At 45.7% G+C, this 68,722-nt stretch overlaps 1 protein-coding gene across 1 annotated transcript; it reads right to left on the reverse strand.

Moving 5' to 3' along the window:
* Positions 1-8,912: 8,912 nt before the first annotated feature.
* Positions 8,913-43,336, reverse strand: CA7 (carbonic anhydrase 7). The gene is made up of 7 exons (XM_082270903.1): positions 43,209-43,336; positions 33,833-34,030; positions 26,430-26,548; positions 21,972-22,067; positions 21,821-21,883; positions 15,173-15,328; positions 8,913-9,237 (listed from the first exon to the last, which is right to left on the reverse strand). The coding sequence occupies exons 1-7, from the start codon at positions 43,246-43,248 to the stop codon at positions 9,109-9,111; spliced, it is 801 nt and encodes a 266-aa protein (XP_082127029.1). The 5' UTR covers positions 43,249-43,336; the 3' UTR covers positions 8,913-9,108.
* Between the last annotated feature and the right edge of the window lie 25,386 nt (positions 43,337-68,722).

Consider the following 68,722-nt stretch of genomic DNA (forward strand, 5'->3'; position numbering starts at 1 on the left):
GGTATATTTCTGCCTGTTAGTGCACGTTTAACGTAGTATATTTCAGTGTGTTACTGCACGGTTAATGCAGTATCATTCTGTGCGTTACTACACGTTTAATGCAGTATATTTCAGTGCCTTACGTGCCATTTAACGCAGCTATATTTCTGTCCGTTAGTGCACGTTTAACGTAGTATATTTCAGTGTGTTACTGCACATTTAATGCAGTATTGTTCTGTGCGTTACTACACGTTTAACGCAGTAAATTTCTGTGTCTTACGCACCGTTAAATGCAGGTATATTTCTGTCCGTTAGTGCAAGTTTAACGTAGTATATTTCAATGTGTTACTGTACGTTTAATGCAGTATTGTTCTGTGCGTTATTACACGTTTAATGCAGTATATTTCAGTGTCTTACGTGCTGTTAAACTTAGGTATATTTCTGCCTGTTAGTGCACGTTTAACGTAGTATATTTCAGTGTGTTACTGCACGGTTAATGCAGTATCATTCTGTGCGTTACTACACGTTTAATGCAGTATATTTCAGTGCCTTACGTGCCATTTAACGCAGGTATATTTCTGTCCGTTAGTGCACGTTTAACGTAGTATATTTCAGTGTGTTACTGCACATTTAATGCAGTATTGTTCTGTGCGTTACTACACGTTTAACGCAGTAAATTTCTGTGTGTTAGGCACGTAAAGTGTCAAAAATGTCAGTTAGGGGCCCGATCTGTCCACCGCAATGTTGCAGTCCCGCTAAAAAATCGCAGATCGCCGCCATTACTAGTAAAAAATTAATAAATAATTAAAAATGACATAAATCATTCGCCTAGTTTGTAGACGAAATAACTTTTGCACAAACCAATCAAAATATGCTTATTGCGATTTTTTTTTTAACCAAAAATATGTAGGAGAGTACAAATTGGCCTAAAAGGATGAAAATGTTTACATTTTAAATTTTTTTGGGGAGAATGTTATATAGCAGAATGTGAAAAATATTGTTTTTTTTTTTTTTTTCAGACTTGTCGCGCTTTTTTTGTTTATAGCGCAAAAAATAAAAATCACACAGGGGATCAAATACTACCAAAAGAAAGCTCTGTTTGTGGGGGGAAAAATCATCAATTTTCATTCAGTAGAATGTCCCACGACCGCGCAATCTTCCGTTAAAGTAACGCAGCGCCAAATCGCAAAAGAATGCCCTGGTCATTAAGAGGGCAAATCCTTCGGGTGTAGAACTGGTTAATGTATTCGCACAGCTTTTTTTTTTTGGGTATTATTAGTTGCATGTAGCAGTCATGATTCTCAGCGATTAGCGTATTCTGCATAATACTAAAGCTTCCACCTAAAGGAACTTTCACTACAGGAGCTTCCATGTCTGTATTCCTGCTCCAGTATCTCCTATCACCCAAGCTGGCCATACACGCAGCAGTTTGATTTGTTGATTGCTTTTGCAGAAACTTATGTAAATTTTACCGGTTTTTAATTTGACATTTTTATGAACTGGTTTAATACTGTCGATTTATTGGGCAGTTTTCAGTTCTGATGGTTAAAGAACCTTATTTGCAGCAAACTGCTAAAGTCTGGTGATTTCTGCGATTGTAAGTTGGCATCCCGCTGGGTAGAAGGTGTGTATGGCCAGTGATGCTTCCCTGTACAACATTGTCTGGTGACAGGTTCACTTTACGTAAGCCAGTCTGTTCTATATACAATCAGACAGATCCCACATATCCAAAGTATGTGAAGCTAGCATTGCTACAAACAAGTCTAAAATAATACTTACTTGGGTCCTGGAGCCTGGAGGCTTCATAAAGCCTTAGGAGGAATGAATCCTCCAATCCTGGGTCCTTGTTATGCCCACAATCCAGGGCCAGTGCTAGACTATTTTACGCGCTAGGCAAAACCAGCTACTTGCGCCCCCCCCCCCCAAAAAACGGAAGGGGTTAAAAACTCCTCTATGTCATACCCAGTAACTCTGATCTGATGGTTCCTCCATGTTATGCTGTCATACCCAGTGACCCCCCATATTCCTCCATGTCACACCCGGGGACCCTAATGTCCCTCCATGTCACACCCAGGGACTTTGATGTTTTTCCATGTCACACCCGGGGGCCCCAATATTCCTCCGTGTCATGCTGTCATACCCACTGACCCTGATGTTCCACCATGTCACACTCAGGGACTCCCGTGTTCCTCAATGTCATGCTGTCATACCCAGTAACCCCAATGTTCCTCTATGTCAGACCCTGATGTTTTTCCATGTCACACTTGGAGACCCTGATGTTCCTCCATGTCACACCTGGGGACCCTGATGTTACTCCGTGTCACACTTTGGGACCCCAATCCCCCATGGCACACCCAGGGACCCCAATTCCTCATGGCACACCTGGTGACCCCGAACCCATGTTACACCCGGTGACCCCTATCCCCCATGGCACACCTGGTTACCCTGATTCCCTTTCATACCAGTGATGCTCCATGTAACACCCAGGGACCCCAATCCCCTGTTCTGGGGACACTCACTGGACGGTATGAAGAGAGTGGCCCGTACTCTGCCCTCCCTCACTGTGATCCTGCTGATTCCTTCTCCCAGGACGCTCCTCTCCTGGACCAAAGTGCTCACCACAGCTCCAACCGGCTCCTGGTGGAGGGAGAAGCAGCAGTCAGAGAGCTCCGCATGTCCTTCATCCTCAGACCATTCCAGTGCCTCGTTGCTTCTGCACCAGTAAAGGTTCCACTCTACAGTGCCGAGCTCCGGTTCAGGTTCAGCTTTCCTCTGCTCCCTGCTTAATACCGACCCAGGGAAATGAACGGCTGCCTACCAACTCAGTGCAGAGAGTCACTTCCTGCCTGGGGTTAAGGCCGCTCAGCTCCAGCCAAAGAGGATCATCATGCAGGCAGCACTCTAGTGGGCTCCTTTCTGCCTCTTGGGGCCCCTCCAACAGTAGTGGAAAGCCAGGACCTGGTAGTTCCGCCACTGCCCAAGACACCTGGCATCTTCCTCTGTCCCTTCTTCCTCCCCCACCACCACCCCTCCCCTCAGCTCACAATAATCATTCATGATGGAGAGAGAGTGCCGACTCGTGGCTGCGCCCCTAAGTGGCAATGCGCCCTAGGCGGCTGCCTAGTTTGCCTAGTGGAAGCACCGGCCCTGCCACAATCAGCACCCTAATTGGTCCTATAAGATGGGTACTGATGATGGTTCAGTTCCCCCCTCCCAGGAGTTTGTGTAACTGGTCGGTTTACTGTCCTTCAGACTTTAAAGGGGCCCAACTGAGGCCAATAGGGGTAAAACATGCCCCAGTGTCAGTAGAAGCTAAACAAAAAAAAAATTACACAGTGCCTGTGGTCAGTAGGAGGAGGGATAGTGCTCCGTCATTGGTGTCACTGGGGAATAGTGCCCCATCATTGGTGTCACTGGGGGAATAGTGCCCTATCATTGGTGTCACTGGGGGAATAGTGCCCCATCATTGGTGTCAGTGGGGGGAATAGTGCCCCATCATTGGTGTCACTGGGGGAATAGTGCCCTATCATTGGTGTCAGTGGGAGAATAGTGCCCCATCATTGGTGTCACTGGGGGAAATAGTGCCCCATCATTGGTGTCAGTGAGGGAATAGTGCCCCATCATTGGTGCCAGTGGGGAAATAGTGTCCAATCATTGGTGTCACTGGGGGAATAGTGCCCCAACATTGGTGTCAGTGGGGGAATAGTGCCCCATCATTGGTGTCAGTGGGGAAATAGTGTCCCAACATTGGTGTCAGTGGGGGAATAGTGTCCAATCGTTGGTGTCACTGGGGGAATAGTGCCCCAACATTGGTGTCAGTGGGGGAATAGTGTCCAATCGTTGGTGTCACTGGGGGAATAGTGCCCCAACATTGGTGTCAGTGGGGAAATAGTGCCCCATCATTGGTGTCAGTGGGAATAATAGTGCTTCATCATTGGTGTCAGTGGGAGTAATAGTGCTTCATCATTGATGTTAGTGGGAGAAAAGTGCCACTAACATGGGGGCAGTGGAGGAATAGTGCCCCATCATTTTTTTGTCAGTGGAGGAATAGTGCCCCATCATTGATGTCAGTGGAAGAAGAAGTACCCCATCATTGGTAAAGAAATTATTCTTCCACTCTACAAGACTCTGGTCCGGCCACATCTGGAGTATTCTGTCCAGTTCTGGGCACCGGTCCTCTGGAAGGATGTGTTGGAACTGTAGAAAGTCCAGAGAAGGGCAACAAAAATAATTAGGGGAATGGAGGACATCAGCTATGAGGAAAGACTACAAGCACTGAACTTATTCTCTCTGGAGAAGAGTCGATTGAGGGGGGATATGATATCAATGTACAAATACTGTACTGGCGACCCTAGCATAAGGAACAAACTATTCAGAGAAAGGTAATACAATAAGACACGTGGCCACTCACTAAAACTAGAGGAAAGGTGGTTTAAGCTTTAAAATACGTAAGGGGTTCTTCACTGTCAGAGCAGTAAGGATGTGGAATTCTCTTCCACAAGCAGTGGCATCAGCAGCGAGCATCGATAATTTCAAAAAACTATTAGATGGGGACCTTAAAGACCACAACATACAGGGGTATACAATGTACGGTTAACAGAAAACACACACATCATAGGTTGAACTGGAGGGACTGGTGTCTTTCTTCAGCCTCACAAACTATGTAACTATATTGGTGTCAGTGGGGGGGAAAAGTGGTGTCAGTGGAAGGAATTGCCCCATCACTGGTGTCACATATACACATAAATATACACATATCACACAGAGATCATATACACACAACATTTAAATATACAAAAAAAAAAACACAATTTATTTTCTGCATAAACACATTGGCGACAGATTGAAGGAAGCCGCGAGCGAATCATTCAGGTAGAGCCGGCAATTGTCAGCGACTGAAATATTACAATGCATCAAAGGAAAGCAAGACTTAAAGGGAATCTCCAGACATGGGACACATTTATAAATCAGTGAATGTGACATTCACCAAACATTCTCTGGTGAAAAATCAATCACTTTCATATAACACACATGGACCTGGAAGATTCACTTGCAGAGAATGTTGTGTGAATGTCTGATTTTTCTCCTTCCGGTAATCATCATGTTATATAATCTTATATGGTATTGAAGTTTTGCCATGGTCAGTTACCGAGGGCTCCCCAGATGTTGGGTGTAAAGGGTGATCCCATGAATGCATTGCTGAGGAGAAGACCAGAGCCCCGGGCAGGGGACTCCACCTCTATGTGCATTTCCAAGGTGGAGTTCACTGACTGACTGAAGTTTACCCTTTAAGTGTCTTTTTAGATTCAGAATTAGCAGAAATCATCGTATCACACCATCAATCCCTCGTAGATCAAAGAGAAATATAAATCTGGTTCTAGCTATATCATTCCTATATATAAATATAATATAACATGCTATATAGGCAGTAAAAACAGTAACTGTGGCAGTGATCCAAGTGTCTGCAAGAAGGACTGTCTCTGCTGCAGGTGGGAAGATAAAGGATTGGGTTGGGTAGGACGAGATGTGCCTGTTGGGTGGTCCAGTCTGTGGTGCACTGGATGGTAATGCAGGGTGTACACCCCTTATCAAGTCTGTGGTGTATTGGGTGGTGCGAAGTGTACACCCCTCATCTAGTCTGTGGTGTATTGGGTGGTGGTGCAAAGTGTACACCCCTCATCCAGCCTGTGGTGCATTGGATGGTAATGCAGGGTGTACACCCCTTATCCAGCCTGTGGTGCATTGGGTAGTGGTGGGGAGTGTACACCCCTCATCGAGCCTGTGGTGCATTAGGTGGTGGTGCAGAGTGTACACCCCTCATCCAGCCTGTGGTGCATTGAGAAGTGGTGGGGAGTGTACACCCCTCATCCAGCCTGTGGTGCATTGGGTGGTGGTGCGGAGTGTACACCCCTCATCCAGCCTGAGGTGCATTGGGTGGTGGTGCAGAGTGTACACCCCTCATCCAGCCTGTGGTGCATTGGGTGTTAATGCTGGTTGTTCACCCCTCATCCAGCCTGTGGTGCATTGGGTGGTAATGCAGGGTGTTCACCCCTCATCCAGTCTGTGGTGCATTGGGTGGTGGCGCAGGGTGTACACCCCTCATCCAGTCTGTGGTGCACTGGGTGGTAATGCAGGGTGTACATCCCTCATCCAGCCTGTGGTGCATTGGGTGGTGGGGTGAGTTTACACCTCTCATCCAGTATGTGGTGCATTGGGTGGTGGTGCAGAGTGTCCACCCCTCATCCAGCCTGTGGTGCATTGGGTGGTGACGTGGAGTGTCCACCCCTCATCCAGTCTGTGCTCCATTGGATGGTAATGCAGGTTGCACACTCCTTATACAGTCTGGGTTTGAGGACCATGCAGCACACATTATGAGATTACATACAATTTTCCATTTTTTTTAAATAAAAGGGGGGACTGTAATAAATAAGAAGAACTCTGTCCTAACCCATATATATATATATATATATATATATATATATACAGTCAGGTCCATAAATATTGGGACACCGACACAATTCTAATCTTTTTGGCTCTATACACCACCACAATGGATTTGAAATGAAACAAACAAGATGTGCTTTAACTGCAGACTTTCAGCTTTAATTTGAGGGTATTTACATCCAAATAAGGTGAACGGTGTAGGAATTACAACAGTTTGTATATGTGCCTTCCACTTTTTAAGGGACCAAAAGTAATGGGACAGATTAACAATCATAACTCAAACTTTCACTTTTTAATACTTGTTTGCAAATCCTTTTCAGTCAATTACACCCTGAAGTCTGGAACACATAGACATCACCAGACGCTGGGTTTCATCCCTGGTGATGCTCTGCCAGGCCTCTACTGCAACTGTCTTCAGTTCCTGCTTGTTCATGGGGCATTTTCCCTTCAGTTTTGTCTTCAGCAAGTGAAATGCATGCTCAATCGGATTCAGGTCAGGTGATTGACTTGGCCATTGCATAACATTCCACTTCTTTCCCTTAAAAAACTCTTTGGTTGCTTTCGCAGTATGCTTCGGGTCATTGTCCATCTGCACTGTGAAGCGCCGTCCAATGAGTTCTGAAGCATTTGACTGAATATGAGCAGATAATATTGCCCAAAACACTTCAGAATTCATCCTGCTGCTTTTGTCAGCAGTCACATCATCAATAAATACAAGAGAACCAGTTCCATTGGCAGCCATACATGCCCACGCCATGACACTACCACCACCATGCTTCACTGATGAGGTGGTATGCTTTGGATCATGAGCAGTTCCTTTCCTTCTCCATACTCTTCTCTTCCCATCACTCTGGTACAAGTTGATCTTCTTCTCATCTGTCCATAGGATGTTGTTCCAGAACTGTGAAGGCTTTTTTAGATGTTGTTTGGCAAACTCTAATCTGGTCTTCCTGTTTTTGAGGCTCACCAATGGTTTACATCTTGTGGTGAACCCTCTGTATTCACTCTGGTGAAGTCTTCTCTTGATTGTTGACTTTCACACACATACACCTACCTCCTGGAGAGTGTTCTTGATCTGGCCAACTGTTGTGAAGGGTGTTTTCTTCATCAGGGAAAGAATTCTTCGGTCATCCACCACAGTTGTTTTCCATGGTCTTCCGGGTCTTTTGGTGTTGCTGAGCTCACCGATGCCTTCTTTCTTTTTAAGGATGTTCCAAACAGTTGATTTGGCCACACCTAATGTTTTTGCTATCTCTCTGATGGGTTTGTTTTGTTTTTTCAGCATAATGATGGCTTTCTTCACTGAAAGTGATAGCTCTTTGGATCTCATATTGAGAGTTGACCGCAACAGATTCCAAATGCAAATAGCACACTTGAAATTAACTCTGGACCTTTTATCTGCTCCTTGTAAATGGGATAATGAGGGAATAACACACACCTGGCCATGGAACAGCTGAGCAGCCAATTGTCCCATTACTTTTGGTCCCTTAAAAAGTGGGAGGCACATATACAAACTGTTGTAATTCCTACACCTTTTACCTGATTTGGATGTAAATACCCTCAAATTAAAGCTGAAAGTCTGCAGTTAAAGCACATCATGTTTGTTTCATTTCATATCCATTGTGGTGGTGTATAGAGCCAAAAAGATTAGAATTGTGTCGATGTCCCAATATTTATGGACCTGACTGTATATATATATATATATATATATATATATATATTTTTTTTTTTTTCTTCTGCACAGAGTAGAGGAGGGTTTGATCCCTTTTCCAGGTCTCCACTGTTAAACATGACCATAGTGAGGAGATTTCCTCCCCCAACGCACACATATGACATTGAGGGCTGGCACACCTGCCTCTTTGATTTAGTGTATTCCCACATATTCTTATAAAGCAACCACTAGAGGGTGGTGTCACTATCCTACCAGTGCAAGAACTGTGTTATCAGAGGCCCCCTGGTGGATGTTCTATATATTGGGATGCCCTACAAAAAGAGCGACAAGAGAATCCAACCCACGGCACCAACCTTGGATGTCATGACAGTACATTTCATAGACTGTAATAGAGACCCAGCAGGCATCAAGCTCCAAGCTGACCGACGCTTAAAAAACAATAGGAGTTTCACTTCAATACACATGTATAGCCAATTTTGTCTTATTACTGCTGTCAGTGTCCCCATAGGGGTGATTCACCTCCCTTCCTATCCTGGTGACACACACAGGAAGTAAAGGGTAAATCTCCCCAAAGGGGACACGCACAGCTGAAGTTGAGTTAAAGTCAGTTCTTTGAGAATCAAACAGATTGGGTAAATCTCGATCCTCCTGAATATATATCCCATCGGCTGCAAATTCGCTGACATATTTTAGGAAGAAATGTGAGTGGGGCGGAGGATCTGCAACCACACCCTCATGCATAAAATCATAGATGGATGGCCTGTGTCGAGGGGCTTGTGTTATTGTCAGTCTATAAAAATGCAAGTCCTGATTGCAGCAGGTCAGAAGGAGGTCAGCTGTACCTGTCAATGAATTCTGAATGATCTCAGAGGAGTCCCAAAATGATATCAAACTGATGCCATTGACACAAGCTGAAAGCCCTTCAGCACAGGCGCTAAGGCAGGTTGTGGCCCCTGGGGGCCCGGCACAGTGGTGAGTATGGTCTGTTCTGCTCCTGAAAGTTCTCCATGACATCAGCACTTGAAGGACGCCTGCACTTTCCTGCCGTTCAGCGGCTGCGGTGGGCGGAAATTGTTCACCATGTGGATCCGTTCGTCTTCCTCTTCTGCGTTAAAAAGCAGCGTTTTCCGAAATCGTTCCATCTGCCAAAATAAAGGAGAGACCTTCATCCATTGGGATTTTATACAAAACATTCTGCCGTTTTGGGGTGTTGCAGAGGCTCTGAGGAAGAGGCTAGGCCTCGAAACGCGTTAGCCTTCAAGAATCTAAGGGACTTCTCATCCTCGGATACCTTTACTGAGGACTGCGTTCCTTTTGTGACATGCTTTTAACAAGAACTCGTTTGTGAGTATTTTTAATCCTTATTTTTTAAATAAACCATCCAAATGATAATGCACTAGGCCGGTGCGTCCTTGTGTTTGTTTGTTGTTATAATAAATTATAATATTGCAAAACAATGCATTGTCAGTGAATATAACGAAAACATACCAAAAAAAAAAAACAAATAGGTAAACAGGTTTCTATATACCAAACGTGAAGTCTCTCTTGAATCAAATTTTTTATATACTCAGATAAAAAAGATCTTCCACTGTCCAGCAGATCCTTGTAGTGTAACGAAAAGTACCATCACTTTATACAAGTGCACACTCACCAGACTATGAGCTGTAACAGGTACACCAGACACAGCTGTATCTGCTGTACCTGTTACAGCTTATGGTCTGGTGTAGGCTACAGCCTCTGGTTGTTCTGCCCCGTCTGCTATCACTATGTGACTTCACCATTATACTTACATAGCTAGGTTGAAATGAGATGTGTCCAAAAAAGTTTACCCAAAAGACAAAAAGATATGCTTTCACAGAATCCTACAGTGTTATCCAACTTGCTCTACCAGGAAAAGAAAAACCATTCGAAACAACAAAAGGCAACACGATCCTTCCTGGATCAGCAAACTGTTACTATAAAATGCTAGAGCTGAAGTGATAACATTTACATACTGACCTAGAAGACCTCAGTCTCAGTGGCCATCTAGCTTACCTACCAAACACAGACCTGAGACTGTTGCCTAATTTGGTCAAAAATATCTGGATCGGATAACTGCCAGTTTTTTGTCTTTAGAAACCTTAAAATCGGTCATGCCTAGTCTTTTTTTATTTATTATTTATTTAGGCGATTATGTATATATAACCCATATTCTAATATCCAATGACATAAACTTCAGTAGACTACAATAATTATACATCTCTAGTACAGGGATCTTTAACGAGACCACAGAGTCTAAGTGACATGTCAACTTCCTGACATGGAAAGTATACCTAGCCGGTATACACTGCATTTAGCCCCTCTGTATTGAAGACATCGGCCTCGGCTTGATTGTGCAATAAATGGTAATTTCACCATAACGCACGAGTGTTTTCTCCTATTATTCCCAGCATACGTAAAGCTGGAAGGGGTATCAGGGGAATAGGGTGTGGTGCAGCGTGGTGCACTGGTGGCAAAGAGTCCACTCAGAGGCCAAGGTGGGTGAGAACAGTATATTAAAAAAGTTGCGACAATGTACAACCAGGCCTGGAGGGTAGGTACAGACAAACCAGAGCCACTTACAAACAGTAGTAGAGGATTGGAATCTTTAAATGATCCCAACAGGTTCTGTGGCAAGGAACAGGAATGGGGCCTGGCAGATCTACCACACCCAAAAGGGAGGCTTCCTAAGTGGAGATAACCTAGTCCCTGCACTTTCTCTCCTCCTCAGGAATCTTTCCCTGCCACTATGCACTGTCCCTGCCAGATGGGGAACCTTTCCTTATGCTAGCCAATAGTACAAAGTGCCAAACCCAGGAGCTAGAGTCCTAAATAGACTCTGCCGTGACCCAAGATTGGGGCCATGGTCACGTGGGGTGCCGGTGTCCAGTAAGGCAGCTATGCCTCTAGTGACCGCAAATAGAGTTCCTCACAACTTCCTTCCCTGTCTACATTGCTGCTTTAGTCGAGCACCACCCTACACAGGCTGCACCTGCCTACACAGGGATTGGAGATCCCATATATAAGTGGGACCAATGGGTAGAATACTATCAGTAAAGGGCCATAGAGAAAAAAGTACTGAAAAAATAAATGGAAGGGGGGATGAAGGGGATGGAGCTGGGGCAGAAAAAAAGAAGGGTACAAGGTGAAGAGGGAGACGAAGATAGAGGTGAGAAGGAGGGATGAGGGAGAATTTCCCCCATTCCAACATCTCTCACTCCTTCCCCTCATGGTACCAGGAAAAAGAAAGTGGGAGAGAAGTCAAGTCCCAATAGGACATATCTAGTTTCTAATAATGCAAACCACACCAACCCTTAGACTGTGAAAAGCAGATGCTCAACAATCCATTGACTATGCCATGGTCATCACTTAGAGCCTCTGATATGGCTGAGCAGTGGCTCAATGGCCATGTGACCAAGATGAAGTAGGGGCTCCTCCTAATATGGTTGGCATCAGACTAAGCATAAACTCAATGGCTCATTGACCATGCCATGGACATTACTTGAGCCTCTAATATGGCTGATTAGTGGCTTTGTGGCCATCTGACCAACTTGACTGTGTCTTGGTTACTTCCTGTATAATGGTATGGTTGAAAATTGGAAGTGGCATACTGACCAAGGTGAAGAAGACACTTTGAATATCTGGTGGAAATGGTCAGCATCACATCTGTAGCTGAAGAGAAGACCATTGGCCAGATGGTGGAAGGTATCTTTGGTATACTGAATGCCATCCAAGCCTTAGCGTGTGAAAAGCATGGGCTCGGTGGTTCATTGTCCATTCCATGGGCATTATTTCAGGTATTTGATATGGCTGAGCAGTTGGCTCAGTGGCCATCTGACCAAAATGACTGTTTCTTGGTGACTTCTTGTCTGATGGTATGGTTAAAAGTGGCATACTGACCACGGCGAAAAAGACACTTTGAACATCTGGGAACAGTCAGTATCACATCTGTAGCTGAACAGAAAACCATTGGCAAGATGGTAGAAGGTATCTTTGGTAAACTGAATGTCATCCAAGCCTTAGAAGGTGAAAAGCATGGGCTCAATGACTCATTGACCATGCCATGCCAAGGGCAATATTTTGAGTCACTGATATGGCTGAGCAGTGGCTCAGTGGCCATCTGCCCAAAATGAAGCAAGGGCTTTCACCCTCTTGATTTGGTTGACACTAAACTGTGTCTTGGTGACTTTATACCTGAAGTTTGGATGATAGCAAGAAGTGGCCAACTGACCAAAATAAACTTCAAAATCTGTAGCTGAAAAGGAGACCACTGGCCAGATGGTAGAATGTATCTTTGGTACCTTGAGTATGCAGTAATAATTTGGCATCTTCTTTCAAGCCAAATAGAGGAGAAGCATTTTAACCTCATGCAACGTGGGGGGTTCTTTACTGTTAGGGCTACAAGATTGTGTAATTCTCTACCACAAGAGGTGGTTTCTGCAGGAAGTATGGCTACTTTCAAAAGACTCTTAGACGTACATCTCAAGGATCAGAACATTCAGGGCTATGTGAGATGATTACAGCCACACACACCTACACAGGTTGAACTGGATGGACTATTGTCTTTATTCAACCTCACCTACTATGTAACTATGTCAAATATCAAATTTATATGTTCAAAGCTTGAGGTCAGAAGAGACCAAAAATGCAAAACTGGTGACCTTGTATACAAATCTCACTAACACCAAGACCTTGAGTCCACGAAAACAATGGAGATTATTTGGGTACATTTTGCAAGGCTTTTCATAATCGTCTATCAGCTAAAATTTCTGACATGGGCTGCTGGAGGAATCTTTCCTTTCTGAAGATTCCCATCCGAGTTTTTAATATTTTCTGTCCATAAAAAAGGTCAAAAATTTGGGCACAGAAAATCATCCTTGTAAAGGTTACAATTCTGTGGTGGAATTATGTTCCTCTAGCCTTTAATCTATACAGGGGAAGATTATTCTTGCTGTAGGTAAGCAAGCCTCAATGACTTCAATAGATTCAGATATGGGAGGAGCTACAGTACATTTTTGGCTAAGTTAGATCCCAGTTGTGGAGGAGGAATGGGAAAATTGAAATGTACACTTAGCAATAATTATTTTTCTAGAAATCCTTTCCTATATTGTATCATATTATATACATTTTCTTTTTGTAGACATGTCTTTTTCTCCAGATGACATTGTGGAGGTGTAGCACCCCGGGACTTCTGAACTCCACCCCCTCTTCTAAGTGTGGAAAAGGTCATGGTGGTGCTATCATGGAACGTTCCCATTAACGCCCTGGACACAACATCATTGGGACAGAGGTCTGAGATGTGCATTACCAGTATCTATAACTTTCACTCCCACTGACTAATCTCCACCCCTCCTCCACCACCACCACCGCCCATACTGTACACGGCAGTGCCCAGCACACCATTTACACAGTAAGCGCAGATAATCGTTTGTTCCTTTCACCTCATCACCTCCTCAATCTGAAGGTAAACAAACCATTGCACATTAATTCAGTCATCAAATCACAATCTGGTACAAAGTTTATTCTTCTCAAAGCTGAGAAGGGAAGGTGCTGAAGGGTTCAGGAGGAGCATTTTATAACTATGACTGGGGGAAGCAGCTCAGCATTGGGGGTCCCCAATAGGGCTTGACCGATTATTGGCAATGCCGATATATCGGGGGCTGATATGCACTTTCCCGGATATATTGGAATCGGCCCCTGAGGTTACCAATATTGCCGATATTTCGGGAAAGTGATGCCTGCAGCTAGAGGCATCACCCCGGTACCGGCGTCATTAGCCGATGGTCGGCTGTCTTGTAATGACAACCGATGCAGCTGAGAAGCCGCTTGGCTGTCATTACAAGCAGCGGGAGGGGACGTCCCCCCCCCCCTCCCGAGGCCTTCCATGGCTCGCCCGGATCTCCCGTCCCACCGGGATAACCGGGCATCCTACCTGCATGGCCGTCGAAGAGAAGACCCGATCAAAGCCGTATTCGGCTCTGATCGGGTCTCCATGTAAAAAACCCAGACATCACTTCCGGGTATTCGGTGGCAAATTCAAAAAAATGCAAGCATTCAAAACTGCCAAACTTGGCGTTCTGAATGCTTTTAAGTGCGGAGGAGGGGTTTGGGGTTTTTTGGACCCCCAGATCCCTCCACCAGAGTACCTGTGAAAAAAAATAAAATAAACATTTTTTTTTTAAATGTCTGAAAATATCCGCCGATACCGATATCTGATGACCAAAATATCGGTATCGGCAATAAAAAGACGATATCGGCCGATCACTAGTCCCCAATGCCCAATAACCCAACTGCTACCGGTATCTCTGGTGCCTTCAGATTCCAGTCCTATGTTTACAGTACAGCAGGGAAGAGCCACCTCTAGATCATATGAACCCAAGAGAGTAATCAAGCCATAGCACACCATGTGACTGCTAAGGGGCCCAGAGCTGACTTCACAGCCATTTAGAAACAGTGCTTGGCAAATACATTTGGATAAAATTAAAGTATATAAAGTTTAGGAAGTTGTATATGTTTGCCATGAAAGTAGTTGGTATTCTGTTGCAAAGGAATTGGATTTAAGATAGAGATTATAAAGGTGGGGGCCCCTTGATATGAACCATCACATTCTCCAAATTTTTTAGTGTTGTGATTCTCCTGTAGCTGGCACTTCCCATCAGTTGGGGGCCCTACCTGACCCACAAACCTATAGCCCTGTCATGGGCAAGAAGAGGGGTAGGGCAAATCTGTCTCCAGTTTTTGCTTATGACCACAGGGTGGATGTTGCTAAGTGGGCTCAATCTGTAGGTCTGCAAGTAGGTCTCAAGTCAAAGTCTTGGCCACCCTGCAGCTGCCATCACTGTGTCTCCATTCTCTCCCATAATCCCCTGAGACCAGAACTGCTCCTGTGCAGTTACATGACAATCCTGCAGGAGAATAAAGTTGCTGAACCACAATAGCCACCCCCCCTCCCCTATCTCTCACAATCCTGCTACTGGAAACACTGGGCTCTATAACTGTCTGCCAGCTCCCATTGTCACTCTGTGGTGGCCAATCCTGGAAAGGGATGGTCACTCTCACCTGTTTTTCTGATAAACTGATGGGCTCTTTAAGAACAATCCAGATCACGCTCTCGTTGAGCGGCGGGGTGGTCAGGGAGCCGGGGTAGGTCCAGTAGTCCAGGCTCTGTGGCAGGAGGCACTTGGGGTTGAAGTTGTCGAACTGTGCTTTGGTCCCCTGCAAAAGAACCAAATGTTAAATGAAACAACATCAAAATGCGTGGGAACAATGTAGAGTAGAACAATGGTTGTAAACTCACCTACTATGGGGGCCTCAAGTGTGGCCCTCACCAAAGGTGTGTACATAATGTTCAGTGTATGCATACATGCCAACTGTCTTAGATTTGCTGGTACAAACTCGCATCTCAGACCTCTGTCCCAGTGATGTTGTGTCCTGGGCTGTGTCCAGGGATCAGAGTATCACTCGTATTTGAGTAACTGAGAATGTGCAGCGACACAAAAAGAACAAGCTACCAAGAGCGTGCCATAATCCAAAAATTGGACAAAAGAAGAAAAAAGCCCGGTTGTAGAAACCAACTAGGCACAAAAGTGGACTTTAAAGGCACATCATAGGATCATAGGATAGCCTTAGACACAAGAAATTTTATAAAAGAAACATTTATTAAATTCTATTAAAAGCATTGATACATAAAAGGGGATGAGCCTGACCAAACAAAAGGTTCTAATTCATCCAACATATAGGTACATGTTTATGACCAAAAAGGATTGGTGGTCATATGTAAAATTAGAATTACGTATCAAACATGGTGTGAATATGAGAATATAGGTCTGCTCCAAAGTCAACGGGTTTCGCAGTGGGCTTCGTCAGGACCACATACAGACAACAGTATTCTTCGAATAAGCAGAAAAAAACAATATTAGTAAATGACACCATGTATACATGTAGGAATCCATATCACAATTGCACACAATAATAAGCACACGTGTGACCAAAATATTGGACCAACAACGCAAGACAAGGAATTGGCTTTGGGCGGACACAGGGAGTGAGTAAGGCCTTGAGTTGTATTGAGAAGGTTGGCCCAATATTTTGGTCACACCTGTGCTTATTATTTTGTGCAATTGTGATATGGATTCCTACATGTATACATGGTGTCATTTACTAATATTGTTTTTTCTGCTTATTGGAAGAATACTGTTGTCTGCATCTGGTCCTGACGAAGCCCACTGCGAAACACGTTGACTTTGGAGCAGACGTATATTCTCATATTCACGCCATGTTTGATACGTAATTCTGCTTTTAACCGAATTTAATAAATGTTTCTTTTATACAATTTCTTGTGTCTAGGTCTATCCTATGATGCGCCTTTAAAGTCCACTTTTGTGCCTAGTTGGTTTCTACAACCAGACTTTTTTCTCCCTTTGAGAATTTGCAGCATTGGCAGTGTCAAGCATAGTCTATAGGCAGGGGTGACAGTGTCCCAGGGACTGTTAGTAAATATAGTGTGGGCAGTGCACAAGAAACTACTAGAGATCACCACCATTATAGTTCCTTTACAAGCTGGCGCCCCCTGCTGCTCCCATACTAAAATTACTGGCACTACAAGATTCATTATAATAGGTCAGCGAACAAAATTCCCAAAAAAAGAGAAAAAAGAAAGGGCAACACAGAAAAAGTTAAAACATTCAAAGGAAGTAAAACAAAGCATTCAACTAGTTCCATATTTTCTTCCGTTCCAAGAACCTAGGCAAGGAAAATACTGACTGCTGGCTGCCAGTGCCTGAGGGCCGAACCTTCAGTACCAAATAGTCACGTGTGGCCCTCGGGCCACAGCTGAGATCTCAGGAGGATAGAAGCTCTGTCATGTTTTTAGTGCTGTCAAGGAAATTCCTCTAACTTTCTACTAGACTCCATGCAGACTTGTAAAGGTACTGACAGGTCCACTTTACATATCAGTGTCTGTGCCCCGCCCCCTCCACTATGTCATCATACAGAAATAACACCTGGAATAGAGGACATCCCTCTACATTCTTCTAAATAGAACTTGGATCAGAACATTTCAGCTATGATGTGCTAAGCAGGAGGTGTGGACAGGTTCTAGCTTTAAATACTTCTGCATGTTCCTGACTGTTAGAGAACTGTTTGTTGTTTTTATATCTGAATAATTTTAGAGCTGAATTTCACATATTGATGATCTGAGGATTTCATTGGAATGGAGTTCCCCTTTAATCGATGGAGAACAGTGAGAATATCTCACAGACCTCTGCTGTAATGCTTCCGCCCGCACCTTCAAAAGAAAGAAAATCTATGATGGCCGCAATTAACCTGCGATTAGTGCAAGGTCCTGGCAATTAGGCCGCGCTGTCGTCACAGTAGCAGCTGATAAGAGTTCCATCAATCCAAGGAAATTTCTTCTGTATCGCTCAACAAGGTGAAAGAGGAAATTTAATCTGCTCATGTTTTTGCTTCCATGTCACCCCCCCTCCAATCAACATGCTAATTAAATTAGTAAATAAAATCTTTCTATTTTAGACCCTGTCTCTGTGCTTCTCTATACAATGCGGGCAGATTATGGCTGGTGGGGTGCTGACAGGCTGCTGTAAATGGATCCCTAAAAACACCACATCACCCTTCCAGGCAGGGTGTAAATGCATGCAGACCACCCACATGTGATGCTGAGCTTCCAAGAACTAAAATCAAATGAATGAAAGGAGGTTAGTCCCCATTATGAGGGGTTCATACAATTGTGCTAAGTGCCCGGGTCTGTATACCTGCAGTGCCCATTATGAGGAGTTCCCACCATTCCTGTGCTGAATGTCCTTGTTTGTACTGTACACCTGCTGTGCCCATTATGAGGGGTCCCCACCATCCCTGTGCTGAGTTCCTGGGTCTTTACACCTGCTGTGCCCATTATGAGGGGTTCCCACCATCCATGTGCTGAGTTCCCGGGTCTGTACACCTGCTGTGCCAATTATGAGGGGTTCCCACCATCCCTGTGCCAAGTTCCTGGGTCTGTACACCTGCTGTGCCCATTAAGAGAGTTTCCCACCATCCCTGTGCTGAGTTCCTGAGTCTGTACACCTGCTGTGCCCATTAAGAGGGTTTCCTACCATCCCTGTGCTGAGTTCCTGGGATTGTACATCTGCTGTGCCCATTATGAGGGGTTCCCACCATCCCTGTGCTGAGTTTCTGGGTCTATACACCCGCTGTGCCCATTATGAGGGGTTCCCACCATCCCTGTGCTGAGTTCCTGGATCTGTACACCTGCTGTGCCCATTATGAAGGGTTCTCCCCATCCCTATGCTGAGTTCCTGGGTCTGTACATCTTCTGTGCCCATTATGAGAGGTTCCTACCATCCCTGTGCTGAGTTCCTGGGTCTCTAAACCTGCTGTGCCAATTATGAGGAGTTCCCACCATCCCTGTGCCGAGTTCCCAGGTCTGTACACCTGTTGAGCCCTATAGTGCCAGGACAGAGTCCTTTAGCACCCAAGCACAAAAAGGCCATATTGTGCTCCCCATGTTCCTGCACTTTTTATTCCTGTGTCCTATTGAAGCGCCCAAGGCAGATGCCTCTTTTGCCTGTCCCTCAGCCCCCTTATGACCGTTCCTATCCTAGCAGAGCCGCCACGCTCAGCTGATGACAATACGGAGAACAATGTATACATTGAATATAAATCTCGCTCCTTCTCCCTATGACCACCCCATTGTATTCCTCTATATGCGTCACCTGAGACGCATGGGAGTCATGTTGCTCCGCACACACAATGTCTTTCACAGAAAATGACAAAGAATGGATTTTCCGAGTGGAAGACAATTCTCTGTAATGTTAGCAAACCATCAGAACAAAAACTCCCATTTATCGCAAATACAGTCCATGGAGAGCACAATGCGGCGCGCACAAAGACCCTGACATCATCTGATTGTTCAGGATGGGGATAAATATCCAAAGGAAGGAATATTGTGAACTCTCTTCTATATGTTTCTATAGACAGAGCAGTATAGAAAACACGGCTCACATATCCACTCTACCTATAGCTGAACCTGGAAGGCTGGAAGTGGCGGAAGGTTTACAATAGGCGGATTACATGTATAGTGACTCAGTGCTGCTATCACTGGCGGCTCCCAGTGTAAATTTCACTGACCCCGCTGAGATTAGAAGGTTTACCTTTCCTGAAGAGATATGATAGGGTGACAGCTCACAGCCAGGTGTACCGGCGGCCATTGTCCACTCTCTGCCCACCTGACCCAACTGTTCCTGGAATTCAGTTTTATATAAAAGTTTTGTTTTATTTTTAAATTTGACCCCTGGCCTTCCCTTCAGTCTTGCACAGTTGTAGCGGCTCCTCTTCTGTACTCAAGTGGCTTACTCTGATTTCACTGCACACTGTGAGCTTCTTACAATGTACATTAGAAGCTGCAGCAAGTCATTTCTTGGCTGGAGGACATCCAGCATCATCTAGCTCAGTGGTCTTCTCGGCCTTTTGGCTTAGATCAAGTGTAGTATCTGTTCTTATCTGTGATCCAGTGGAGGTTCTGTGCTGTCATTGTGGCCTGATTAAGGTTGGAGTGGTGGGTATGAATCTCTGCTAGAGTAATGGGGGGCTTGGAAGGTTAGTACGGGCTGGAAAATAAACTGGGGCGCCCACAGGCAGTTGGGGCACGGGAGCTATTCCCCCAGGAAAGCTGGAAGAGCCCAGTACCTCCTGATTTGAACATTCTACCTTGTCTGGTCATGGGGTGGTAAGGCAGAAGGTCCGGAGTGTCTGTGCCCCCTGGGCGTGGTCGCCCCAGGGGTGCTCTTAGTTTTAGTAACACTTGGGTGTGGGACCCCACTGTGTGAACGGACACACGGTCATAGTCACCTAATTACTTTCCCTCTGCACTGCGCCTTTCAGGGCTGGGCCCTTTGAGTAAGTCCGGGGGCAATTTTTGTCTACCAGGCCTCAGGGCCCGGACAGTGCACAATTGCATGGCCACTTTTTTATTTTCTATTTATTATTTCTCCCACATTTGTCACTTTTGAGTGTGTTTTTCTCACTAGATGAAGGGTGTGAGTGTGATGTCTAGGGGGAGGATGTGTGGTCCTCAGGAACTTTCCTCCCCTGCCCCTGGGGGGGTCTCTCTTCGGGAGAGCCCCTCAATCAAGTATTTGATGGTCGGCTTCGGCTGACCTAGAAGAACGGGGGTCTGCCAGGCCTTCTGGCTAGTCAGACCATTGTCAACCCTTTGTCCCTGTCAGGAGCCTTGCACCCCGGGAGATCAGGGTAGAGGTCCTACCCTTTCGGGGGGTGGACTAAACGCACACCCTTAAGTGCACTTTTTAGTGTGTGTTTCACATGCACGTTTTTTGTTCACTTACCGGTTTTGCGTTCTAGGTTTTGCACCACCGCGGACTTTAAAAAAAAAGTGGTTTCCAAACTGGAAGGTGGCCCTTTGCTCGTCCTTCTCTCTCAGCGGGGAACGATCGCGGGTGTCAGGTGGCAATCGGAGCCGCCTGCCCCGTGCATTGGCTTCCCCGCTGACGAGTGGGGTCGGGAGCGCGCCGGTGGCCCTAGCCGCCTGCGCGCAACCAATGTATACCTACGGCGGTTTGCGCAGGAGCGGCTGCCTGTCACAGTATAACTGCGGCGGACGGTCGTAAAGTGGTTAAGAGCGTGCATGGTGCCATTCATTGTTACCGGCAGGGCTTTTTTTCAGCTGGAACTTGGTGGAGCTCAGTTCCACCACCTCTGGCTCAGCTCCTCTGCTCCCTGCTCACCACTATCACTTGTAAACACAGACATCCGGCTTCTGTATTTACCAGTGACAGCTTGTCTCCCAGTGGCTCCCACTGTGTGCAGAATGGGGACAAGTGAAAAGCAGGTGCCCAGGGTGCACTGTGGATGCCGACACCCTCACTGGATGATCTCCCTGCAATTGAGAGAGGCAGAGCCACCTACAGTGTGCGGGGAGGTACTAGAACCGCATGGGTGCTTCAGCTTAATGCAGCAACAAATGTAAGACATGTGGAAGATGGTGGAACTTTTGAGGAGGGGGGGGGGGGGGTGGGGGCAGTGGGAGGGGGGGTTGCATGCAGAGGTTAGAGCTGAAAAGGGGTAAAAGTGAGATGTGGATGGGGGATGCAGAGGTAAGCAGCTGTGGAAGAAGGCTGAACTCTATATTCTGTTTGTAGCGCATCCCCGAAATCTGCTTGTAGCACACCCCCAAACTCTGCAGCACATCACGCAGGGGTGTCAATCTGGCGGCCCTCCAGCGGTTGTGGAACTACAAGTCCCATCAGGCCTCTGCCTATGGGAGTCATGCTAGTAGCTGTCAGCCTTGCAATGCCTCATGGGACTTGGAGGGCCGGCAGTTTGACACCTGTGCACGGTATTTTAATGCCCCTTTAATACCCTCCCACTGTTAGTGAAATTGGACCACACCCACTATTTGGTGCGGTTTAGAGGGGTTGAGTTCCTGCACCTATTTTCTGAGAAAAAAATCCCTGGTTACCGGCACCTTAAACGCAGCAAGCAGATTCACGGATAAAAAAATGTGTGGAACTCAAAGTCCCAAAAGGTATATGAGCTTCTTTGGTGCCTCCGAGGTGTGAACTAAGTCCTAGTTTTCTCTTCTGAACACTTCCCCCAACCTGATTTCCAAATCTATTGCTAAATTGTGCCGTTTGCCTGGAGTTCCACCTTAAAGGACCAAAAACCACCACTCACCTTAAATCTCACCATGTAGAGCGCGTCGGTGAGCCGGTTCAGGCTTTGGTGCTTCTCCCCTATCTGGGAAGAAGAGAAGTTCTGTATTAGATCTCAGCATTTATCAGAAGTCATCTGTCCGTGTGTCCTGTGATTGGATGGAAATACTCACTTCCAGGAATACCCCGATGACGACCAATCCGTCGGACGCAGCAGCTGCTTCCGCGAACGTGGGGTACGATTTTGCGTTCCAGTGAACCAGATGGAGCTGTGGGTGAAGAGATCAAACCAGGTCAGTTTAATGTGCGTCAGAGTCCCGTCCAATCAGAGGAAACTTAAAGTCGTAAGTAAACCCTCACCTTATAAAAACAACCCATTGTTTAAAATAGAAATGGAAAGCAAAACGTTTGTGTACAAATGTTATACATACAGTTTTTCCCCTGTGTGTGATCACATTGCCTCTGTTCTCAGCTGCTTAAGGAGCTTTGAGAGCTGGGAGATGAAAAACAGCAGCACACTGATCTTCCCAGTGAATATCTGTGCAGGGGGGCATGTCAGCACAAGTCTGATCATTGGAGGAGAGTGGGCTGAGTTCTCAGCACAGCCAGAAAACTGACCACTAGGGCTGCTGAATATAATCGCCGAATCGATGCATCGCGATGCGACCCTTCGCGATTCTGCATCGATTCGGGGTGGTTGAATAATCGATTACCTAATGACGTCACTTCCGGGGGCGGGGTATACATGAAGAAGCGCCGTGTTGCATCATGAACCGCTGCACATGAAGTTCCGGCTGGGCGCCGGTCGAACCGCCCACTGCCTGCCTAGCCTATGCTCTGCGGCTCTGCCCTCCTCGTCAGCGGAGTGATTCTGCGGAGGACTCGGAGAAGGCGGGAGGACCGAGGAGAGCGGGGGATCGTGTGTGGCCGAGGACTCGAAGGAGCGGGAGGACCTAGGAGAGCGGGGGATCGTGTGTGGCCGAGGATTTGAAGGAGGCGGGAGGACCGAGGAGAGCGGGGGCTGCGGAGGACTCGGAGGAGGCGGGAGGACCGAGGAGAAGACGCCTGCCACTGCAGGTAAGTGTACTGGTCAATCTGGCATTGAAAGGGTGCACACTGTGGTCAATCTGGGGCACGCTGTGGTCACTCTGGGGGCACACTGGTCACTCTGGCATTGAAAGGGTGCACACTGTGGTCACTCTGGGGGCACACTGTGGTCAATCTGGGGGCACGCTGTGATCAATCTGGGGGCACGCTGTGATCAATCTGGGGGCACGCTGTGATCAATCTGGGGGCACACTGGTCACTCTGGCATTGAAAGGGTGCACACTGTGGTCAATCTGGGGGCACGCTGTGGTCAGACTCTGTAGTCCCCCTAGTTGTTGTATAACAGGCCCTGGTAAGGAGGAATGCTGGGCTCTGTAGTGCCCCTAGTTGTAGTACAGTAGGCCCTGGTAAGCATTCCTCCTTACCAGAGCCTGTTATACTACAACTAGGGGGACTACAGAGCCCAGCATTCCTCCTTACCAGAGCCTGCTATACTACAACTAGGGGGACTACAGAGCCCAGCATTCCTCCTTACCAGGGCCTACGGTACTACAACTAGCATCAGGTAACTCTTCAAACCTGATGTGGCCGGCTCTAAAGGGGGATCTATGAGGGGACCTGCTCTACTAAAGGGGGATCTATGGGGGAACCTGCTCTACTAAAGGGGGATCTCTGGGGATGCTGGCCTGCTCTAAAGGGGGATCTATGGCGACCCTGCACTAAAGGGGATCTATTCCATAGATCCCCCTTTAGAGCAGGGTCCCCATAGACCCCCCTTTAGAGCTCAGTTCCCCTGGATCCCCTTTAGGACAGGCCCAGGCTCCCCATAGATCTCCTTTAGAGAAGGGTCCCCATAGATCCCCCTTTAGAGAAGGGTCCCCATAGATCCCCCTTTAGAAAAGGGTCCCCATAGTAATCGTGATGCATCGTGATGCATCGCGGAATCGAATCGTATCGAATCGCGACCCTAATAATCGTAATCGCATCGAATCGCGAGATAAGTGAAGATGCGCAGCCCTACTGACCACACTGTGCATTCATGCCTAATGTGGTCAGTTTTTAATAAGAAAACGGGGACTGGCAGGAACACCAGGGATTTCACACAAAGGAAGCAATACAAAGAGAACAGGATACTTTTCCATACAAGTACATGGTACAGCAGGCACATATCAGGAATATGAAATGTTGGATTGACATATTATTGAACTATGACTTTATTGCCAATTGGGAATGAGTGAAAACTAAACAAAAAATGTCACCATTTTGGCCAAAGGCAATGAAGTCAATGGGTATTTGGAAATTAGAGGGATTTAAAGGGGGGGGGGGGGGGTAAGTTAGAGAGGCAATGGGCTGTAAAAGGCTGCTGAAGGTTTTTTCTCATGTACTGTTGCTTTAAATGTTTTATTTTTTTACTTTTTCAGTGGACACAAAAATCAAATATCAATAAAATTTACAATAAACAAGAAATTTAAAATGAACTCTTCACAAAGCAACTTCATACTTACCAACTTTTCAGTCCTGGTCCTTGGGGGCAGAGTTAGTCCTGCTCACAGTCTGCCTCAAGTCCTCCCATACAGACCCACTCAGACCCCACCTACTTACTGGAAAGGCCCACCTACATCCTGCCTCTAAATATGCAGGGACCACCCACTGGCAGCCCTTGATCACTATAATGATTACCTTATCAAGTTACTGCACATGTGCTATACCTCACATAAGGGTGACACCGTGATCCTGGGATACAACCTGAGACACAGCATCATTAGGATTGAGATCAGAGATTGTGGGACTGTCCCAGTAAATCCAGGATATTTGGCATCTTTGCCTCTATTCACATATCCCAACAAAGTCATGAAGTGCTTCTCAAAGGCTCCCACCCCTGCGGAACACAGAGCTCCGCCTCCTCCTCACCTCATAGCCAACAAAGAGACAAAAAAATCTGGGGCATTTGCCATCTATGCAACAGGTTTCCTAAAAGATTTATTTTTTTTCCCAAGCTTAAAGCGGTATCTCCCCCCCCCCCCACCCCTTCAAAAATTAAAAGTCAGCAGCTACACATACTGTACACATACTGTAGCTGCTGATTTTTAATATTAGGACACTTTCCTGTCCTGGAGTCCAGCAATGTTGGCACCGCAGCCAATGTTTCCATCTATTGTCGGATGCTGCCGCCGCCATTGCCGGTAAAGGGATCCGGCAGTAAAGCCTTGAGGCATCACGGTCGGGTCCCTACTGCGCATGCGCGAAGTGCGCTGCGCTCTCTTACTGGCCCAGAAGCAGAGGAAGGCGGAGGGAGCCGAACTTCTGACGTACCTCGCCGCGGCGAGGTCCAACGGAAGTGGGGACAGGGTACCTGCCAAAAACAGGTACCAGCTCCCCCCCCCCCCCCCCGAAAGGTGCCAAATGTGGCACCAGAGGGGGGAGGAGACAGATAAGGGGAAGTTCCACTTTTGAGTGGAACTCCGCTTTAAGCAGAAAATTTTGGCAAAATTGGAAGCTGATTTTCAGAATTTTGTGGCAATATCAGTTTCTCCAAAATGACTCCATCTATTCTTCTAGCCAATCTCTTTACAGATATCTTTTTTTGCATTAACACTTACATAGATTCTATTCCTGATCCCAAGACACTGTTAACCCGCCTATGGTACTTATTCTATACGCCCACTTTTGTAGTAGGCATGCCAATATCATGCCTACTTTCCAGGTTGACCCTGCCCAGACCTCACCTTTAGCCCAGGTTCACACTGAGGCTGTCTTGAAATTCAGCTGGACTCACACGATTTCAAGCCGGCATTTCAGTCCATCTTCAGGGCAGATTTCCCAGACATCTGTGCGGGTTCCTGCACAGATGTCTATGGAAATCGCCCCCCGAAGTTGCCAAAAGTAGTACAGAAACTACTTTTATGAATCAGTGCGGTGCCGCAAAGGTGGCATCGCACTGATTCGGACGGCACAATTGCCGGCAACTAGCTCAGATTTTACCTGCAATTTGACACGTCAAATCGCATGTCAAATCGGACCAATGTGAACTTGGCCTAAATACGCTATGACTGCCCATTACTTACACATTGCAGGTTGGTCCTGTCCAGACTCTCCTCTAAATATGTGAGGAACACCCAATCATGGCCACAGTCACTGCAATTAGTGCACTTTACTGAGCATGTGCAGTATATCTTATAAGCAGGGCTGTCTTTAACTCAGGGCAAAAGGGGCAGCTGCCCTGGGCCCAGTCATTGTTGTGGGGCCCAAAGCAGCTGCCCCTTCAGCCCCCAGTGCCTGCAAATAGTTGATATGTGGATTCAGGAGGGCCCAAGCAAATGTTTGACCAGGGTCCAATAAATATTAAAGACGGTCCTGCTTATAAGGTTGATGCTGTGTGATCCTAGGACACCAGAGGTACAGAGGACCAAGATGTGGGACTGTCCCGGCAAATCTGAAACAGTTGGTATGTATGTACTAAGAGAGAAACATTTTTTTTCCAGTGTTTATAACTAATACTTTAGCCAATCACAGCCACCCCCTCCCGCTGCCATCAGTGCCTAGCACTGTCCTTGTTGGTGGTCAGAATTTCGCCTCTCCCTCACCTCAGAGGGGAAAGACTTCCCATCCACAGTATGTTCCGATCCCTCATGGCGCTGGGTTCCCCAGTGGAAATGGAACTGCTTGAGCCTATACGAGTCATTAAGGGGTCCTCCGCTGATCACTGCAGAACAAAAAATGAAAAATGTAAAGTTGCAAAATATATACAGTATATATATATATAAAATCCAAAGAGGTTTCTAATGTAACATTGTGGCCACAGATGTGTGCGTGATTCATTAGCTTTCCTTTTGCAATGATAGCGTAACACAATGGGGGAGATTTACTAAAACTGAAGCACTCAGAATCTGGCGCAGCTGTGCATGGTAGCCAATCAGCTTCTAACTTCAGCTTATTCTATAAAGCTTTGACAATAAAACCTGGAAGCTGATTGGTTTCTTTGCAGAGCTGCATTCTCCAGTTTTGGTAAATCTCACTCAATGGCAGGGAGGGAAGATGGAAGTTGCAGTCAATGGAGGGTAGCATTGAATACACCCATAAGTGAAATAAACGTTTGATAGGACATATCATTTACACTGCTCAAAAAATGAAAGGAACACTTTGAAAACACATCAGATCTCAATGGGAAAAATCTCATGCTGGATATCTATACTAATATGGACTGGGTAATGTGTTAGGATCTATACTGGTATGGACTGGGTAATGTGTTAGGATCTATATTGGTATGGACTGGGTAATGTGTTAGGATCTATACTGGTATGGACTGGGTAATGTGTTAGGATCTATACTGGTATGGACTGGGTAATGTGTGTTAGGATCTATATTGGTATGGACTCGGTAATGTGTTAGGAAGGAAAGGATGCCACATAGTTTGATGGAAATTAAAATTATCACCCTACAGAGGGCTGAATTCAAAGACACCCCAAAAATCAAAGTGAAAAAATGATGCAGCAGGCTAGTCCATTTTGCTGAAATTTCATTGCAGCAACTCAGAATGGTACTCAGTAGTTTGTATGGCCCCCACGTGCTTGTATGCATGCCTGACAACGTTGGGGAATGCTCCTAATAAGACAACAGATGGTGTCCTGGGGTATTTCCTCCCAGATCTGGACCAGGGCATCACTGAGCTCCTGAACAGACTGAGGTGCAACCTGGCGGCATCAAAAGGACTAAAACATAATGTCCCAGAGGTGTTCTATTGGATGTAGGTCAGGCGAGCGCAAGGGCCATTCAGTGGTATCAATTCCTTCATCCTCCAGGAACTGGCTGCATACTGGTTCAACATGAGGTCGGGCATTGTCCTGCACCAGGAGAAACCCAGGACCCCTTGCACCAGTGTAGGGTCTGACAATGGGTCCAAGGATTTCATCCCAATACCTAATGGCAGTCAGAGTGCCATTGTCTAGCCTGTAGAGATCTGTGCGTCCCTCTATGGATATGCCTCCCCAGACCATCACCGACCCACCAACAAACTGGTCATGCTGAACGATGTTACAGGCAGCAGAATGTTCTCCACAGCTTCTCCAGACCCTTTCACATGTGCGCAGGGTGAACCTGTTCTCATCTGTGAAAAGCACAGGGCCCCAGTGGTGGACCTGCCAATTCTGGTGTTCAATGGTAAATGCCAAATGAGCTCCATGGTGCCAGTCATTGAGCACAGGGCCCACTAGAGCAGTGGTCCTCAACCCTGGCCTACAGGGCCCACTAACAGGCCAGGTTTGCAAGATAACTGAAATAGATCCCAGGTGATATCATTTGCTGCTCAGTGATTGCAGTACTCTAGTCTGCATCTCCCCAAGGTAATACTTAAAATCTGGCCTGTTAGTGGGCCCTGAGGACCGGAGTTGAGGACCACTGCACTAGAGGATGTCGGGCCCTCAGGCCACCCTCATGAAATCTGTTTCTGATTGTTTGGTCAGAGACATTCACACCAGTGGCCTGCTGGAAGTCATTTTGTAGGTCTCTGGCAGTGCTCTTCCTGTTCCTCCTTGCACAAAGAAGCAGATACCGATCCCCCTGATGGGTTAAGGACCTTCTACTGCCCTGTCCAGCTCTCCTAGAGTAACTGCCTCTCTCTTGGAAACTCCTTCATGCTCTTAAGACACAGAAAACCTTCTGGCAATGGCACGTATTGATGTGACATCCTGGAGGAGTTGGACTGCCGGTCCAGGTATCGCCTCATGCTACCAGGGCCGGCCCTACAATGGGTCCCACTGGGTCCATTGGACCCAGGCAGCACTTGGAGAGGGGCAGCAAATTGACTCCCAAGTTTTTTTATCCCAGCAGTTTTGTGTGTCATCAGTTTGCGGCGTGTTACGGGTGGCATTTCCCCATCTCATACTGCCGCCCGTAGTGCAAACTGATGAGTATGGGGAGGCTGAGCGTCTCCTCTGGGGAACGTCCCTGACGTGATCGTGGTGTGCACAATGACGTCAGACGTGAGCACACTCCATCTTATGCAGGGCAGGCTGGATCTTCAAGGGTGGCAGACACAGGAGTGACTAGAGGACTGAGGACAGACAGCGGGTGTTTGGTGGACCGGTCCGGTGGTGAGTTATGGAAGAAGATAACCTTATATATAATATTTTCAAAATGTTATATTTATATAAAATAATGGATGTGGGAGCCTTTTGGGGGGGCGTGGTCTTTTTTTTGGGGGGGGGGGGGCAGCATTTCATTCTTGGACCCAGGCAGCATAATGTCTTGGGCCAGCCCTGCATGCTACCAATAGTGACACTGACCCTAGCCAAATGCAAAACTAGTGAAAAACTGTCAGAAAAGATGAGTAGGGAAAAAAAAATGTCAGTGGCCTCCACCTGTAAATCCATGTGACCAGATCAATATCCCAGGAATTTACTTGACTTGATGCTATACTCTGATAAAAAAAAAAAGTGCTCCTTTAATTTTTTTGAGCAGTGTATATTTCTGTAATGGCTCTGTGACATCTGATTGGTGACTGGTACCAGGCAGTGATTATCTTCCTCCAATCAGAAAATACAAATGAATGAATTCCTTATTCAGCTCTGTAGTTGATTTATCCACCCATTGGGTAAATAATGGGCTCTGTGGTGAATGTAATCAGTCTTGGCGATCTCTGGATAAAGTGACTCAGGATTTGGCGATGGCGTTTCGCTGTGAATGGAGACGTCGTCCCCAGGTGTGTGAGATAACAGAGCTCATACTGTGCAATGCACTATGGAAAAAAGGGAAAATTCACAGCGGCATCACACAAGGCCAACGCTTCCCATATAGACACTGACCAAATTCTGGAATGACGGACGAAGACGGGACAATCTATCCACAATGATTTATCTGATGTTTACCACAGTTATAGCCTTGGGGCACATTTACCTCTCTACATTAATGGGCCGCAGCGCACTGGGCCACTGCATAGTGGTGCATTGTGGCAAAAATTTTGCAGGACAACTTGGTGTGTCGGAAGCTCATTGATTTCATCTGATTTTTAACTGACTGTCAATTGGATCTGTCATAAAATGCCTTGATGTTTGGCAATGCCTTCCCTGCCCTCCCCTCCCGTGCTCTATGTTGGCATAGCACACATTATAGACATGCGGGTAGGTTAATTGGCTCCTGTCTGAATGGGTCCTAGTACAGTGCTGTATGTGTATGTATGAATGTGAGCTAGGGACCTTAGATTGTAAGATCCTTGAAGGAAGGGACTGATGTGAATATACAATGTATATGTAAAGCACTGCATAAATTGACAGCGCTATATAAGTACCTTTATAAAATGTATATGTATAATATAAATAATTAAATAAATAGCAAGCAACAGACACACCCCTAATAATTGAGATGTGCTCTGCTGGGTAAGAGAGGGGGTGTGTCTGACTAGAGAGGGGGTATGGCTGACCAGAGAGGGGGTGTGGCTGACCAGAGAGTGGGTGTGTCTGACCAGAGAGAAGGGTGGGTCTGAACAGAGAGGGGAGTGTCTGACCAGAGAGAGGGGTGGGTCGGACCAGAGAGGGGAGTGTCTAACCAGAGAGAGGGGTGGGTCGGACCAGAGAGGGGAGTGTCTGACCAGAGAGAGGGGTGGGTCAGACCAGAGAGGGGAGTGTCTGACCAGAGAGAGGGGTGGGTCAGACCAGAGAGGAGAGTGTCTGACCAGAGAGAGGAGTGTCTGACCAGAGAGAAGGGTGGGTCTGAACAGAGAGGGGAGTGTCTGACCAGAGAGAGGGGTGTCTGACCAGAGAGAGGGGGTGCAGAGATGTGCACTGCTGGGTAAGAGAGGGGGTGTGTCTGACCAGAGAGGGGGTGTGGCTGACCAGAGAGGGGGTGGGTCTGTCCAGAGAGGGGGGTGTGTCTGACCAGAGAGAAGGGTGGGTCTGAACAGAGAGGGGAGTGTCTGACCAGACAGAGGCGTGGGTTGGACCAGAGAGGAGAGTGTCTGACCAGAGAGAGGGGTGGGTCGGACCAGAGAGGAGAGTGTCTGACCAGAGAGGAGAGTGTCTGACCAGAGAGAGGAGTGTCTGACCAGAGAGAGGGGGTGGGTCTGACCAGAGAGGGGAGTGTCTAACCAGAGAGAGGGGTGGGTCGGACCAGAGAGGGGAGTGTCTGACCAGAGAGAGGGGTGGGTCGGACCAGAAAGGGGAGTGTCTGACCAGAGAGAGGAGTGTCTGACCAGAGAGAGGGGGATGGGTCTGACCAGAGAGGGGGTGTGTCTGACCAGAGAGAAGGGTGGGTCGGACCAGAGAGGGGAGTGTCTGACCAGAGAGAGGGGTGGGTCGGACCAGAGAGGGAAGTGTCTAACCAGAGAGAGGGGTGGGTTGGACCAGAGAGGGGAGTGTCTAACCAGAGAGAGGGGTGGGTCGGACCAGAGAGGGGAGTGTCTGACCAGAGAGAGGGGTGGGTCGGACCAGAGAGGGGAGTGTCTGACCAGAGAGAGGGGTGGGTCGGACCAGAGAGGGGAGTGTCTGACCAGAGAGAGGAGTGTCTGACCAGAGAGAGGGGGTGGGTCTGACCAGAGAGGGGAGTGTCTAACCAGGTCTGTTAGGTTCCAGGACTCTGGTCCCTTTTGGACTTCCTGCACTTCCCGCTCTCCCCTCATGTGCTCTATGTTGGCATAGTAAGTAACAGACACACCCCAGAGAGAGGGTGTGGTTCTGAACAGAGAGGGGACTGTCTGACCAGAGAGAGAGGGGTGGGTCTGACCAGAGAGCGGAGTGTCTGACCAGGTCTGTTAGGTTCCAGAACTCTGGTTCATATAGGACTTCCTGAACTCCCTGCTCTCCCCTCCTAGTCTCTATGTTGGCACACAAGTAACAGACTCACCTCTAATTGCAAGGGTACTCACTGAGACATGTAATGCTGGGGAAGAGAGGGGGCGTGTCTGACCCAAAAGGGGGTGTGTCTGACCCAAAAGGGGGTGTGTCTGACCAGAGAGAGGGGGGCAGGTCTGACCAGAGCCTGTTATGTTACAGAGTGCACTGGGCAGTATGGTCAGACTCTGGTGCCTATAAGACTTCCTGCACTTCCTGCTCTCCCCTCCTGTGCTCTATGTTGGCATGGTAAGTAACGGACACCCCTAATCACAAAGGTCCTCATTAAGACGTGTAATACTGGGGAAGAGAGGGGGTGTGCCTGACCAGAGAAAGGTCTGCAGGTCTGACCAGGTCTGTTAGGTTACAGAGTGCATTGGGTGCATTGCATGATTCTACTCTGCTGCCTATGTACCATCTTTAGACATGGGGGTCTAAAGCTGGTACCATGAGATCATGGGGTCATCTTTGGACATATTGTGCAAGGAAAACAGAGGTAAGAGTATGACATGTCTATGTAGCAACCCTCCTAGATAGGTGCTAGGAAAAAGTATAGTTTGCTCTGCCTGCTTCACAGGGGAGCCTGATCAGTAGTTAGGCCTGTTCCATGTGTCATTCATCTGGTCTGAGGGAGTGTCCCCACTGTATCCAATAGGGGAGCCTGTTGGACAGTGGAGGAAACCCAGCCAGTGACACACAGGCTTTTATGACTGTCCCAGTGGGTAGGCATCCCGGGATACGTTATAAAAGCCATGGGCACATGTGACAGGGGGTCTTTGGGCAGGAAGCCAGGTTCCAGGAGGAGGGTGATGGCTGTCTCTCCTCCTGTTGCTAAAGAAGATGGTCACAGTTGGTCGGCCTTGTGGACCAGAAGTGTGGTACTGAGCCAGGAGGTCCAGTGGATGCTGACAAGGGAGTTGGAGGCAGAGCGACCCAAGGAAAAACAGTGTCCGTGAGTACCGGGAAGCTTGCCGCGGGTCTGCCCAGGAAGGGGACCACTCCAGTAGGGTGTCAGTGGACAGAAGGTCAGCGCACACAGTCAGTGAGAAAGGGGGTGCCAAGTTAGACCCTGAAGAGTAATCTAAGTGAGAGTACGCGTTCTTTATCTTCACTTCAGTGGCAAGGTGAAGCAGTGGCCTTGCCGCATTCTACAGTCAGTTGTCCTCAGGAATTGTGCATAGTTCAGATTGGAGTATCCCACTCATCCCTTCTCCTATCCAAGTTCTAAAATAAAATACAAAAAAAAAAAACAAATCCCCTGGACTGTTCATTGTCTGAGCCAAGAACTTTTAATGCCGTGTGTCTGCTTTCAGTTGCTAATGGTAACCCAGGGGAACCCAAGAAGTGTAATTCTCAGCAGCTCCCTAGGGGGCAGTGCTACATCTATGTGATGGAATATGTATTTATGTGACATCATTTTTAAGTACTGGATGTCATACTTTTTTATTTTCAGGTTTCTTTAGGAACAGGTTTCAGGAGATCTGCTCTTCCACTGCTGCTTAGACCAACAAAAAGGGATTGGATCTCCGGACGCCTTATCCTGAAATATAGACTGTCATTTCAAACATAAAGAATATCAGACCTCCGTCAATCATGGGTCTGTGTGTGGTCTCGCTATGTTGCAGTACGAAGGAGGATTTATGGATCTATATAAAGTGGATCCAGAGACTTTTATATTTCTTTCCCTTTTTTTCCTTTTGCATTTGGATGAAAGGATGAAACTTTGTCCCAATTGGACAGATTTCCTTCCCCTACCTGTGTCAGTGACATGAAAGGAAGTGAGGCAATTTGGGACGGTGGTAAAAAACCCAAAATATGTCACAGGATGAGCACACCACAAATCCCAGACAAGAGGTCAAAAGTTAAAGCCGACACGTTCCTAAGCTCAAAGCTCTCTCCATCAGGGCTATAAGAACCAGATAATAAAATATTATAAATAACCAGTTTATTGCTTTATATTAATCATAATATTATAAGTTCTACTGACAGCCCCAATGAAGGGGAGTGTTGAGCCCCGAAACACGTTGGCTTTGTCTTTTGATCTCTTCATAACATAATATTCATTTTTAGATACATTGACTCAATGAAAACTTTCCATCTGCATCCATGAAGGTGATTGGGACCTCTGATGTCCTGATATGAGGTGGCCCTACAATCAGTGCTCTCACCTGTCTTGTCATCATTGTCATCGAACTCCACCATGACAGAGTGACCATTGTTGGAGAGGCTGATGGACGTGGACTGGTCATAGGACACCTCCAGAGGCTTTAAGCTGGGGTTGAAGACGGCCTGATTGGCCACGATATTGATGGGGGACTGGCGGTTTCCCTGGGCGATGGGGAAGTAGCGGTACCACTCGGAGGGACCTGGAGATGGGGGAAGGTAGACAGTTAGTGACAATCCACTCTACAAAAGGCACCAGTATTATGTTCAGTTACTTCTCTGGGAAGTCCCGTCCTGACCAGGGCTGCTGTTAGAAGTCACAGGGCGCAGTACAGCCTACCTGCCAGGCCCCCCCCCCCCCCCCCGAATATGTCAAGACAATATTTTCCAAAAAAATACACTAAAATCATTATTAGTGGACACAAACATAATGGAGAACCTGTGCGAATTAGCCCTTTTTATTTGTTTTTTACATTAACCACTTTACTACCAGTCACGTAACCTCTACGTCATCAGACTTTGCGGGGTTATACCGGGATGATGCCTCTAGCTAGAGGCATCATCCCGGTACCGTTGTTTGAAGCCGACGGTCGGCTTTCCGTCGGTAACGATCGATGCGGCTCGGGAGCCGCTCGATCGTTACCCGGGGGGGCGGGAGGGGACGTCCCCCCCCTCCCGCCGCCTTCCGCGGCTTTGCTCGGGGCTACTGTCCCACCGGGAGCCCCGAGCACCCAGCCGGCACGTCCGCCGGCTGGATGGAGTCCCGATGAATGCCGGAAACGGCATCGATCGGGTCTCCGATGACGTAACCCGGAGGCGGCGTCCATGACGTCACGTCCGGGTTACTGTGCTGCAAAAGGCGGCAGATTTGAAAAACGGCTGTATGCAAAAATGCCGTTTTCGGCGTTTTGCATACAGGGAAGTGTAGTGGAGGGGTCTAGGGTCTTTTAGACCCTCGATCCCTCCATAAAGAGTACCTGTCACGACATATTGCTGTCACCAGGGATGTTTACATTGCTTGTGACAGCAATAAAAGTGATCAGATTTTTTTTTTTTTAAAAACCTGTAATAAAGTTTAAAAAAAAAGAAAAAATAAATAGGAAAAAAAAAAAAAAAAAAATTTAGCCGTCCCCGTCACCGTTAGCTCGCGCACAAAAAAAAACGTATACGCAAGTCGAGCCGCAAATGAAATCGCTGTTCAAACCACACATGTGAGGTATCGCCGCGATCGCCAGAGCGTGGGCAATAATTAAAAAAAAAGAGCTACACTCTAACTCTAAACTGGTAACCGTTAAATAAATTTAAAGCGTCGCAGATTGAGATCTCTATTGACCGTAGTTTGTCGCCATCCCACGGGGGGGCGCAATTTTAAACCGTAACATGTTTGGTATCTATTTACTCGGCGTGACATCATCTTTCACAATATACAAAAAAAATGGGCTAACTTTACTGTTTAGTATTTTTTAAATGCAGTGAAATGTGATTTTTCAAATTTTTTTCCAAAAAAATGGCGTTTTAAAGACCGCTGCGCAAATACCGCGTGACAAAAAATTTTGCAATGACCGACATTTTATTCTCCAGAGTCTTTGCTAAAAAAATATATATAATGTTTGGGGGTTCTAAGTAGTTTTCTAGGAAAAAATACTGGTTTTAACTTGTGAACAAAAAGTGTCCGAAATAGGGCTGGGGCTAAAGTGGTTAATAAAAAAATTATAATTTTTTTAAAAAATGTTAAAAATGTTTACAATTATTTTATTTTACATTTCTTTAAATTATTTATTACATTGTTTAATTATTATTATTATTTTTTTTTTACAATTTGTTATTTTTTTACAGGACAGGGAAGCCTTCAGCGCTGCAGAGGGGGGGGGGGGGCGCACAGTGAAAAAGGGGCACATGGGGAGGGGGGGGTGAGAAACAGGCAGAACAGGGAGGAGGATCGGCGTCAGTATCAATGACAGGAATGATGCCCTGTGTCTGTGTCTCTCCCTGCAGCAGCTGAAAGCTGGCAGGAGGGGGAGAAACTGACTTTCAGCTGTGGCAGAGAACCGCACAGGGCTTCCTTCTGTAATTGCCCCTCCGCCCGACCGCACCGATTCCCCAAGCTGTTGGGGCCCCCCTGTGTGCCCGGGCCCCCTACAGGAGGACTGGTGCCCCCCCCCCTATCAACGGCCCTGCTCCTGACTAGTGTCTGAACTCAACCTGATCTGTTACTGAAGTGATGTCATCACTGGGTCTCTGTGCTTCTCTAACCAATGCAGTCAGTCTGAGGCAGGGTGCTGTACATAGCTTCCTGAAAACATCACAGCACCCTGCCTCAGTAATGCCTGATGTAGGCAGTGGGCGGGCTCTTGGGAGGAGTTATGCAAATACCAAAATGCCTTGATGGGTGGGTGTCTAGATGAGGACTAGATGATGCTGGATGTCCTCTAGCTAAAAAATGAGGCGGGCTCTATCTGAGTTGCTGCATCTTCTAATGCACATTGTGAGAAGCTCACAGTGTGCAGTGAAATCAGAGGAAGCCATTTCAGTCCAGGAGAGGAGCCGCTACAACTGTGCAAGACTGAAGGGGAGGCCAGAGGTCAGATTTAATACATATCTAAAGCTCAATTTTTATTTTTGGTTTGGATGAAGTAGGGAAAGCTTAGAACCTCTATCAGTTCTTTTTATTTTATTTTTTATCCTCGATTTCATATAAATACTCTTCTTCTTCTTCTCCTTCTTCCCTAAATGTTCTCAGTTTGATAGCCAGCACCATTCAACCCACTTCCTCTGAGCCCAGGTCAACCTGGACTTGCCCCAGGTGTACAGTGATGAGCTTGTCTTCCTGTCACTCTGCTCTCTCCTCCTATCAGCATCCCTCGTGTCAGCAGCGGTGTATTTAGGTTTTGTGCTGCCCTAGGCCTGACTAAACTTGTGCACCCCCTAATTTACATATGACCCACCCCTTCCTGTAAAGGCCTCGCCCTTTACTGTTTACGACCCGCCCTGTCATCTGTGAACCACAGACCACAAGTCTATCAGTGCCCATCAGCGTAGCCTTATCAGTTCCCACACGTTCAGCCTCATTAGTGCCCATCTGTGCAGCCTTATCAGTGCCGCCTCATTACTGCCCATCAGTGCGGCCTCATCACTTACCGCTTTATGGGGTGCCAGACCGATTTGCCTCCTGGACTCTGCCCTCTGGCCCAATTCACCCCATAAGACTTGCACTATATTAAAAGTGTAGCGCAAGCCGGCGAAGACCCTTTTCGTGCGGGAACCGGTAGGAGGCTGTTTTTTTGTGCAGGGTTCAGCTTTTTTCCTGCCCCCCTGCAAAGTGCCGCCCTAGGCCTGGGCCTTGTTGGCCTAGGCCAAGATACAGCACTGCGTGTCAGCACATTAACTAATTGGCTGCTTGTACTGCTTCTCCCTCCCAGTCTAAGCTCTGCTTTACAGGAACTGCAAGAGGCTGATACCAGGTCACATTCGGGCACTTACACTCATAGTATATAAAACTTACAAATTGATGATGTATTAATGGTTGCAGTGTTGCATTATTTGTGTCTTGGATTTCACATTTAGGTTCTTTTCACACTTGTGCAACTTGTCCTGCGACTTGGGACTGCAAAGTCGCATGACAAGTCGTACTCTATGATTTCCAATGAGTAGCGTTAACATCCGTGCGACTTCAAGTCGCAATGACTTCAAAGTAGTCCCTGCACTACTTTGGGCTGTTTTTAATGCATTTTGCGGTCCATAGACATAGGCATTGCTTCAAGTCCAGTCAAAATCACGGCAAAATCCTGTAAAATCACGGCACAAAAGATTGCAGCAAAATCTAGTGACTTTTGGGTTTCATAAGTGTGAAAGGGGCCTTAAGGTAGAAACAAATGGAAATGTTCTATCTATCATGTGATAAGATGGTGCCGAGAGCGATGCTAAAGTGTTACTAAACCCAGGAGCCTGCAGTCACTATATCTGGTCTCCCCAGGAGCCTGCATTCACTATATCTGGTCTCCCCAGGAGCCTGCATTCACTATATCTGGTCTCCCCAGGAGCCTGCAGTCACTATATCTGCTCTCCCAGAAGCCTGCAGTCACTACATCTGGTCTCCCCAGGAGCCTGCAGTCACTATATCTGGTCTCCCCAGGAGCCTGCATTCACTATATCTGGTCTCCCCAGGAGCCTGCAGTCACTATATGTGGTCTCCCCAGGAGCCTGCAGTCACTATATGTGGTCTCACCAGAAGCCTGCAGTCACTATATGTGGTCTCACCAGAAGCCTGCAGTCACTATATGTGGTCTCCCCAGGAGCCTGCAGTCACTATATCTGGTCTCCCCAGGAGTCTGCATTCACTACATCTGGTCTCCCCAGGAGCCTGCAGTCACTATATCTGGTCTCCCCAGGAGCCTGCCGTCACTATATCTGGTCTCCCCAGGAGCCTGCAGTCACTATATCTGGTCTCCTCAGGAGCCTGCATTCACTATATCTGGTCTCCCACAGTACACAGAACATGGAGATCTAATTATTTTAGTAAATATCTTTTCTCATCAGCAGTATATAGCAGTCTTGTGACTTCTATCAGTGTCTGGCTAAAGCTTATAGGAGGAGTTTTCATTTTCCTCTGACTGTCCTATGAGGCTGCAGGACCCCTGACCCTCTGTCTGGACAGTGCTGATTGGCCCTGTGCTGATCACTTGCACTATCCAAAAAAAAAAAAAACAACTTTCTAGCAATACACACCAAACTGAGCATGTGCAGGTGACTCCAAGGGCTCTATTCTATCAGGAGATGGATTGGGGACAGTGGAATAAGGGGAAGAATAGAGAAGACAGGATCAAACAGTCTTTTAACACAATGCAGTGGATTAACACCTTAGGTTCCACAGTGAGTATAACACGCATGCTTTACTGCATATACAGACTGATTTTACTGTTGCGGGTTTAGTAACACTTTAAGGTGTAAAATGCAGCCACACACCTGTATTCAGCACAGAGGGGGTCAAAACAATAAAATATAATCAAAATAATAATAACAATAATAAAATAAAATTAATAACAACAAAATAAAAATAATAGTAACACTATATTAATAAAATATAGTTAATAAGTTAATAGCAGCAATAAATTAAGACGATTTGCATGCTGCTCTTTGTCTCATTATAAATGTGTATATATATAATTTGTTTTTGTAGGGGGGGGAGGGGTTATAAGAAATATTTAAATAATGCGCTCCAAGCTGTCTGCTGGGTAATACAGATTTTGCATTGACTTCAGATATTGGCGTGTTTTCAGTAGGTTTATTATAGGGTTATAGGTTTTATAGTCTTGGTTTGCATGAGTCTGTTATAAATTTTACGGCGTATGAATTCCTATTTTCCGGCAGAGCGCCCGCTATTATCGTCTCACACCTGTGAAGGTGAAATTTGCCTTCTGCGTCTCCGTATAAGAAAATCGCTGTGGTCGTTTACTGAGGACGTAATATCATCCTCTGCCCTGGGTGAGGAGAGGAGCAGAGGAAAGTCTCATTTCCTGAGCTCCGCAGATCGGATGTCACGGTGTAAAGAGATCTCTTATGGGGTCATTCTATGAAGGAGCACAAGAAAGTGTTCGGGGAGTCAGTTCGCAGAACTCCCATCCCCCGTCTATCATACAGTAAATCAATAAAAATAATATATAATCAGGTCCTAAAGAAATCCACTGTATTCTCACAACGTGTATTTATCAATGAGAAATCTCCCTGCCGCAACTACCAGAGACTGCTGCCTTGTTACAGGAGAGTGTTAGAGGCTGCTACAATGTCAGAGAAGACTAATAGAAGCTGCTTATGACAGGAGACTGTTACAGTGATACATGGGAAAGCTAGAGACTGCATAATGCTAAAGGTGACTATTAGAGGCTGCTACCATGTCACAAAAGACTGCTAAAGACAGCTGCCTTGTTACAGGAGTCTGTTAGAGGCTACTATGGAGTGAAAAGGGACCACTAGAGACTGCTGTCATGTTACAGGAGACTGTTTGCTATGCTAGGAGACTTTGAGAGATTGCTGCCATGTTGCAAGGGACTGCTAGAGACAGCTGCCTTGTTACAGGAGGCTGTTAGAGGCTACTATGGAGTGAAATAAGACCACTAGAGACTGCTGTCATGTTACAGGAGACTGTTAGAGGCTGCTACCATGTCAGAGAAGACTAATAGAAGCTGCTGCCTTATGACAGGAGACTGTTACATTGATACATGGGGAAGCTAGAGACTGCTGTTATGCTAAAGGTGACTATTAGAGGCTGCTACCATGTAACAAAAGACTGTTAGAGACTGCTGTCATGTTACAGGAGACTGTTTGTTATGCTACAGGAGACTTTGAGAGATTGCTGCCATGTTGCAAGGGACTGCTAGAAATTGCTGCCATCTAACAGGAGGATGCTAGAGATAGCTGCCATGTTACAAAAGACTGTTAGAGATGGCTGAAATGTTACATGAAATTGTTAGAGACTCATGTCAAGGTAGAAGAGACTGCTAGAGTTTGCCCCTACATTACATGAAACCCCTAGAGACTGTTAGAGACTCCTGCCATGTTACTAGAAGTGCCAAAGATTCATGTCAAGTTACAAGAGACTTCTACCACGTCTCTATCTGTACAATACACAGCTCAGATCTTCGCTTTTATCCCCGCTGTATCTTCTGTGAGATGAAGCTTCTCTCCTGTTAGTGATGATCATGTGTTCCTTCCTTCAGGTTTTATACAGCAATCTTAATTTGTGTTTTTGTGGATTGTAAATATCCTTTTATTGGGATACAATGTGTTTACAGTCCACAAAACCACAAACGGGGCGGACATCGACCTTTCTCCTCATTATCACACCATGAAACTCACCTATAAACCTGCAGCAAAGTTTACATTGCAACCTCCAGAATGTTGTGTGAACATCGCAATCCACAGAGCCATGTATGGGGTGAGCACCATCGCCCGCTACTGGAGACTTAACCCCTCGCTGACCACGTGCTGAAACAGTGACTTCACTTCACTTCTTCAACCAATCAATGGAACACTAGAGGGATCACCAGCAGGATGAAGGAGATCCTAATTCCTTCATAAAGATCTTTATATCACTAGAGGGATCACCAGCAGGATGAAGGAGATCCTAATTCCTCTATATAGATCTTTATATCACTAGAGGGAGGTTCTGATTCTTCTAATTAAAACGTTATCTCCTTCCTCCTACTGGTTATCCTTCTAGTGATATAAAGATCACTAGAGGGATCCCCTGTAGGAGGAAGAAGGACCTTATTCCCCTATATCCCACATGGAAGAGAAATATATTTGAAATATATTTAAAAAAAAAACTTTTTTTTCCCCCAAATATATTGGAAATATATTTGAAATGCTACAATTTTGGCCATATTCAATATGTTTCTAAAAATGTTTTCCCTAAATATATTGGAAATATATTTTTCTTCCATATGGGATAGATCTTTATATCACTAGAGGAACCACCAGCAATACGAAGGAGGTCTGGATTCCTCTACATAAGACTTTAGTTATCTCCTTCCTCCTGATGGTGACCCCTCTAGTTATATAAAGATCTATATAGAGGAATCAAGACTTCTTTCTCCCTGTTAATGATCTAAAGATCTATATAGTGGATTCAGCTCCTCCTTCCTCCTGCTGGTGAACCCTCTAGTGATATAAAGATCTATATAGAGGAATCAGGACCCCTTTCCTACTGCTGGTGATCCCTCTGGTGATATAAAGATCTATATAGAGGAATTAGGACCTCCTTCCTCCATCAGGTGACCCCTCTAGTGATATAAATATCTAAATAAAGGAATCAGGACCTCCTTCCCTCCTGATGGTGACCCCTCTATTAAAATAAAGATCTTTATAGAGAAATAAGAACCTTCTTTTTCCTGCTGATGATCCCCTCTAGCGATATAAAGATCTATATAGAGGAATCAGGATCTCCTTCCTCCTGCTTGGTGATCCCCTCTAGTGATATAAAGATTTATATAGAGGAATCAGGACCTCCATCCTCCTGCTGGTGATCCCTCTGGTGATTTAAAGATCTATATAGAGGAATCAGGACCCCTTTCCTACTGCTGGTGATCCCTCTAGTGATATAAAGATCTATATAGAGGAATCAGGACCCCTTTCCTACTGCTGGTGATATAAAGATCTATATAGAGGAATCAGGACCTCAGTCATCCTGAAGGTGACCCCTCTAGTGATATAAATATCTAAATAAAGGAATCAGGACCTCCTTCCCTCCTGATGGTGACCCCTCTATTAAAATAAAGATCTTTATAGAGAAATAAGAACCTTCTTCTTCCTGCTGATGATCCCCTCTAGCGATATAAAGATCTATATAGAGGAATCAGGATCTCCTTCCTCCTGCTTGGTGATCTCCTCTAGTGATATAAAGATCTATATAGAGGAATCAGGACCTCCTTCCTCCTGCTGGTGATATAAAGATCTATATAGAGGAATCAGGACCTCAGTCATCCTGAAGGTGACCCCTCTAGTGATATAAAGATCTATATAAAGGAATCAGGACCTCAGTCATCCTGAAGGTGACCCCTCTAGTGATATAAAGATCTATATAGAGGAATCAGGACCTCCTTCCTCCTGCTGGTGATCCCTCTAGTGATATAAAGATCTATATAAAGGAATCAGGACCTCCTTCCTCCTGCTGGTGATCCCTCTAGTGATATAAAGATCTATATAGAGTAATCAGGAGTCAGGAGGACCTCCTTCCCCCTGCCAGTGATCTCTCCGGTGATATAAAGATCTATATAAAGGAATCAGGACCTCCTTTCTCCTGCTGGTGATCCCTCTAGTGATATAAAGATCTATATAGAGGAATCAGGACCTCCTTCCTCCTGCTGGTGATCCCTCTAGTGATATAAAGATCTATATAGAGGAATCAGGACCTCCTTTCTCCTGCTGGGGTGATCCCTCCAGTGATACACCCCAGAATTCTTTTCACTTTCCCCAATGCCTGGACACCCTATTTGCTCATTTTACAATCATCTGAAATAAGCCCCCCCCCCCCCCCCCCCCAGCCCTTTTCCTCCCTAGTTCTGGCCAGCACTGTACCCCAATCAGAGGATTCCTTACCCTTAGTTGCATTATTTTTTTCAATGTCTAAGCGGCACTTTGTGAGCGAATTTTTATCCCCGAAGCTGCGCTGTACCCCCTTCTCCAAGTGAACGACGTTGGGGCTTGGCACATGGGGGCAGCAGCGGTGCCTGGCACGTTGGTGTCCCCAGTGCTGGGATGTGCAGGCTTGTGGAGCGCGGATGAAGATGATAAGAAAGCAGAATACGGAGTGTGAATGTTGAGCTTTGTGTGCTGCTAATACACTGAGGAATGTGCAGAAGGAGATTATTATGATCAGAGTATTACCGTCCTCCTCGCCGTATCCCCAGCAGTGCTGTCCTGTCATTGTCACACGCTGCAGATGAGTTCCCGTATCGTCCTGGCTGCACCTCACCTGCAGCTTTTATACTGCACACTCCACCTGTCAATCAAACTCTTAAAGGGAGAGTGTACAGAGGAGGGGGGGGGGGCAGTTCAGCTGATTATAGGAGGGACACAGGAACTGCCCAACTTCTTCTCACCCCACCTCTCCTCTTTACTGTCAAGAGTGGACAGTATGAGCAATCACCAGACACAGTCCACCATTTAAGGGACAACTATGGACTCCACACTCACTTTATTCGTAAAGCTGGCCATAGATGAGTAGAAAAAGAAATAAAAATTCAAAAAAATTCCCCCCAAAAAAAAAAAACTGTTCATTTGATTCAACATCTGATGTTCCAATCCTTTTATCAGAAATTTTCCAGCCAATTTAAAATATTTTTCCGATTGTTTTTAACATTAAACATTGTTTTTTTATCCCGATCGATTCCTACTTCTACCCCTACTGCTCATGAGCATTTACTTTTTAATTTTTTTTTTTTTTTGAAAGACCGAAAAAAAAATGAAAATAATTTGGGAAAAAAACTTTCCAACAAGTCTGGAAATGTTGAAAAGGAAATTGACTGTTCCAGTAAACACACTAACCAAGCCAAAATCGAATGATCGGTCTACCAACTCAATTTTTTGTTCGATTTTCTATCCCTGTATGTCCAGCTAAAAGCAGAGCTCCACCCAAAAGGGGAAGCTCTGCTTTTCTGCCTCCTCCCTCCTCCGCTGCCACATTTGGCACCTTTTTTTTGGGGGGGGGGGGGGGGGCGGGTACCTGGTTTTGGCAGGTACTTGCTTCCACTTGCGGAGAAGTTGCGGCAAAGACAGAAGTTCAGCCCCTCCCCCTGCAGCTGGCTCATTTACACAGCGCTGTGCAATTCGCGCATGCGCAGTAGGAAACCGGCTGTTTCCCTTATCCAAGATGGTGGCGCCAGCACCCGAGAGCCGATTCAAGAATCGGCTGGGGTGTGCACACCGTGGGATCCCTGGACAGGTAAGTGCCCTATTAGTAGAAGCCAGCAGCTACAGTATTTGTAGCTACTGACTATCTTTGTGGTGGGGGGGGGGGGGGGTTGAGGGTGCGGAACTCCTCTTTAAGTTTACCTGTAAGAAATTTTAACTCTTTAATGACCAGAGTTTTTGAGGCTTAGAGTACGTTTGTCAGCAATGGTATGCGTCAGTTAACCTGACAATAACGTTGTAATTTTCCTGACTGACCGCGGGTCTGGGAACTAGGGACCGACCGATTATCGGCAAAGCCGATCTATCGAGGGCCGATATGCACTTTTCCTGATATATCCGAATCCGCCACCAAGGTGGCCGATATTCCTGACTGACCGTGGGTCTGGGAACTAGAAACTAGGGATCGACCGATTATCCGCAAAGCCAATATATCGAGGGCCGATCTGCACTTTCCCCAATATATCCGAATCCGCCACCAAGGTGACCGATATTACCGATATTTCGGGAAAGTGCTGTACCGGAGAGATGCCTGCAGCTAGAGGCATCACCCCGGTACCGGTGTCCATAGCCGCCGATCGGCTGTCTTGTAATGACAACTAATACGGCTGAGAAGCCGCTCGGCTGTCATTTACAAGGAGCGGGAGGGGACATCCCCCCCTCCCGCCACCTTCCTGTCCCACCGGGAGACCAGGGCAACCATCATGCATGGCATCCAAAGACCCGATCAAAGCCCCATTCGGCTCTGATCGGGTCTCCATGCAAACACCCAGAAGTGATGTCATGACATCTCTTCCAGGTACTCGGCGCGAAATTAAAAAAACTGACAGCATTCAAAACGCCAAGTTTGGCTTTTAAGTGCAGAGGAGGGGTTTGGGGTCTTTTAGACCTCCAGATCTCTCCACAAGAGTACCTGTCAAGTAAAAAAAAAAGGAAAAAAATTTTTTTTTTAAATGTACGAAAATATCGGCCCATATCGGCCGATACCGATACGCGCTGACCAAAATATCGGTATCGGCAATGAAAAAACGATATCGGTCGAATCCCTACTAGGAACACACACAGTTGAACATTTCTAGTTCTCTGCAGCAAGGTCAATAAGCATTCTCACAGCAAGGGGCGTTTTACATTTGGACTTATAGATGTGTTGCAGTCACAAAGGGGTTATTGTGTCCTTCACACTATAACAGGTATGCTGTCCCATATTTCCAGGAGCGATTGTCACAGACAATGGCTGGAGTTTCTGGATACCACACAGCACAATAGCAATGGATAATTCAGGAAATGGGGAGGCTGAGTACACTGATAAGCACTGATACAGAGGAAGGGTAAAGAGCAATCACTGTGCGGTAGACATAAATATTCGGACAAATTTTTTGTTTTTCAGGGATTCCGATATATCTGAATACCCGAATTGTAGGATAAATGAAGTTTACTGAATGCTCTGAATAACGAAGCGAAATTCGTCCGAATTTCGGAAATTCAAATTGAAATTCAAATCGAATTTTAAATCGAATTGCAGTCAAATTCCAACTGTAAACATATTTCTGAAATCAAAGCCTGTGTGTGTTGTTTAAAATACTGTAATGCTATTTTTGTTAAAGCCTAACTCCACTTTTGTTGATGCAGCACTGACCCCTTGAGGACTGCCTGGATTTCACCCTTATGGGTCCCCCTGAGTTACCATTAGAAACCTTAACATGCACAGTCTCTCACTTTTACTCTTGGGCTCCTCCAATAATCAGTTCAGGGGTATTTAGTTGTTTTTGGGTTTTATTATAAATTAGGGTTTGGAGAAGGGAATAGTGGGATACTCCGAATTATCTATGCACAATATTGGAGGACTCCTACCTCTTGGTACAGCCAGGCTGTTGATCCACCTTGCCAGTTTAGCTTTAGGTCTCTTTCCTGAGATGACTTGATGAACTAAGTTTATCTTCAAAAAAAAAAAAAAAAAGTTTATCTTCAAGACACTCTTCTCTTTATCCTCTTTCTTGACTGCCAACACCTGTCCACTGACTATCCTTCTCTTGGGGTGCCCTCCCCCCAGGTCAGGCCCCTCGACACGAGCCCCTGTACTCACAATACTGTTTTTTCTAGGGTCTCTAGTAGGGATAGACCGATATAGTTTTTTTCAGGGCCGATACCGATATTTTGGTCACAACGTATCGGTATCGGCCAATATGGGCCAATATTTTGTACATTTAAAGTTTTGAAAAATAAAGACAATTTTTGACACAAATCTGGTACTAAACATGTTAATTTTTGTTTAATGCTTAATGGCTGGCTTGCTGGCACCCTGTGGTGGGTGGCTGGCTGGCTGGCACCCTGTGGTGGGTGGCTGGCTGGCTCCTTGTGGTGAGTGGCTGGCTTGCTGGCACCCTGTGGTTGATGGCTGTCACCCTGTGGTGGGTGTCTGGCTGCCTTGCATCCTGTGGTGGGTGGCTGGCTGCCTTGCACCCTGTGGTAGGTGGGTGGCTGGCACAGGGGCTGTGGGTGGCTGGTACAGGACCTGTGGTTGGCTGGCTGTCTGGCACCCTGTCTGTGGCTGGCTGGCTGGCACCCTGTCTGTGGGTGGATGGCTGGCTGGCTGGCACCCTGTGGTGGGTGGCTGGCTGGCACCCTGTGGTGGGTGGCTGGCTGGCACCCTGTGGTGGGTGGCTGGCTGGTACAGGGCCTGTGGGTGGCTGGCTGGCACAGCGCCTGTGGGTGGCTGGTACAGGGCCTGTGGGTGGCTGGCTGGCTGGTACAGGGCCTGTGGGATGCTGGCTGGCTCTCTGGTACAATGCCTGTTGTTGGCTGGTACAGGGCCTGTGGATGTGGGAGGCTGGCTGGCACCGGGCTGCTGTGGGTGGGTGTATGGCTGTGATACACTCCCGCGAGACTAGTCCAGACTCGAGACGAGGCTGTCCAAGGCGAGGGAGGCGGCCTAAGAAGGCAAAATGACGTCACAAAAATATGGGCCAGTTGCGGGGCCGATACCGATATATCGGGGAAAGTGCATATCGGCCCCCGATATATTGGCCTTGCCCTAGTCTCCAGTGTCTCCCCAAGTCAGCTCTCCTGGACCTCTGGGTTTAGTTCCGTTCCTTTGACCCTCAGGACAACCTCCTGAGGCCACGTGCCACTGGTACCAAGGAGGAGGCAGCCGCCCACCCTCCCTCCGGGCCTCTGCTCTCCAGCCAAAGAACATGCAGCACATGTGCTCCTGGCTTTTATACAGTTTTCCAAAATGCACTGAAGCGACCTGCCCCCTGCCAATCACCAGGACTGTACCAAAGCCTATGCATCCATTCGTCAGGTTTCCTCCCTATTGGACCAGCGTGAAACACTCTCTAGACTCAATGAATGGCATACTGAGCACAATGAGCAGACCTCACTACCAGATTCTACTCTCTAGTAGACAAAGAGCAATATAGATGTGCCTACTGATTCTCTGATAGGCAGACAGAGCCAAAAACTATACTCTCTCACTAGCACCTATCTAGGAGGGTGCTACACTGAAAAAAAAATCCTCTCTGGGTGATCTCTGTACATTACAAGGATTTTACCAAACTTTGTTGCAGATTTCTACCTTTTGTTATTCTGAAGAAATCATGGTTTGTGCCTCTGTGCTGAGTGGGTCTAATGGGAGTGGTTTCATAATTATCTATCAGCTGTGCAGCTGCAGAGCACTAATGAGGAAATCTGCTGGGCCTGCATCCCTTTAGATGTGTTCCTATTGGGAGTATCCCACCAAAAATGACATTTTTGTTGCAGGGGGTGCCAGAAATCTGACTTGTATCTTAGTGCAGACTTCTGGGAAAATTGGTGAGCCAATCACACAAGCAGGAAATTATGTTTCTGGGGGTGTGGTCAGAACAGCTCCAGGCGGCCATAGTGCATTGCATTTTCAGAAAATTACAACAGCTGCAGATTGAAAAGGAAAGGAAATTTTTTAATAACATTCAATTTTCAATATGGTTTGTGTTGCAATTGTATACGCTATATTATTTTGTCTTTATTTGCTATTTTTTATCCCACAAGAGTGGAGTTACCCTTTAAGCCAAAGATTATTTAAAGAGTCATTGTAATCATTTAATGAAGATTTTTCTTTTGTTTGTTCACTTTGCCACATTCAGAGCAGAAAAAAAAAAAAAGTAAAGTTTGTGATTGGACCGATTCAAAATTTATCGAGTCGAAAAAATTGTTAAATTCGAAGAAAATTCTAAAAAGACATAAAACAAATTCCGAATACGAATTGAACGAATGAACTCGATTTAAATAGACTAAATAACTAGATTACCGAATCTAAACGAAGCAAATTTTTCCGTCATGCACATGTCTTCTGTGCAGCAATACAGAGCAGGAAGCAGAACCTGCAGCTGTAATATGGGAATACGGATTGCCATTTCCCGCAAAGCACAAAAAACGCACAAAACCCCTTTAGCAGGGTGTAGGTGCTATTAATTCTTTATGGCACTCCAACGCAACTTGCTAATGTGTGTGCGAAAATGCGCACCAAAATGCATCGTAGCAAAGTACCGTGTTGTTTTAGCACTTAGCACAATTTTTTTTATGAAGGGTTATGCTCTTCTTTGTGCGACTTCCACTGTTGGGCAACCCATAGAAATGAACAGACTGTCCTAAATGTAACATCCAAAATTGTGCAAAAATTTGCACAGACTGGTACACCTGCATAGGTGCAAATAGGGCCTTAACCCCTTTTGGACCGGAAGGATTTGTCCCCCCTTAACGACCAGGCCATTTTTTGCAATACCGCGCTGCATTATTTTAACTGACGATTGCGCAGTCGTGCGACGCTGTACCCAAATAAAATTGATGTCCTTTTTTTCCTACAAATAGAGCTTTCTTTTGGTGGTATTTGATCGCCTCTGCGATTTTTATTTTTTGCGCTGTAAACAAAAAAAATAGCGACAACTCTGAAAAAAAAAAAAACAATATTTTTTACTTTCTGCTATAAACCATTCCCAATAAAAAAAAAAAAAATTTAAAAAATCGTTTTTTTTCATCATTTTAGGCCAATTTCTATTCTGCTACATATTTTTGGTAAAAAAAAAACCCCAATAAGCGTATTTTGATTCATTTGCGCAAAAGTTATCACATCTATATACTAGGGGAAAGATTTGGTATTTTTATTTATTTATTTATTTTTTAATAATAATGGCGGCGATAAGCGATTTCTAGCGGGACTGCGACATTGCGGCGGACAGATCCGACACCTGACATTTTTGGAGGAACCAGTGACTCTAATACAGTGATCAGTGCTAAAAATATGCACTGTCACTGTACTAATGACACTGGCAGGGAAGGGGTTAACACCAGGGGCGATCAAAGGGTTAAATGTGTTCCTAGGGGGTGTTTTCTAACTGTGTGAGGGATTGACTCACTATCAGGGGTCTTCAAACTATGGCCCTCCAGTTGTTCAAGAACTACAATTCCCATCATGCCTAGTCATGTATGTGAATGTCAGAGTTTACAATGCCTCATGGGATGTGTAGTTCCACAACAGCTGGAGGGCCGTAGTTTGAGGATCCCTGCACTAGATGAACATAGAGATCCGTGTTCCTAAATAGCAGGAACACAGGATCCCTGTGTTCATCTGTGACAGAATGGCGGTCTGCCTCGTTTACATACATCTCGTGGGTGGCCTGCTGACATCGCGTCTGCCGGACCCGCTGATTGGCTTGCCCTCTGGCCAATCAGTGCCTACGCCCCCACTGGCTATTACATGAAACGACGTACAGGTACACCGTTTCGTATAATAGAGCCGACCTGCCGCAGTATGTGTGCCGCAGCTGGTCGGCAAGAGGTTAATCACTATTAGGCCTTGTCTACACTACGTGTAGCGGGAAATCACGTTCCCGCTCAGGATTTCGTGTGGGCGGCTCTCATGCGATTCCCTGTATCACACATAGGGCAACCCATTCACTTAAATCAGCTGAGGGACCAGGTTTTGGCCCTGAGTCAGGTGTGATTTTACACACGCGTTTTGCCACGTTTCTCATGCATTTTGTCACGCAAAAATCACAGGAAAGTTGCAGCACGTTTTGCTAAGATTTGGAATCGCAGGGAGAACTGCCGATTCTGTCCACGGTTTGTGTGTGAATGGGACCTTATGGTGTAGGGAAGAGAGCTTGGGTATACAGCGCTGCCCCATGTATTTATATATATTTACACCGATCAGCCATAACATTATGACCACTGACAGGTAAAGGGAATATCTCATTACAATGGCATCTGAAAATTGGTGGGATATATTAGGCAGCAAGTGAACATGTTGTCCATGAAGTTGAGGTGGTGAAAGTAGAAAAAAATGGACATCGTAGTTTGTTGTGTATGGGGCTGTGAAGCCCATGGTGACCCGTGTCCATGGCAAAAAGGGTCTACAATGGTCACATGAACATCAGAACCGGCCTACGGAGCAATGGAGGAAGGTGACCTGGTCTGATGAATCACGTTTCCTTACATCATGTGGATGGCCGGGTGTGTGTGCGTCACTTACCTGGGGAAGAGATGGCACCAGGATGCTGTATAAGAAGGCAAGTCGGCAGGGGCAGTGTGATACTTTGGGCAATGTTCTGCTGGGAAACCTTCTGTCCTGCCATTCATGTAGATGTCACTTTGGTGTCCATGCCTCAATGGGTCAGGGCTGTTTCAGCAAAAGGGGGCCATACTCATTATTAGGTGGGTGGTCATAATGTTATGGCTGATCAGTGTATGTATATTAGACATGAATGGCTGGGTGTTGAGTTATTTTGAGGGGACAGCAAATTTACACTGTTATACAAGCTGTACACTCACTACTTTACATTGTAGCAAAGTGTCATTTCTTCAGTGTTGTCACATGAAAAGATAGAATAAAATATTTACAAAAATATTAGGGGTGTACTTACTTTTGTGAGATACTGTATATAGGGGATTTAAGTGACTTTGAACGTGGCATGGTTGTTGGTGCCAGACGGACTGGTCCAAACAGGCCTGAGACAAGGGGTGGGCAGGAGGGGCGGCTGCACTGGGCACTGTGGTATCATGTGACGTGGGGGGCACCACAAGGAGGTTGCGGGGAGGGGGGGATTGGGGGGGGGGGCGGCAGGGGATAAGAATTGTTCTAGAAGGGGAAATTTTGGGAGGTGTGCTATTAGCGGTAATTTTAGGGGATTCGTGTTGGGAGGGGGGATGGGGGAAGATTTGTGCAAGGAGGAGGAATTTTGGGGGGTTTGTGCTAGAAAAGGTAATTTGGTAGGGGGGGGGTTTGCTAGGAGGGTTTTTTTTTTTTGGGGGGGGGGAGGGATTAGTTCTAGCAGGGATGATTGTGGGTATTTGTGCTAGGAGGGGGAATTTGGAGGGGAGGAATTTGTGCTAGGATGTGGGACCGGGGAGAGTTTGTGCTAAAAGGGGGGATTTGGAATGGGGGGGGGGGGTTGTGCTTAGAGGGGAAATTTGAGGGCTAGAGGTTTTGTACTAGGAGGGAGGGGGGATTATTTTCAGGGGGTTGATTTGTGCTGGGGGGCATATGGGAAATAAGAGGATTTGAATTGGGGGGGGGGGGGGCAAAGATTTGTGCTGGGAAGGGGATTTCAGCAGGGGGTGGATTTATATTGGTAGAAGGGAATTGATGCTTAGTAAGTAAGCATGCAGATTAGTGCTAGATTTATTTTTTGCTCGTTCATCTTGGGGTGGGATTTTCCCCTATTCCTATCTTGGTGACAACTCAAACTTTTGGATTCCCCTTCACTTCCTATTTTGGTAACAAAGGACACATAGAGAAGTTCAATCTCCTTAGCAGGGGGTCACACAGAGCAGTAAAACCCAACAGAGCTTCTAACCCTTCCCCACTCCATCCAAAGCTTTAGATATACTTTAACAGATTAACCACTTACCGCCCGCCCGCCGCAGATATACTGCAAGGTGGTGCAGCTTCACGAATTGCCATACCCATATGTCGCTCCTCAAGAGCGAGCATGGGGGTCGTGCGCGCACCTCTGGCGATTCGTGACAGGGGAAGCTGATCTGTGGGGCCGGCGGCCTTGATTGCCACCATGCACCCATGATTACTCCCGGGAAGACAGAACGGCGGTCTGCTGTTGTAAATACGGCGGTCCGTTGTTCTCTCAGTTATCATCACAGGGCTCCTCTGTTCCTCCTATTTAGGAACGCAGGTCCCTGTATTGATTCAATAAGCCCCTCCCCCCACAGTTAGAAAAACACCCCCTAGGGACACATTTAACCCTTTGATCGCCCCTGGTGTTGACCCTTTCCCTGCCAGTGCCATTATTACAGTAACAGTGCATATTTTTAGCACTGATTACTGTAGTAATGTCACTGGTCCCCCCAAAAGTGTCAAAAATGTCAGTTAGGTATCCGATCTGTCCGCCGCAATGTCGCAGTCCAGCTAAAAATTGCTGATTGCCGCCATTACTAGTAAAAAATATTATAAGTAAACAATAAATAAATAAATATGACATAAATCTTTCCCCTAGTTTGTAGATGTGATAACTTTTGTGCAAACCAATCAAAATACACTTATTGGGATTTTTTTTTTTTACTAAAAATATGTAGCAGAATACAAATTGGCCTAAAATGATGAAAACATTTGATTTTCTACATTTTTATTTTGGGGTGGAATGTTATATAGCAGAAAGTAAGAAATATGTATATATATATATATATATATATATATATATATATATATATATACACTGTATATAATTTTTTTTTTTTTTTTTTAAGAATCGCTCTTTTTTTGTTTATAGCACAAAAAAAAAAATCTGCAATGTCGCAATCCCGCTAAAAATCACTGATTGCCGCCATTACTAGTAAAAAATATTATAAGTAAAAAATAAATTAAAAAAAATGACATAAATCTTTCCCCTAGATTGTAGGCGCAATAACTTTTGCGCAAACCAATCAAAATACGCTTGTTGGGATTTTATTTTTACCAAAAATATGTAGCAGAATACAAATTGGCCTAAAATGATGAAAAAATTAGATTTTTACATTTTTTTGGGGGGTGGAATGTTATATAGCAGGAAGTAAGAAATATATATATATATATATATATATATATATATATATATATATATATTTATATATATATATATATATATATATATATATATATATATTTATATATATATACTGTATATAATTTTTATTTACTTTTTTTTTTTTTTAAGAATCGCTTTTTTTTTTGTTTATAGCACAAAAAATAAAAATCTGCAATGTCGCAATCCCGCTAAAAATCACTGATTGCCGCCATTACTAGTAAAAAATATTATAAATAAAAAATAAATAAATAAAAATGACATAAATCTTTCCCCTAGATTGTAGACGCAATAACTTTTGCGCAAACCAATCAAAATACGCTTATTGGGATTTTATTTTTACCAAAAATATGTAGCATAATACAAATTGGCCTAAAAATGATGAAAAAATGTGTTTTTAATTTTTTTTTTTTTTTTGGAGGGGAGGGGGGGAATGTTATATAGCAGAATGTGAAAAAAAAAATATAGGGGAGGGGGGGAATGTTATATAGCAGAATGTGAAAAAATATATATATATATATATATATATATATATATATATATTTTTTTTTTTTTTTAAAAGAATTGTCACTCTTTTTTTTGCTTACAGCACAAAAAATAAAAGTCACACAGGTGATCAAATACCACCAAAAGAAAGCTCTATTTGTGGGGGGGAAAAGGACATCAATTTTATTTGGGTACAGCATCGCATGATTGCGCCATTGTCCGTTAAAATAATGCAGACCCGAATTGCAAAAAATGGCCTGGTCATTAGGTGGTAAAACCTTCCAGTCCAGAAGTGGTTAATAATATCATCCCATAGACAAACTGATTGATTTGCTTTCTTTTCTCCACGTTTCGCACCCAATGACTCGTTGTGGGTCAAGTGAAGAACACGGCGACTTTCATCCTCGGCGATAATATCGCTGACATGACCGTGGCCACTCATTGTTTGAACGCAAACACAAAGGAATCTGTAAACACGAAACTGGATGATTAGGACGCTTCACTCTCATTTTCTCTGTTTTGTCAGCAGACACCAGGCGAGGGACAATCTCCATTGTGTGTGGGGGAGGAGGGGGGAATCAGGAGGACAATAGAGAGGGAAATTAGAAACAATTAGTGGTAGACAGATTAGAGAATTGCCTGCAATTTAAGGGTTAAACAAACATGGCGGCTGTGAAATACATTCTCACTCAATTAAGACAAAACAGTGAACGGGGAAAAACAAATACTACAATAAATGTAGGAAACAAAGAAATATAAAATCCTCATCAAATGAGTCCCAAAGTGAAAATCTACAAACATTTAAAATGAAAACCATATACCAAATCAGGGGGGCCTCCACCCATACCTGGGAAGTAGCCCACCATAAGGATGTGACCCCCCAAACCACTGATCGCCTCCCTGATAATCCCTAATCAACAGTAAGGTACCCCCAACCACTGATCACCTCCCTGATAATCCCTAATCAACAGTAAGGTAATAACTCAGCACAGGAAACAGAAACAAATAAAAAGGACGCAAGCAGAAAAAAGTCTTCCAGTGAAATATTGTTAATATTGTATTTATACATGTATTGTATATGTGTATGCATTGTATTTATTGTATATGTATTGTATATGTGTATGTATTGTATTTATTACAATATAATCAATAAAAGCTTGCTAATATATTGATCGGATACCCCATGGAATAAAGCAGACACAGCTACACTTGTCCTGTCCTGGCTGGGAAGGGGGCAATAGCATAAAGATGAGACTCCGCCCTACGCGTTTCATCATTAAGGCAACCTTTTCAGGGGCGTGACACCCCATCACTATCCTTCCCTGTGACACCCTTTACCACTTCTGGACAGGAAGATTTTCCCCCTTAATGACTAGGCCATTTTTTTCGATTCGGCACTGCGTTACTTTAACGGACAATTGCACGGTCGTGCGACGCTGTACCCAAATAAAGTTGATGTCTTTTTTTCCCACAAATAGAGCTTTCTTTTGGTGGTATTTGATCACCTCTGCGATTTTTTAATTTTGCGCTATAAACAAAAAAAGAGTCACAATTTTGAAAAAAAAAATACAAATTTTTTACTTTCTGCTATAAAACATTCGCAATTTAAAAAAAAAGTTTTTTTTTATCAGTTTGAGCCAAATTGTATTCTCCTACATATTTTTGGTAAAAAAAAATAAAAAAATCTCAAAAAGCGTATTTTAATTGGTTTGCGCTAAAGTTATAGCGTTTACACTATGGGATAGATTTTTCGACTTTTTTTTTTTGTTGTTTTTATTAGTAATGGGGGTGATCAGCGATTTTTGTCGGGACTGCGACATTGACAGATCGGACCTCGAATTGACATTTTTGACACTTTTTGGGGACCAGTGAAATTAAAACAGTAATCCATGCTAAATATTATGCACTGTTACTGTATAAATGACACTGGCAGGGAAGGGGTTAACACTGCGGGTGATCAAAGGGTTAAATGTATGCCTGTTTATGCTTATTAACTGTTGGGGGGGGGGGGCTCTGTGACGGGCACAGAGAGATCGGGGTTGTAGCTTAGCTGAAACTCCTGATCTCTCCCTGCCTGTGTGACAGAAGATCCGCCTGCTTTGTTTACATAAGCAGGCGGGTCTTCTATCAGTTTCTCTGATGATCACGGGAGGCCGGTGGCGATCGAGCCCGCTCCTCCTGCGGTCTGAATCCCGCTGTGTCTAATCACAGCGGGAGCGCAGCTCCGGCGGTGCACGCACCGCTGAGACCGCGTGCACATAATCACGTAGATCTACATGATTATGTGCAGCCGAGCCGCCCTGCCACAGTAAATCTGCGTGGGGTGGTCGGCAAGCGGTTAATACTGTATTTATTAAAATATTATAACCAACCAGGGGATTGCGTTCGCGCTTTCCCCTGAGTAAAAAATAAATTAATATATAACCAATAAAAGCTTGCTAAAATATTGATAGGATACCCCATGGAATAAAGCAGACACGGCTACACTTGTCCTGTCCTGGCTGGGAAGGGGGCAATAGCATAATGATGTTATGAGATTCCGCCCAACGCGTTTCATCATTAAGGCAACCTTTTCAGGGGCGTGACACTCCTCACTTTCTCTCCCTGTGACACCCTTAACCACTTCTGGACCGGAAGATTTCCGCCCTTAATGAGCAGGCCATTTTTTGCAATTCGGCACTGCTTTACTTTAACAGACAATTGCACAATCGTGCGATGCCGTACCTAAATAAAGTTGATGTCTTTTTCTTCCCACAAATAGAGCTTTCTTTTGGTGGTATTTGATCAACTCTGCGTTTTTTAAATTTTGCGCTATAAACAAAAAAAGAGCGACAATTTTGAAAAAAAAAAAAAATATATATCTTTCACTTTCTGCTATATAACATTCCCCAAAAAAATATTGAAAAATCAAATTTTTTCATCATTTTAGGCCAATTTGTATTCTGCTACATATTTTTGGTAAAAAAAAAAAAAAAATCCCAATAAGCGTATGTTGATTGGTTTGCGCAAAAGTTATCACATCTGCAAACTAGGGAAAAGATTTATGTCATTTTTTATTTTTACTAATAATGGCGGCGATCAGTGATTTTTAGCAGGACTGCGACACTTTTGGGGGGACCAGTGACATTACTACAGTAATCAGTGCTAAAAATATGCACTGTTACTGCAATAATGACACTGGCAGAGAAGGGGTTAACCCAGGGGCGATCAAAGGGTTAAATGTGAGCCTAGGGTGTGTTTTCTAACTGTGTGTGTGTGTGGGGGGGGGGGGGGTTGTGGGCTTGTAATATCAACACAGAGACCTGTGATCCTAAACAGGAGGATCACAGGAGCTCTGCATTGATACCAGAGAGAACAAAGGTCTGCTGGGTTTACAACAGCAGACCGCCGTCCTCTTTTTACGGGGAGCGATCGCGATGCCCGGCGGCAACTACGGCCGCCAGCCCCATGGATCGGCTTCCCCGCTGGAGAGTGGGCACAGGATCCCTCATGCGGCCAATGTACAGATACGGCGATTCGCAGGAACCTGCTGCCGTATAACTGTGACGGCAGGTCGACAAGTGGAAGAAGAGACATTCAGAAATCTTCCCTGCTATGCGGTGCGTTACCACAATTATGTGCGACATTTAGCACCAGATTTGTAAGTCCCCAGATAGCAAGGATAACTTCCCAAACATTTGTAGCAGTGATAAATTGGAAGTCTTGGTAACTTGCTGCACATTTTCACCAGCAGGTTGTACACTTGCAGAGCACTTCAAGCACAAGTTCTAGTTGACACTTTTCCAATTTGTAGCAAATTTGCGTGACAAGTCTCTAGCAAGAGCAAAGTTGCAGCGGTGAGTCTACAGCATGAGCTCTGCAAGTCTACAGCATGGAAATTCAGCCACAGTGACCCCTGGTGGTGGGAGGACTATTGCACAACATAACCAAACCAGAACTTGCAGCAGACTTGCAGAATGTCTGCAAAGAAAGTTGATCTGGATTCATGCAATGCGGACATGCTGCAATTGGGCAACAAACTTGTGAAGCCTGGCAAGTCCAGCAAAAGCTTAGCAAGTCATTTTAAAACTTTCAGCTCAATTGCTTGCTGTCTGGGTAAAGAACACACCCCTGCCACGCCCCCAGTTACACAGACCGCAAAAACAACAATATGCAGAAACTGAATTTTTTTCTATCCCTGCTTTATACCGGCTTTTCAAAATCAAAAGTAATAATGTAGAGGTTGGATAAAGGTTCACGTAAGACTTATGTAGGTAAATATAATTTTGGTATAATGATGTAGCACACCCCATGTAGGAGCTGCAAATAGAAGGGGTCCCCCACTCCTGCACAGCCAGGCACACTGAATCTTCATAAGCACCCCAGAAACAGAGAATTGCCCAGAGCTTTGTTTTTATGTTTTCTTAGGGAGTTTCAACTTGGATAGGGATGGAAGATTATGGGATGCCGACTTGACTTCAACAAACTTCAGGGACAACTTCCTATACATATACCGTCTCTATATACAGCCTCTGCTACTTCAGCCTCCTGCACACACTTGGCTCCTTCTCCTTCACTCAGTTCCTGCTGGCTGACTCCTTGAGGGGAGCTGACAGGCCTGATGTCAGCTCAGCAATAGCCCATTACAAGCAGGAACTCATAGTCTCTTTATAGTAGCACATTGGAGTGACACAGCTCACACTTTCTCCTCCACTTCCTCTGTGGTCACTGAGCCTAGCACCACTTCTTTAGGCAATGCCAACCCACCTGGCTGCATCTGCTCCTTTACACCAGTCCACCCGACTGACTTTTCACCAGCCCACCCAGCTTACTCTCAGGAGATCTCTAGGGTAAGGCTGAAGACTTAAGCACACTGCTGTCTTCAAGGGAGACCAACTACACATGACAGTCTCTCCCCTTTGAAGTCCCCACAGTGCTACTCACTCTGTCCTCTCTCCAGGAAGACTTCCTTCCCATGTTTTAGCAGGAATCCTCCAGTACCGAGCCTCGCCCCAAGGTCACCCCCTCCCCTAGACTATGGGGCACCCCTGAGGGCCACCGACAGCCCTACACAGCACTGAATCTCCATCTTCCACCCGACTGCCCCGCTGGCATGGCTCATGCCTTTATAATAGGTAAGCTCTGCCCCATGCCAGCCCACTACAGGGTATTGGCTGAGGACTCATAAATATGCATGGTAGCCCCTCCTCACTCCCACCCTCTAGTTCTGGAAGACCAGGGGGAAGTGCCAGAGAGAGCTGCCAGATGAGTCATCCAGCCCTGACTCACTGAACCCTGACCCAGATTTACAGCTCAAGGTTAGAACTATGCTAACTAAATTTACCTACACTAACAAAAAAACCTACACTACTTCTAAGACACACTAGAGAGTGGGTGCTACAATGATATACAGTACACTACTGTATATTACCATAAGTATTGGGGCGCCTGCCTTTACACGCACATGAATTTTAATGACATCCCAGTCTTAGTCGGTTGGGTTCAATATTGAGTCCTGACCTCAACCCAATAGAACACCTTTGGGATGAATTAGAGCTGTCTGCAAGCCAGGCCTTCTCCCCAACATCAGTGCCTGACCTCAAAAATGCGCTTCTGGAGTAATGGTCAAACATTCCCATAGACACACTCCTAAACCTTGTGGACAGCCTTCCCAGAATGAAGCTGTTATAGCTGCAAAGGGTGGGCCAACTTAATATTGAACCCAACGGATTAAGACTGGGATGCCATTAATGTTCATGTGCTTGTAAAGGCAGGCGTCCCAATACTTTTGGTAATAGAGTGTATACAACACACCCAAAGGAGGAACCACTTGGACAGATGGATCTGGTTCCATATGAGGGACACAGGGATCCAGCTCCATAGGAGGAAAATAATAAGGGACGGACAATCAGAGAGAGGAACAGAGAGAGACCTAGTTCTATATGTAAGCTGGTCAAAGAGAGGGACAGATGGATCTGGTTTTATAATAAAGATGATTGGAGAGAGGGACAAAGACATCTGGTTCTGTATGAGGAATGGTCAGAGAGAGAGAGAGACAGAGGTATCTCGTACCAGAGAGGGGGGGACAGTGGGATCTGGATCTATAGGAGAGACAATCAGGGGGAGATGGGGGCAGAGGGATTTAGTTCTATATGAGGGTCAAAGGCATCCAGTTCCATAGATCATAGGGGGATCATAGGAGGGATGGTCAGAGGGAAGGACAATGAGATCTGGTTTCTAGCAGAGGGACAGTCAGAGAGAAGAACAGAGGGATCTGGTTCTGTATGAAAAACAACAAGAAAGACAGACAGAGGAATATTGTACCATAGGAGGGATGATTGGAGAGAGTAACAAAGGGATCTGGTTCTAGGGACGGTCAGAGAGAGGGATGAAGGGATCTGGTTCCATAGGAGGGAGAGTCCGAGAGAGTGACAGAGATCTGGTACCATAGGAGGGACAGTCAGAGAGATAGAGGGATCTGGCTCCATAAAAGGGACAGTCTGAGATTGCTACAGCAGGATGAGATTGCTACAGCAGGATGAGATTGCTACAGCAGGATCTGTTTCCATAAGCGGGACAGTCTGAGACAGGGACAGAGGGATTTGGTTCCATAGTAGAGACAGAGGGATCTGGGTCTATGAGAGGGACAGAGGGATATGCTTCCATAGGAAGGACAGTTTGACAGAGGGATCTGATTCCATAGGGGGGACAGTCTGACAGAGGGATTTGGTTCCATAGGAGGGACATCCAGAGATTGCCACAGCAGGATCTGGTTCCATAGGAGGGAAAGTCAGAGAGAGGGATAGAAATCTCGCTCTAAAGTGAGACAGTTGGAGAGAAGGATCTGGTACCATAGGAGGGACAATCAGAGAGGGACAGAGGGATCTGGTTCCATAGCAGGGACAGTCTGAGAGAGGGACAGAGGATTTGGTTTCATAGTAGAGACAGTCTGACAGAAGGACAGAGGGATCTGGTTCTATAGGAGGGACAGAGGGATCTGGTTCCATAGGAGTGACAGAGAGGGACAGAGGGATCTGGTTCCATGGCAGAAAAAGTCTGACAGAGGGATCTGGTTCTATAGGAGGGACAGAGAGGGGCAGAGGGATCTGGTTCCATAGTAGGGACAGATGGATCTGGTTCTATATATAGGAGGGACAGCAGGATCTGGTTTCATAGGAGGGACAATCAGACAGAGGGTCAGAAGGATCTGGTTCCATAGCAGAAACAGTCTGACAGAGGGATCTGGTTCTAAAGGAGGGACAGAGAGGGGCAGAGGGATCTTGTTCCATAGGAGGGGCAGGGAGGTACAGAGGGATCTGGTTCCATAGGAGGGACAGTCAGACAGAGGGATCTGGTTGTATAGGAGGGACAGAGGGATCTGGTTCTATAGGAGGGACAGATAGGGACAAAGGGATCTGGTTCCATAGGTAGGACAGTCTGACAAAGGGACAGAGGGGTCTGGTTCTATGAGAGGGACAGAGGGATCTGGTTCCAAAGGCAGGACAGTCTGACAGAGAGACAGAGGGATCTTGTTCTATAGGAGGGACAGAGAGGCATGGAGGGATCTGGTCCCATAGGAAGGACAGTCTGACAGAGGAACAGAGGAATCCGTTTCCATAGAGGTGGCAGTTGGGATTGAGGTTGGACCTCTCAGATCTTGTCATTGTAGAGTTAAACTTTAACCACTCCAGCTCAGCAATTACGTCCTATAAATCTGACACTTAAACACGGCCTATAAAATCACTTTATGTTCATATTAAACTTGTTTTATATCAATACTGTAGAAAATTTTACACCTCAATATAAACACCACCTGTCCCCGACCTTGAATCCTCGTGTCACCCTGACCTCGCCCTCCTGAAATGGCTCTATACTGTTGGAAAGACTTCCTTATACTGTACATGGCAGAGAATATTCTGCTGCCATTTGCATTTTTAGTCCTTTATGGGATCGCAGCAGTCTATAAACACAGATGAGGCCACATTCACACTTCTACGTGCCTTCTAGTTTTGTGCACGTTATTGCATGGTATAACAGTGCATGGTGTGTGCATTGTACATTGTGCATTGCCATTCATTTACCATTACACACTAATGGATATACTGTACATGGACAGAAGAAACACACCTGACCCTCAGCACACAATACCAAACATGTGCATTGCTTTCTGATATACTGGACAAAAAAATCAGGCAGGTGTGCTTATTTGTTCCATGGATGGGCGTTGTGGGCCCCCTGAAATGAATAGATACACTCCACACAAAACTCGTAAACATTCCATCAACATACATGTACAAATACATGCACAAGTGTAAAAAGCCATGTCTGTTTTGGTGGGACTTTGACATTTTTGTGAAAATCACATCAAAACACACAATCTGCTCATATAGTCTGTATTCACTGAGACAGGGACTGTCCAGATGATGCAGGAAAGTATTTGAGGTTGTTACATGGAGGCACAGATGTCACCAAGGCAGTTAGGGGTGCACTAGGAGACACAGGGGTATGCATGGGCACACTGAAAGTACTAGGGTCACAAGATGACCCATGGACTGGGAGTGTATTTGGAGTCACTGGAAGTACTGGAGTCGCAAGATGACCCATGGACTGGGAGTGTATTTGGAGTCACTGGAAGTACTGGAGTCGCAAGATGACCCATGGACTGGGAGTGTATTTGGAGTTACTAGAAGTACTGGAGTCACAATATGACCCATGGACTGGGAGTGTTTTTGGAGTCGCTGGAAGTACGGGAGTCACAATATGACCCATGGACTGGGAGTGTTTTTGGAGTCACTGGACACGCTGAAGTCATAAGATGACCCATAGATTGGAAATGCTTTTGGAGTCACTGGACGCACTGGAGTCACAAGATGACCTATGGACTGGGAATGCATTTGGAGTCACTGGACCCATGGGAGTCACAAGTTGACCCATGGACTGGGATTGCATTTGGAGTCAATGAAGTACTGGGGTCACAAGATGACCCATGGACTGGGAGTGTATTTGAAACTACTGGAAGTACTGGAGTCGCAAGATGACCCATGGACTTGGAATGTATTTGGAGTCACTAGAAGTACTGGAGACACAAGATGACCAATGGACTGGGAGTGTTTTTGGAGTCGCTGGAAGTACTGGAGTCGCAAGATGACCCATGGACTGGGAATTTATTTGGAGTCACTAGAAGTACTGGAGTCACAAGATGACCCATGGACTGGGAGTGTTTTTGGAGTCACTGGAAGTTCTGGAGTCACAAGATGACCCATGGACTGGGAGTGTTTTTGGAGTCGCTGGAAGTACTGGAGTCGCAAGATGACCCATGGACTGGGAATTTATTTGGAGTCACTAGAAGTACTGGAGTCACAAGATGACCCATGGACTGGGACTGTTTTTGGAGTCGCTGGAAGTACGGAGTCACAATATGACCCATGGACAGGGAGTGTATTTGGAGTCACTGGACACGCTGAAGTCACAAGATGACCCATAGATTGGAAATGCTTTTGGAGTCACTGGACGCACTGGAGTCACAAGATGACCTATGGACTGGGAATGCATTTGGAGTCACTGGACCCACATGAGTCACAAGACAACCCATTGACTGGGAATGCATTTGGAGTCACTGGACCGATGGGAGTCACAAGTTGACCCATGGACTGGGAGTGTATTTGGAGTCACTGGAAGTACTGGATTCGCAAGAAGACACATGGACTCGGAATGTATTTGGAGTCTCTAGAAGTACTGGAGACACAAGATGACCTATGGACAGAGAATGCATTTGGAGTCACTGGACCGACATGAGTCACAAGACGACCCATTGACTGGTAGACTACTAAGACTCGTTAGGGTTTATTTACTAAACCAATCAGCTTCTAACTTCAATTTGTTCAACTATTCTTTGGCAATAAAACCTGGAAGCTGATTGGTTTATATGAAGAAATGAGCCTGATTTTGCACTCTTCAGCTGTAGTAAATAAACCCCTTTGTGTGCACTTGAGTCACTAGATGTGTCTTTTTCAGCCAGAGAGCTGTGGCATCTCCTGGACCTCTGGGTTCAGCTCCTTCCTTCTGGCTCACCAGGCCGACTGCCTGTGACCATAACCAACTGCTGCAGAAGAGGAGGCAGCTGCCACCCTCCTTCCAGGACTCTGCTCACCAGCCAAAGACCCTGAGCACATGTGCTCCTGGCTTTTATACTACACCCCACAATGCACGTGACATTAGTCTGTGCCAATCACTGGGCTGTATCAAAGCCTGTGTACCCATTGGCCAGGTTTCCTTCACTGGCCAATGTGCCTCCCCATTGGATCAGTGGGGACACTTCCCAGACTTGATGACTCACACACGGAGCACCATGAGCAGACCTTACTCACAGATCATACTCTCTGTTAAGCAGAAAGCAATATAGAATTTACCTGCTGCTCCTCTGAAGGCCCGTACACAGATAAGAAAATCTGTAGGGAAAATTCGTCCGACGACCGATCTGCCGATTTTTGGATTGTTAGTTTGGTGCTTTCGACAGCCAACTCTGACTTTTCGGCCGAAAAAATCCTGATATGCAGGCTATAAAATTTTTGTCGTCCGGCAACACAATGTCCGATTTTCGTCTCATTAGTACAGATTTCGATGGAAAAAAATCTTAAGAGCAAGACTAGGCATGCTCAGAGAGAAAGAACACATACAAAGCAATCCAACACATGACATCACTTCTGAAGTAGAATTCTGTCGTACGGGAAAATTCGTATGAAAATAACCTCTTCATTTTCCACATCAGACTAGCATGCCACAAAAAACGGACGACAGATCGTTCGATAATCTGATCGTGTGTACGGGGCTTAATAGGCAGATAGAACCAAAAACGATATTCTCTCTCTAGCACCTACCCAGGAGGGTGCTACACACAGGCTCTTTGCTAGGTGTGGTTCAGATCTATGTGTGTCAGGAGCGCATGCCTAATCATATGCATTCCAGAACCGCACAGAAACGCGCTGCTCTTTAGCAGGCATATCGGGGTACCAATAATTTATAATGGGACCTCAACACATCAGCGTTTTTACAAGCACCAAACCGCGTGGTGCCAGAGCACTGTGCAGTTTGGTGTGGCACCATATTAAAAAAAAAAAGGTTCAGGGACTTCTTTGCCTGTGTTTGTCATGGGTGTTACAGCCAGAGTTGTATAAAGTACTCGAAACCCATACTTGAGTAAAAGTACAAGTGCTCGATCAAAAAGTGACTTGAGTAGAAGTGCTAAAGTATTCAACATTTTTTGTACTTAAGTATTGCAAGTAGTTTTTTTAAAAAAATTTGCTACTCAAGTACTGAAAGTAAAAGTACAAGTACTGTGTTATGTAGTTATTAAAGAAAGAAGTCAAAAGTTTGAACATCATATTGTTTTTTATTATTTCAAATGCAGCTTTTATTTATACATACAGTAGCTTTTATTTTCATATGCGCTGATAATACACATGTTTTGAGCTTCATGAAACCTGCCATCTACTGTTCCGGCAGTGGTAATTTTTATAATTGTAATGAGTAACTATGCAGCACAAAAAAAAAATATCGGAGTAGAAGTATTGAAATCATCGGAAAAAATGTAGTGAAGTAAAAGTGGAAGTAGTAGAAAAAAATTCTACTCTAGGAAAGTACAGATACCGCCTTTCGGTACTTAAGTACAGTAGTGAAGTAGTTCTACTTAGTTACTATACATCTCTGGTTACAGCCCATTGAAATGAATGGACTACCCTACACACTACGCAGGTACACATAGGTCTGAACTGAGCCTTACTAAACTGCCACAGAGAAAAATCAAGACTTCAGTTCTGCCAGACAGAGCTGGGCAGTTTTGCAGAGCTGTGTAAATCTCTGGACTGGATGGACAGCAATACAATTCCTTTGGCAGTGAAAACAGCTCGCTTATATGTATTTCATCTGTTCACCCGGAGTTCTGCTTTACAGCAAACTTCCCTTCACCCCAGTTCACTTTTTTCCTAGACAACTCATATACTGGAACTGACATCGCGGAAGAGTCTGGCACAATCACGCTGCAATAATAGTAGATAGGAAGCAAAGCTCACACAGATAATGAGGACTCCAAACAATTATGGACTATACCCAGGACCGCCGTTTATAGAAGGTGAATTCAGTCATTCCTCATTTCCCCCCCCCCCCGCATGTATCTATAGGAAGATGGACGTGTCGTTATCTGTGCTGGAAGGTGAATCTTTTCTCACGGGTGGTAATCTGTCACTGTCCGTTCTGTCCCTTATATTCTCCAAGGTTTATTGTCCTATAACTCGAGCCAAATATCTCCAACCTCCACCCATAACTCCATCTTATCACCTGAGCTGACACCGGAGCCAATATAAATCAATAAATCTGCTGATCACTAAATCCTGGGAACTGCAGCCTGCTGAGACGCACAACGCAACCCACAGGACCTGGCGATGGGCAACATGAGTGCTAGGCTGGGCCCAGCATACCATTCCTTTCAATGGAGAGCGATGGGTGTCAGTGGGGTTGCTTATCATAGGCAGGGGCCTGACCATATACTAAAGAGGTGTCATCATCCAATGAAGACAAAATAGAAAATGTTGAGGGTCCTTTCACACTCCTGCGTCGTAGCAATGCACGCAAAAATGCGCACATTATTAAAGAGGAAGTAAACTTCCTTTCCTGACTTTTACCTACACAGTATCTCATAAAAGTAAGTACACCCCTCAAATTTTTGTAAATATTTTATTCTATCTTTTCATGTGACAACACTGAAGAAATGACACTTTGCTACAATGTAATGTAGTGAGTGTACAGCTTGTATAACAGTGTAAATTTGCTGTCCCCTCAAAATAACTCAACACACAGCCATTAATGTCTAAACCACTGGCAACAAAAGTGAGTACACCCCTAAGTGAAAATGTCCAAATTGGAGCCAAAGTGTCAATATTTTGTGTGCCCACCATTATTTTCCAGCACTGTCTTAACCCTCTTGGGCATGGAGTTCACCAGAGCTTCACAGGTTGCCACTCAAGTGCGTTCTCTGTTTGATTGCGGTGCATTGGCAGCCCATTAATAATAAACATTCATTTTCGGCATTAATGTAATGCAATAGAATGCTTAAATCAGTTGTAAACCTCAGACATGAAATTTGAACCAAGCATATCCCTCCATAGTGTGTGCTTGTCTCTATCCAGAGCACTAAGTGTCATTTCTCTCTGCTGCTTCATTCATCTGCTATCTGGATGAATCACATTTTTCCCTGGCACCAAGAGAAAAATGCTGACAGAGGAGGGAGCTCCAGCACACAGCCTTTGATTGACAGCCTCATTTCTGTTCCTGTGTGCTGTGTGAAGGGGGGAGGGTGTCCCCTTCCCTCCAATCAGCTCTCAGAACTCTCCTCACTGAGCTCTGCAGAGTGTAATTTCAGCTCTTAATCCATTTTTTTCTGAACTCTCAGACAAGCTTTATAAATTCTAGACTTTGAATGGCTGTAGAGAAGAGAAGACTGCAGATAAACAGGTACAACTTATATAGGAGTATTTGTGTCATCTCTGTGTATCACCTGAGACCAGTCACTTCACTGGATATATGTGAAGCTCCATTCACACCTGATCGCGGGCAAAATTGGCACAATTCCACCTGCAATTTCAAATTGCGGGACGCCTTTGCAATGCCATTACTCCATAATGGCACCCCAATTGTGCCACAATTTTGCTGCGATTGTCGCACACTTGTCACTCAAAAGGAACAAGAGCTTCTTTTGGGTGACAGCATCGTGCGTTGTGATTTGCCATGACTGCAGAGAGATGTACCGCACTGCAAAATCGCGGCGCGATTGGGGTGCCATTAAGCAGTAATGGCATCGCAAACACGCCCCGCACTTTGCAGCGATTCCGCCCGTGTTTCGGTGTCAATGGAGCCTAAGGGTTTACAACCACTTTAAATGTGAATGGGCCCCTGCATCCAATCCTCGGCTCTCATAAGAATTTATGACAACTGTGCGGAGAATGTGGCATGCAGCGTCTGATTTATTGCATCACGGCGACGCATTGCCTATATACTCTTCCTCCAGACCCCGCTGTGCACTGCACTGCTTATTAGTCATGACGGTCCTCTTTGCTCTCAGGGAGCTCCTCCCGCTCTAAGCTATGTAAACACCTCCCCTTCCATCCCCCAGTGCCTGTAACAGGTTAAACTGCATCATTATTCAGGATCCATTTTGTGTTATGGTAAAGCGCACATTACCGTGACACGCAGGGCTGCTGATAGGGGGGGACCACCAGTCCACCTGTAGGGGGCCCGAGCACACAGGGGGGCCCCCTACAGCAGTTAATGTGAACGAGGGTTTTATAGGGATTTGGGCTAGAAGAGGTAAGAGGGGGAGGGGAACTGTACTAGGATTTTTTTTTTTTTTGGGGGGGGGGGGGGGGATTTGTGCTAGTGGGGATGAATGGGGGGGGGGGTGGACTAGGAAGGGAATTTTTTTTCTTTTTGGGGGGGGGATTGACCTAAGAAGAGGATGGGGGGGGGATTTCTGCTGGGAGTGGGGATTTGGAGTGGGGGGGGGAGAGGTTGTGTACTCAGATAGGAAATTTGAGGGATTTGAAGGGTAGAGGATTTCTGCTAGAAGGGGTAATTTCAGCAGGGGAAGCGGATTTATACTGGGAGTAGGGGGGATTCATGCTAGGATGGGAATCTTTTTTTCGGGGGGGGGAGGGGATTTGAGCTAAGAGGGGGATGGGGGGTGGGTGATTTGTGCTGGGAGTGAGGATTTGGAGTGGGGGGGGGAGGGGTTGTGTACTCAGACAGGAATGTGAGGGATTTGAAGGATAGAGGATTTGTGCTAGAAGGGGTGATTTTTTTGGGGAGGGGCATTTGTGCCCGGGGGATTTCAGCAAGGGAAGCAGATTTATACTGGGAGTAGGGGGATTTATTCTTAGAGGATAAGCAGGCAGATTAGTGCTCAATTTTTTTTTTTTTGGAAACGGGGGA

Source organism: Pelophylax lessonae, assembly GCF_965119305.1.
Source record: "Pelophylax lessonae genome assembly, chromosome: 10".
NCBI lineage: Eukaryota > Metazoa > Chordata > Amphibia > Anura > Ranidae > Pelophylax > Pelophylax lessonae.

Bases quoted from the DNA above. Each gene is read 5' to 3' on its own strand.
- CA7 (XM_082270903.1), bottom strand. From the start codon at position 43,248: ATGACAGGACAGCACTGCTGGGGATACGGCGAGGAGGACG. The intron at 22,068-26,429 runs GTGAGGGAGAGG...CTTCACCCACAG, and splicing joins GGAAGTCTTTCCCCTCTGAG to CTCCATCTGGTTCACTGGAA. The intron at 15,329-21,820 runs GTGAGTGGTGGT...GTTCTTTTGCAG, and splicing joins TCTACATGGTGAGATTTAAG to GGGACCAAAGCACAGTTCGA.